Source organism: Fringilla coelebs (genome assembly GCF_963513975.1).
Source record: "Fringilla coelebs genome assembly, chromosome: 1".
NCBI lineage: Eukaryota > Metazoa > Chordata > Aves > Passeriformes > Fringillidae > Fringilla > Fringilla coelebs.
In genome coordinates, this window is record NC_140028.1 from 83,236,259 (window position 1) to 83,296,787 (window position 60,529).

Consider the following 60,529-nt stretch of genomic DNA (forward strand, 5'->3'; position numbering starts at 1 on the left):
CAGTTGCTCACCCTCAGTCAGCATGACTGTGGTCCCAAGTCATTAAAGACCTATGCAAGCTATTCATTTTTCTAAAGAAAACCAGGTTAGAAAACCTCCAGGGCACTTGCACTAGGCAAGATAATTTTATAGTAGCTTTTCCCACTGTACTAGCTTGCCAATGTTTGAGCACTTCCCCTCCGTGTTCTTATTCCATTCAAAGTCCGGAGTTTCACTTTCATTTCTCTTGGGCACTTAAGTTTCAGTTCTCTTTCAGCACTGCCCTCTCCCTTGCTGACACCTCCCTCAGCTACTGAATTACTTGTAAACCCATTTGGAATAGCTTTGTCTTCTTTTTGCTTTCTCATAATATTTCCTTATCCTTTTTTTTTTTCTTTCCTGACTTTGCATCTTCCTCATCTCTTTTCCTCGAGTATCATAGTGTAAACCATTAAGAAGGGAAAATTAAGAAGAGCTGAGTTAATTAGGTTCTTAAGCTTATTTGTGAAAATAAGAATCAGCTTGGGAACTATCATAAATAGGGACGGGCTTCAAGCATTTTCTGGATGAGGAGAGTGTACGTTTAACCACTACCCTCATGAATTTGTGATTTACCTGACCTTTGTGGATTTTTGAATGGAACAGCATACCTTCTCTTTCTGTCCTCAGCTCATTCCCACAAAAATAAATTCCTTTTGCACTCTCCATGGTTTGATCTGTTTGGAACTATGTCACATTTTATTTGAATCACAGAGTGTTAAAGTAGGAAACGCTATTTCTAACATTTGGATCATTGCAATTCTGATCTTGCGAATTCTCTTCAGACTGAATATCTGTTCAAATTACTAAGCAGAAACCTCAAGCCTTATTTCTGTACTTCCACAATTCCAGCTTGGCACATCCCCCAAGACAGTCTCAGTAATTTTTCTTTGGGGGGAAAAAAACAACAATAATATGACAAGAATTGCTGTAATTCTAGAATTACCGCTTCACAATGACGACGTAAGAAAATATTCTACTGTGGCATTATCATAGCTGCTTTGAGGAATGACTGCAGGGATCTGGAGTGATTCACAGTCCAGCCCAGCCATAAGCAGCAAACAGAATCAAATAAAAGAGGATAAAACAAGTTTATGAGACTTCACGACACTTTTCTTCACCTCCCTAGTCCTGGGACCAGCAAAGAACTGTTGGCAGTCTGGGATGGAAGGGTAAGGTCCGACCCACTTCCCAGTCCCCTCCCCACTCCTGAAGATTTGGTTTGGACAAGGCTAGTGCTCCTGTGATGCCAGTGAATGAGGAGAGCTGTGCTGAGTTGGGGTCAAGTCCATTTGTGTCACCAGAAGAGGACTGAGCTGCCACTAGGAACTTATAAACCCAACATGAGCTACCTTCAAATTAGTCATTTAATGTTTAAAAATAGAATACATATGTTTGCTGTACATGCATAAAAATGCAAGAAATTATATAGTCTATAACTCAAATTATATATATAGAAATTATATATATAGAAATTATATAGTCTATAACTCAAGTCTGCTCTGTGACAAATCTCAGTGGTGCATACAAGACTATTATAATCTGCATGACAGTTTCTTAGTTGTTTGATAAAGCTCCTCATCGTAGCACCATTGGCTCCTGGACAAACAGGTAAGGGGCAGTCAGCTCTGGCAGTTTATACTCTGTGGCTGTAAGCAGCTCAAGGATGCTGCTCTGCGTAATTGTAACAAAAATTAATTTTTTATTAATTCAGTGTGCTGTTAAGGAAGCCACAGGCTTGGTTCTCCTTTTCAATACACTTCCTTTTTGTAACTGTGGGGGAATCAAAGTGAGGAGCATTGCAACTTTCTGACTACTCAGAGCACTGCTTAATCTTGTAATTGTAGGCTTTTCATCGTGGAACACAACAGTTGGGAACCCAGTTGGGGGAATGAGAGCGCAGCACGCCTGCTATTTCCTAACAGAGTATCCCTAAGCCATTTGCTATATTTTTTCTGTATTTTTTTCTTTATTTCTCTATTGTTAAAAAAAAAAAAAGACACGATTCTAGAGCAATAGTAGTTTTAAAAAAGGAGACATCTTACAATAGCAGAAGTTTCAAGCGCATTAGAATTTGGAAAATAGGAAATAAATTTAGAAAGGCCTGTAGCAGCCATGTTTCCACACTCAGCATTGTTCCAGCACCGGCACGGCACAGCTCTGGGCCCGCTCCCGCCGGCTCTGGGCAAACCCACGTGGCTCCGCACACCAGAGCCACCAGGCAACGCACGGGCTCATCTCAGGGAAATCCTTCATCCAGGAGATAGGGAGGCTCGCTCGGACCAGTCCCAAGCGAACTACTGACCCGTTCCCATCGGCGCGACGAACGGCATTCACCGGGCAAACCCGGAGGCCCCGACCGTTCCCAAAGCGGGCGCCGCTCCCTGCGATGCGCGCGGGGCGGGGCTGCGGCGGCCGCGCGTGCCCGGGGCGCGCCGCGCGCGCAGCCCCGCGCGCAACGCGCCGCCCCGCCTCGCGCCCCCCGGCCGCCGGCCGCGGGCGGGCGCGCGCGCTGACGCGGGCGGCGCCCATAGGCGGAGGAGAGCGCGCGCGCTCCGCCCGCCACCCCCCCCCTTTCCCCTGCCCCCCGCCCCGCCGCTCCCCCGCCGGGAGCTCGGGCCTCAGCCGGTCCCGCCGCGCCGGCCCAGGGCCGCGAGCGCTCCACCGCCGGCGCCTACCGGCTCTGCGCGGGCGCCAGGCACAGGCGGGGAGGGGGAACCGCCGCGGGAGCGCGCCGGGGGGGGGGAGGCGGAGACGGGGAACGGCCGCCGCCCCCGCGAGCGAGTCGAGCCCCGCCCCGCCCGCCCACTCCCCACTCCCCGCCCGCCGGGACCGTTTCGGCCGCCTTTCCCCCCGCTCCGCGTGCGCGCGCGCCGCTCCCGCGCCGGCCGGGCCGCATGAGCGGCATGAGCGGCTCCGCCTGAGCGCCGCGCGCGCCGCCACCTCCCCGCTGCCGCCGGGTCCCGGCGGGCGTCGCGTCCCCCCCGCGCCGCCGCCGAGGATGCTGAAGATGAAGCTGCCCCTGAAGCAGACGAGCCACAAGGCAGCGGCGGCGGAAGATGCGACGGCGGCGGGGTTGAAGGAGCCCGGTGGTACCCTGGACTGTCACCTCCCGTTGCAGCAGCAGGTGCCCCGGGCCCGCGGGGGCGCCTCCGCGGCGGCGGGGAGGGGGTGTGGGCTGGAGAGGCCGAGCCGGCTGCACGGCCTGGGGCCGGGGCCTGGGCCCGGCCCGCCGCCCCCCCCCGCCTCGCTGGGCGCTCCGGGCGGCGGCGGTCCCGGCTCGGCGGCCGCCCGCACCGACAAGGAGACGGTGTACGAGTGGTTCGGGCTGGTGCTGGGCTCGGCGCAGCGCCTGGAGTTCATGGTGGGGCTGCTGGACCTGTGCAACCCGCTGGAACTGCGATTCCTGGGCTCCTGCCTGGAGGACCTGGCCCGCAAGGACTACCACTGCCTCCGCGACTCGGAGGCCAAGGCCAACGGGCTCAGCGACCCCGGGCAGCTCGGCGACTTCCGCGACCCCGCCGTGCGCTCCAAACTCATCGTCTACCTGGCCCTGCTGGGCTCCGAGAACCGCGAGGCCGCCGGCCGCCTGCACCGCCTCCTGCCCCAGGTGGACTCCATCCTGCAGAGCTGCCCGGCGGCGCGGCGGGCCCCGGCTGAGGAGGAGGAAGAGGAGGAGGAGGAGGGGGACGTGGTGGTCGTGATGGACGGAGCCGCCGAGAACGGGCAGGCCGGGCTCCCCGCCGCCCAGGGCCTGGGCTGCGGCGCGCAGGAGGAGCTGCTCCTGCTCTTCACCATGGCCTCGCTGCACCCGGCCTTCTCCTTCCACCAGCGGGTCACCCTGCGGGAACACCTGGAGCGGCTGCGGAGGGCCCTGTGCGGGGACCAGGAGGAGGAGGAGGAGGGCTTCGGCCGCCACCCAGCCCAGGTAACGGCGCGTCCTGCGCCCTTCCTTCTGCGCCATCTCAGCGGGTGGTTTCGTCCTTCTTCCATCGCTCCCTCCCGTTTTCGTAGGAGCGGCTGCTTGCTTTCCCCGAATCCCCCCATTGGGATGTGGTCCCTTCCGTCCTCCCCCTACCACGGCAGTGTCAGCCCTGGCCGCCCCCACAACCTCCTGCGGAGTGTCTACTACAAATTTCTTGGCGGGGGGAAGGGCTGATTTTCCTAGCCTGCCATGCTTTCTGGAACGCTGTTTTTTTTTCTGGAACTCTGCCGTGCTGGAGTGCAGGGTGCACAGTACTGAACTGGCTGCCTTGTACGCTGTAGGTCACTGTATGAAGCAGCAGTACAGGCAACAGCTTGACTAGACTTGTAAAAATAGAAATAATAATAATGCTAGATAGATACTAGATTGCCTAAGAGAGCATTCTCTAGGGGCTTCAAACCAATAGAACAAGTTGAAATAATTTTTTATATCGAGTCTGCTTCCTTGCCCGCCCCTTCACAGAATGAGACACAAGCTTGAACTTGGCAAGAATCAGGGCAGCAGTCGGGTCACCAGCTCTAAGGCTGGTTCTCTGAAACACCAGGTTCAGTGAGATGGCTGACAACATTAGGGAAGAAGTGGTAATGATTCCACTAAAGAAACAAATTAAAATGTCACAGCTGGAGCTTCTCTGCAGAGAAAAACTGATTTTTTGGGTGGCTCTCAGGAAACAGCAAAGCTCATCCTGAAAGCAGATGTGCCACTTGTTGCTAGGATGTGGCTGTCACCAGGGATGAGGACTTGCAGTGAGTGACAAGGGAAGCATTCTCCTGTGCAGTAGCTCTGTTGAAGCAGAGGTTTTCCTGCAGTGCCATTCATTGCTGCCCTCTTGATGAGCATTGGCTTTAAAAATTGCCCCATATTTATGCAGCCAAGCTGTTCTCAAGGAGCTCTGCAGTTTTTGATCTACAGATGGCCTCTCGTGCAAAGGGGAAGGAAGGGTTGGAAGACGGGTGTTTGTAGTGCTGTTCCACTGAACCCATCAGGTTTTCATGAGTTACTTGACAGAAAAGGGTACAAAGCAGTAAGTGATGGGGTTTTGGGATTTTGTTTCTAAGTTTGCTGGCAGTGCAGTCCATTTCAGCCACTTGTAAAAAACTTCTGCATTGCCTGCTGTATGAAAGGTATGGCTCCTTCTCTTTGCTAAAGATGGGGTATGCTCTTGAGGAGTACTCAGAGGAGACAGGGATCAATTTCTAAGCCTTCTGGTATTATATTTATTAACTGAATGCTTATATCATTTAAAGGCCAAAATGCATTTGGCAGGTCATAAAGTAATGGGCAGATGTTACAGACCTGAAATCACAATGAATTTGGAATATCAGTCCAAAAAGTGTTTATTTTGGCTCATTGGCCTGCATCAAGTCTAGTTCTATCCCAGAATTAATCCTGAAAGTCCATCTTTCCGGGGAAAAGATTGAATTGCAGGAAGTGGTAAGACTGGACACTGTCCCTTCTGGGTTTAAAGTGCTAGTAACCGGAAACATACTTCCTGCCTGGAACTGGCACAGCAATTGTAGCTGCTCAGTGTGTCCCACCAACTGCAGTTGGGAGAGCAGGCTCCCGTGAACTACTGGAATTGAAGTCAGTTTTGTGCAGTGTTCTGGCTTCTGTATAAAAGCAGCTGTCCAAGTTGTGGTGGTTTTGTTTACTCGGGGAACACTGAGAGACCCGAGTCAGCTTGGCTGAACATGCACATCACATACATAGTCGACACAGCGGTGAAACGGCAACGCTTCCCTAGGCTTTCCTTCCCCTCCCCCCTCTCTTAATGGCTAATTGTAAATACAGCACGGCCTTTCTGGGAAATAATGGCTGACAGGGAACACAGGGATCGGTGAATTTCTGCTGAGTATTTTCAGTCAGCGTTCCACGGGGACGGTGGGACCCTCGCAGATAAAACGCTGGAGATGGAGCCAGTAGCAGAGTTAAAGGCTGCCTGGCAAAATGCTGCCGTAGCATTACACTGAACTTGATTTAAAATCCTGTCGGGTGTCCGCAGGCCTTTTCTCCTCCTTTAATCTCTGAAATTTGAGTGCCTTCAGGGCTCTGCGTTTGTGACTGGAACGGTTCGTAAAGACCTCTGAAATTTTATTCGGCTGGGCTCGTGTCAGAAGGGCTGGGCTCCATCTCGGCGAATAACGCGCTCCGTGCCGGGCAGCCCAAGCAGCTCCACTCGGCAGCCCTCGCAGTGGTCGCGGTGCTCCCCCTCCGGCCGCGGCCGCACGGGAAGCGCTCGGGCAGGCGGTGCCTGGGAGGAGGACAGGGACTTTCTCTTCCCTGTAGAGGGACACAGCCGGGCGGCGAGGGCAGAAGAACCGGCAGGAGGGGCTGAGCACGGCGCCCCAGCCCACCGAGCACCGTCATGGCCCGGGGAAAGGGGGTGACCCCTCTCTTTGTTTGCGGGGAGTCACGGATCGCCCGCGCCCCGTGAGGGCACAGCCGCGCTGCCCCTCCGGGCAGCTCCGCAGCCCCCTGCGCGGACAGGGACGCGGTGACTGACGGTGGCCGTCGCTTCCCGCCCCGTCCAACATGGCGGCGCTGGCTCCCGGTCACGTGTCCCTGGGGCGGCGCCCGGCCCGGCCCGGCCCGGCGGGAAGGGGCGGTGCCACCATTGCATAACGAGGGGGGGGGGGGGGGGGGGGGGCTCGGCCCGGGACCGCTCCGCTGCCCAGGGCGGGAAGCGTGCGTGCCGGGACTGCGGCGTGCTCGGTTGTCGGGCAGAGAAAGCGCAGCAGCGGCTCTGTGCACAGAGGCTGCCAGCTCTGCTCTGGTCTTCTCGTGCTTAGCGCTCCCGGGCGTTCTCGGCTCCCGGGCTCCCGGCTTCTGACTCGTCGGAAGGCGGTCACTGAGCTGTTGTTCACCGTGTGGGCCGTGAAATACGAATGTATTCCTCTGGCTGGCAGCAGCCAGGCATAGGAAATCAGTCTGCAAACGTGAGAGAGTTCAGAGCTGGAGTAGAGTCAGGTGGTTTGTCAGTTTTGAATTCTTTAGGGCGAAGGAGTGTGCTATTGCACGTGGCGTATCTAACTAAATGGCTCGGTTTGAGGTTTTAAGGAGCTGTAACACCTAGCTTTAGTCTTTAGTGAACACCAAGGCTTGGGAGGTTCACCTGCAAAGAATTTGTGGGTGATTTACTAGAACATAAAGCAATTTGCTTTTTCCCATTGTTGGGGTTCCGTTTTCTGGTTAGGGTCTGTGTTGTCCGATAAAATTGAGCTCTCAATAAGTTGCTTCATGACAAAGGGTTAATAAGATTGTTGCTATTTTTAGTGCCTTATTTCAATGCTTTTGAAAAATGTAACTTTTTTAGTGATATATTTTAACAAATTCAGCTCAAAACATGAGTTCTAAAGTTGTGGGAGGTAGGACTTGCAGTGGGATGGGCAAATCTAGGATTACCTTACAGTTGATAAATTTGGTTGCGTTACAAAGTGTTCTGAATTAAGTTTAGGGATTTCTTATGCTTAAAGTAGAAACACTTGATACTGTTTTCAAATTCTTAATTTAAGGTGTGATTTATAAGAACATCTTTTGGAAAAAAGTCATTGGTATGTTAAACTGCAGAATATCAACTTCGAATCTGAAGTTGAAGTATAAGAATAAATCAGCAGTATTCGCTGCTGAACAAAAGAAGTGTTAGTGTGCAAAGATCCTGTTGATACCACTGTATATTGGTTTAAGTAGCAGAACACATAGCTTAACTCTTGCGTTGATTATTTTTGTTTAATAAGTGCATCGTTATCAAAGGAGTTTGACTTTATTGTTTATCTTTCTCCATCCCATCGGATGTCTGGGATCAAAATGCTGAAATACTGAAGAAGCTCTGTGTATCTATGAACATATTAAACGTGGCTTGCATTAGGCACTGGAATATTTAATCAGGCATACTTGACAGGAATAGAACCAAGGTTCTGTTTAAATAAGCAATCTCCTGGAGATAATGGTTTGTTGAATAGTAATATAATTAGTTGGCTGCAGGATTCTTCACAGAAAAAAAGTCTCTGCTTACAAACAAAGGGGAAGTTTCTATTTACAGAGTATTTTTCTTAGTGCACTTCTATTTATAGGATATTTTGTATGCAAATTAGAAGAGTGCTTTTATAATTGATCTTCAGTCACTTGCAGCAGAATAAGGTAGGGGAATTTAATTTTAGAATCTAAGATCTCTGTCTGCAGTGCACTGTTTTTAGTGTCATAGAGTTGAGTATAAGGAAAAGTGTATCTTCAGAGTCTGGTTTAAATAGGAGACATAAAGATAAAAAATGTCATTTCAGTCTTGGCAAAGATCTTTTAAATGGTGATGCACTCCAGGGAAATACAAATGTTTTACAAGTTTTGCATACTGAGATAAAAAGTATTCCAGCTGCCTCAGAGAACCTAACAGCCTTGTCTCTAAACAGGAATTTCTCTGTCTCCAAACAGGAGTTAAGAATTTCCAGAAACATTACTGGAAGTCTTCTAGAAAGGAAGTCATAGCTAGATAAAAAAACAATGCCTAAAATGAATGAGTTCTATGTAGATGTGCATGCTGATGTTCCAGGAAATTGCAGAGTAAAAACTTTCACTGCTTTGAGCTGTTTTAGCTGTTTAATTCTAAATATGAGGTGTTAGTACAAGTTTGTAGCCTTTCCCAGTCCCATTATACTGAGTTAATTAGCCTCTTTGTTGTCCCTGACAGTTTGTTCTCCAGCAGAGTAAATGAATACTGAGGGTGTTGAAAATACACCCGTGACTTCCTAATGCTTGAACTTCGATTCTTGCAGTTGAACTGTGGTCCAGTTTTCAGGGTTGCCCAATGCTGACTTATTTATAGGTAGCAGGATCTCCCTGGGCTTGGAGTGCAGAGGACTCTCAGCTTTTTCTAAAGAATTGCAGAAAAGGGTGCAGACAGCAGCAGTAAGGTAGTTGTGTCTGTGAACCCTCTGAAGTGTGTAGGATTCTGCCTGTTTAAATCTGTCACCTTGTTTGTCATTATCAGTCTCTAGCCATAGCTGTTCTAGAAAACACTACAGGTGATTCTTTTAACTGTAATTAAAACAAAATACCTACTTTTCCTTCAAGAGTTGGTGAATTTCTATAGTATCCTCCAAGTCTAAGGGTTTATGCTTCTGGAGGCCAAAACTGGAAGAGATCTGGCTAGGAGCTGCATTCCTTTGTGAGTTTATTGCCTTTCCTCAGCCTCTTAATCTTGTCTTTTTGGGAGAAGAAAGTAAAAATACTTCAAACAGCTAAAGAAAACATAGTGTCTTTGGAAGTGTCTTAGGAGCAGTATAATCACAAGACAGAGATTTTCTGTTATTTGAAAATGCTGTACATAAAAGAATACTTTCAAACTATGCTGGAGTTCAAGGATTGGACAAAATGACATTGCTCTTTGATTAAATGTAGTAATGAAGGCATCCTCCCTTCTCAGTACTGACTGTACTTCAGTGAACTACTCTTTAGGGGCAAATGTTTTTTAAATCTTCCTATCACTCTAGACTGTTATAAGAATAATTTTTTGTATTAGTCTGAACTGCTACATTCAAGTAATTTTATTTTTATTCACTCAGCTGACAGTAGCACAAGTATTGATGTTGCAGGGTTGTTGAATGAGCAACCACCTGGGGACAGAGTAACACTTGAACTGATGCTTGGCTGGCTCTAGCTTCAAGTTCTCTACTGTGTCATGGACTAGCTGGGTTGGACTGAAACTGGTTTAGGTCCTGTTAGAAGCTCAGGTGGAGGTGAGACTTAGACACACTGTGTTTCTAGCAAACACGAGGGGCATTATTCCTCCAGCACTGTAAATCATAGGTGTAGCTGCCCTGTCTGGTACTTCAAATGTAATTGCCACAGGCTGAATTTGTTCATGTGATGTAAGAGGATTGGTATGCCCTTTGTCTCAAAATTGTTATGATTTGGTAGTGCTGTACGTTAGTATGTGATTGCTGAAGCTGTCACGTGGTGTCATTTTCTTCTCAGAATCAGCTGATGTTTTGTCAGGTTTCTGTCTCCATTACAGTGTTTTGTTGCAGCCTCTTACAGGCAAACTCTTAACATAGTTTTGCAAAACAAATATGCTTTTAAGTACTTTCAGGCACCTGTGCATACTCTCTATGCAGTCCAGCTTACTAGGTGTGAGTTAATAGGGCAGTTGCACATAATCCATTTGAACTGTATGTTCAGCCAGTCAGGCTTTTACTGCACATATTATGGGATTTTATGTCTGGTCAAAGAACCATGAAGGGACTGAGATTGGCTGTGACCTCTGGAGGTCATATTGCTTAATCAGGGCTACCTACAGCTTATTCCCTAGGACCATGTCCAGATGACTTCTGAGTGTTTTCAAGGATGTAGACTACACAGCCTGTCTGGGCAACCTGTGCTCAGTCACCCTGACAATGAAAAAGTGTTTCCAGATGTCCAGAGGGAACCTCCTGTGTTTCAGCTTCTGCCTGTTGCTTATGTCACTGGTCATTGCTAAAAAGAGCCTGGCTCCATCCTCATTGCACCCTCCCTTCAGATGTGTATGTACACACACACACATTTTTATATGTATAGATCTTTTTCTGCAAAGCTACTCTATAGACTGTTAGGTCCCCAAATGTGTGGCACCTGTAGTTATTCCTGTCCAGGTGTAGGATTTTGCACTTTCCCATGGTGAACTTTCTGAGGCTTCTGTCAGCCCATTTCTCTGGCTGTGATTCTATGTGGAATAAGCATTATTGTGCTAGAGGTTGATTCTACATGTTAAAAGATAAGTTGACATGGAAACATCTAAGTTGTATGTTGGTTTGGCCAAAAGAGAGATAATTTGGCGGGTCTTTGTGGTCCTAGATCTTGGGGCTGATTCTGCTCTATTGGATGGTGCCCTTGCATAGTTCAAAGTTTGCAGATTGGAGCATGGCTTAGCAGCAGTGTCTGTTGGGCATTTGTCTGCTGTCTTGGTCTTGCATTTGCCTAGCAGCTTGTCTGAGACAGTACTGGATTTTTTTGGTTAGGGGACAATCTGTTGTATCAACAGTGGTAAGCATTAAATAGTTTGCATTTGTGAGTATTGCATATGCTGGATTTTCATTTTAAAATGTTCTATTCCTGTAGCCAAGCCACACCATAAAGTGATGGGATGCAGGTACAGTTGCTCGGAGTGTTGAATTAGGCTTCATCTCTGCTGCTGTAGTCATCAGGAGAGGGTTCAGCAGCACAAAAATACGCAGGCAGTTTCACCTGGTTGTTGCTGCTTGAGAGGAGATGTTAAACCTTTATGGTACCACAGCTATGTAGTAATACATCTGCGTATCACAGCTGTGAAGCAATGAGGGTAAGAGCCTGCAAGTTTTGTTATAAGCAAATCATGGCTTTGGTCTTGTAATTGGCGCCACATCTGTTAATGATTATTCTGACATCGCTCAATTTTGTTGAAGGTGCAGATGCTGTAGTTGATAGCTCACAATCATGAGTTAGACCTTGATTTTTTCCAAAATGCCTTCTTTCATCTGACATTGTTTGTCACTTCCCACTTGTAGATGAATGAACAAGCTGTGCCAGTTTATACATCTGCACAGCCTGCAAGGCTGAGTAGTGCTGTACCTCATAGCACATTTACTGTAGTTCTTGCAGAAAAATAATATTTCATATTTGGGCATGTTGAACTAATCAAGCTGTCCAGCTGCTGCAAGTGTGTTTTCCTTGTTGGTGCTCATCAGAGCTGATAAATGAATAGTTCTTTTATGAAAGTGCAGTGCAAGCATCAGAAGATTTACGTGCATCAATTGCTTGCTCGTGATGATTAGTAGGCTATCCAGTAACAGACTTCACTGCATATTGCCAAAGCAATGACAACATGACATTGTTTGATCAGTCATCTACATTGATAGAAGGCAGAGTTTGGACATCTGTCACGTGTAGGTTAGCTGAGATCTGCTCAGCTCACATGGCATTAGACAGAGCAGCATCCTTCTCAGCAGGATGGCTCACCACTTTATGGATTTGGTGCTTGTGTTACAGACAAGCACCCCTGGACCTTGGGGCATAAATACTTCTGGACTCTTCCTCAGGAGGCTGATTGGTAGAGTAGCATGAAATAAGCCCCAGAGGGAAGAGGGGCCCCAGAAAATTGATTGATATCACAGAATCACTTATTCTAAGCTCATTAGTGATGCATCCCATTGAGGAGGATGTCAGGCAGAAATACTAGGAGGCCTGCGTGGATAAGTAAGTTGCTTCTCAACAAAATCAAACGTGTAACGGAAGGCTACGAAGGGTGGAAGGCAGTGACAGATACCCTGGGAGAAATATAGACAAGCTGTTTGAGCAGCCGAGTTAGGAAAGCTAAAGCCATGATAGAACTAAATCTAGCCAGGGATATCAATGGCAACAACAAAATCTTATGTAGATAGATGGGTGGTAAGAGAAAGACTCTGAGTAAATGGCATATATGGTCACTTGGGATATGGAGAAGGCTGAGGTACTCAATAACTTTTTTTGCCTCAGTCTTCACCTGGTGTTCCAGCTCACACCATTGGAGTCATGGGCGCCAAGGCAGAATCTGAGAGAATGAGGAACCACCAGCTGTAAGAGAACATGTTGAAGACTATCTAAGGAATGTGGAGGTGCTCAAGACTATGGGACCTGATGAGATGAATCCATGGGTCCTGGAGGAATTGACAGTTGAAGTATCTGAGCCTCTATCCATCATACTTCAGAAGTCATGGCAGTCTAGTGAAGTTTCCACTGACTGGAAACGGGGAAACATAAGCCCCATTTTTAAAAAGGGAGATAAGGAAGACCCAGGGAACTAGAAGTTGGTCAGTCTCACCTCTCCCTGGCAAGATCATGGAACAGATCCTCCTGGAACCCATGCTAGTAAGGCACATGGAAAATAAGGAGGCATTTGATGGCAAACATGGCTTTGCTGAGAACAGATCAATGCCTGACAAATTTGGTGGCCATCTACATCAGGGTGGTAGTGTTGATAGGAGGAGCGACTGACTTCATCTCCCTAGACTTGTGCAAAGCATTTGACACTGTCCCACATGCTGGCCTTGTCCCTAAACTGGAGAGACATGGATTGACAGATGGACCACTCGGTGTATAGGGAAATTGGCTGGCTGGTCACACTCAAGGAGTTGTTTTCAAGGGCTCCCTGCTCCAAGCGGAGACCTGTGACAACTGCAGTTCCTTGGGGTTGGTACTGGGATGGGTGCTGTTAGACATCTTTGTCATTGACACGGACAGTGGGATCAAGGGCACCCTCGGCAAGTTTGCCAATGACTGCAAGCAGTGTTTTGCTGTTGTCACGCCAGAGGGAAGGATCCACAGGGACGGTGACAGGCTTGAGAGCGGAATCTCTGTGAACATCATGAAGTTCAGCTAGGCCAAGTACAAGGTTCTGCTGGTGGCTTGGGACAATCCTAAACACAAATACAGGCTTGGCAGAGAATGGATTGAGACCAGCTCTGAGGAGAAGAACTTCAGAGTGTGATTTGATGAGAAGCTCAATGTGACCTGGCAATGTGTGCTTGCAGACTAGAAATTCAACCATATTCTAGATATCAGGAAGAAATTCTTTACTGTGTGGGAGGTAAGGCACTGGAAGAGGTTGCCTGGAGAAACTGTGGATGCCTCTTCCCAAGAGGTGTTCAAGACCATGTTGGATGGGGCTCTGAGCAGCCGTGTCTAGTGGAAAATGTCCCTGCCCATGGGAGAGGGATTGGAACTAGGTGATCTTTAAGGTCACTTCCAACCCAAAGCATTCTATGATCTTATGATACAGTCCTGGGAAGTGTCTCAAATAATGAGGTTTTTTTTCAACATAGTACTTGCTTTCAACCATGTGAGGATAGATCTAGATCTGTTAAATACAAAAGTCTGATCTAGGTTGTAAGAGCAGATAATTTTTAGGGTGCTCTCCTAGCTTGTTTCACTTTCAAGGAGAAATGTAGTTAATCCTTCAGCCCATTATGGAGATCTGTGTGATTATCAAATTAATTATCTAGCAGCTGGTTTGGGGCCACCCACATTTCCTGCTTCACTATATTTTAATCATTAGCAGCAGCAGCCCTGTGATTTGCAGTGAAGTCTCACAGTGAGAAAGGCTTATGTGAGGGTTAGCCTTACGCTGGTGTGTGTTGTGTGAACATGGAATATGTTGTATTCATTGACAGGAAAGGATGAGCACAGCTGGTTCTGTACAGCATGACCTTCCTCAGCAGTGTACCAGGCTTTAAAGGGCTTGTGTTCCTGGTGTGACTGGCACCACGTGGCAATACATGATGCTGCTCTTAATATTCTTTGGCCCTTCAGACTTTGCAGTCACTTGCTCCCTAGAGTTGTCTGCTCTGACAGTGGCACCTGTGTTTCAGTTACTTGTGAGTTTGATGTAGAACTGTCACAGCAGGTAGCACCAAAAGTGAAGAGTTGTAATGCAGCTTAAGACAGGATCTGGAGCGTTGCAGGCTGTAAGATAAAGCTGTGACTGCTCTTGATTTCCCACTGTCTACGTCCTGTGTTGCACTAGCTATTGTGAAAGCTAGCAGTCACAAAATACACACAGTGCATATTACTGGTTAACTTTGGACATGAAGAATTCTGCAAATGAATAAATTTTGAGTTTATTATAGTTATTTTATAATAATCGATATAATTATTTAAATAAGGTTTGAAACATGTAATATTTTGCAGTTCAGAGGGGGTCTTCAACTGCAGTTGTAGTTTGCCTGTTACAGACTGCTGCCATGGATGGAAAAATAACCATTCTAGAATAATTCACTGCAAAAGTATTTGAATGCTGTTACAGAGATGATATATGTGCTTCGTAAGAAGCAATTTTCTAGTATTAGAAGGGGTAGCAGCAGTATTTAATGCTTCTTTGACATGAACTGAACAGAATACTTTTTTTGAAGTAAATCCTATTTCTATACATCTCCCAAAAACTGCTCACAGTTTATTTGACTTTTAAACTAGCAATTATTTTTTAGAATAGTCTGTAATTTGTTTTCCATTAATCAAAACAAATATCCTGACGTTGAATGCAAGAGAAGGTCTGACCTCAAATTTGATTGTTTTTAGATCAGGAGTTAACACTTAACCAAACCAAAGTACTTCCACTTTTTCTGCCCACACTTGTTATGAAATGTCTGCTGAAACAGTATCAGTGGGTTTTTTGAAGAGCTCTGGAAGTAATTCTCTCCAGAGCATGCTTGGGTGGTGGCTTGTTTGGGGGGTTCTTTTAGTAAACTAAGCTTGAAAATGTGCTAAAGCTGTTAAAAATTGCAGTCTCATTGACATACAGCTGTTTTCCTTTCTTACCTCATATCTGACATTGTGCTCATAATTTATTAGATGTTTGCTGAGATTGTTTACTGGGTGACTGGGGACTGGTGTGAGTTTTATCTTGAAGAAACAAAGCAGGCTTTATATTTTAAATCTGATGGCTTTGAAACCTGAAATTTCCAACACTCAGCTCCGAGCACAAGTCATACACTGGTTTGATGAAACAGCTGAAATGTCCTGCAGTGCAGTCTAAAGGCACTTGCTAACTGTGCTTCTATTGGTGTCACTGACCAAAGTTAGGTTACTGGCATGCCTAGGGCAGCCTTGATGCCTGGACACTTCCTGGATCTGCATGTGTTGGATATACTGTTAGGAGTTGCCACAGTTTGTACCCATGCTGTAGATGAAGTAAAACTGGTTTAGTAAGATGAAGCCAGCTTTAGCTGATATCTCTGTCACATCTGAAGAAGTTTGTTGAAGAATTGGCAGGGGATTCAGGTGTCTTTTGTCGCCTCTGTGCTTTCTCATTCTGGTCTTAATGTTGTGACAGTCTAGGGGTCCTCTTCAACAACTACAGCAACTAATCTTGATTGATGATTCGTCTCATCACATTGCACAAGTCCTTAAAATAACCCAACAAACCACATATATTCTGGCACTTATTATTATTTAAATGCATTTAAAAATAAAGAGTGCTCTCTCTGGAGATTTATATTTTTTCTCTACTCATCTTTTATGAAGGCCTTTCAGTGTTCTTCATCCTGAATGAATAAATCTTGTTTTCATGCAGACCAGTTCTGAAATATTTGTGGTGCATTCAGTTCTTTCTATTTCATTGACTCATATGTTATACTACTTGTTACAGATAAACAAAGGTGCTTTACTTAAAAAAGATTAGTCCAAACACTTGCTAGTAACTTCCTGTATTTCCTAGTTCTTTGTGCAAGTACCTTTCTAAGGAATGTGTTGTTTTCCTTGAACATGGAATTAAATAGCTGCATTTATGTCATTGGATGTTTTGAAATATTTCTGAGTTTTAGCTTGGTTGGTCAGTTTGTTTGTTTGCTTCCTTTTGTTTTAGCAAGACCTGGTCATTGAATGTGTAAGTTGATACATTAATGTTTCATCTTAATTTGGAAAAAATTATATAGGCTCTTGTTACCCTAGGGAAACCACTTGTAGTCCATGCTTTTCTAATGCTTATTTCTTATTTATCATTGTTAGCCTAGATTATTCTTTATCCTCTTACTTACCTGTCCATGTTATCTATCTCCTATGATTTCTTGTTGTGTCCCTTCTTGTGCACTGTATTAATATGTCTTGGTATATAATTTTGAAGTCTGCGTGTAAATGTGGGGGGAGATGAGCTTTCAGTCTGTCCTTTTCTCTATGAAAGTGAGGGTGTTGGTGGCAACTGCTTGTGTTCTCAATGTTTAGTTGGTAAGAGATGCATGGATTTAGTTGATTAGAGATGCATGGACTACATGTCCTCATAGACTGTCCAAGCAGTTACTCATGATTCCCTATACAGAAGAGGTGCCAGGCTGAAGGTACAGGGCATGAATATAATTGAGGAGAATATATTTAGAATGTAGTGAGTAGATTACTTGGCATATCAGTAGTTGAAAGAGTTCATTGTAATTGTAAATTATCACTGAAGTTCTGAGGTAATGGTCTTGAATTGTCCAGCTTGAGATACCCTGTTCCTTACCCTATTCTGTTTTTAAAATAAGGTCAGTGAAACATTGGAGGTTATAGGTGACATTTGAAAAGCACATAAATAAAGTAAGAACTGAAATGGTTAATGAGCACCTTTTTGCCACTGTCAAGAGCTTCAGGTTTTTGTCGTGTGGAATAAGAGATAAAGGGTTTGTGGGTTTTTCTGCAATACCTGCTGTTTAGAGTAAGCTTTGGTAACAGACCTTCTACTAACACCTTTCTTTTTCTCTCTTTCTTGATTTAGAACGACTTTTCCCATGGTGACTGCATGTCAAGTAATGAGACCAGTTTGCTAGAACGAACCACAGCACCTCATGATGGACTCCCAATGGCTTCCCACAGACCTCAGCGAGAAGGTATGTTGTCTGAGGCAGACTCTTAAGGGTTTACTTGAACATTAAACTCTGCTTGGAGTTGTGGACGTCTTGTAGCTCTCTTGCTGTTAATCTGAACAAGAAGCTGCAGTGATTGGTAAGTAAAATAGCTTCTCTGCCAATTACTTGGTCTTTTCTTTGTTATAACAAGTTGTCATTTGTGTTAGCTGCTAACTGCCAGTGAATGCCTGCATGAAAATTAGCTGCAAATGGGTTTCCCACTGAAAAAAGGGGCAGAATTTGGGGGAAAACAAGAACATATAATGCAATTGTATTAACAGTATTTAGATTTTTTTAAGCAAAGCTAAACACAAAAATATTGGGAGGCAGTCCATAGATTTTGCTGCTTGATTCAGTTGTATTTGGTGAAATTAGAAAAAAGATAGCAAAGAAAATCCACATATTAGCAGGTGTTATAGACATGGCAGTTTGGAGAAGTGAAAGGCTTCATAGAAGTCACTGTTTTGGCTCTGTTTGGGAGAATAAGAACAAGGCTTCTGAGTATAAACGAAACTCTGATATGCAATTGCCAGCACAATTTTTTCTCTTTGAAGAAATGAGCATTATTGAAAACGGATTTATTCTCACCCTTTATTCTTCAAGAGGATTAGCAAGTTACTTGTCTACTCAAAATTAGTCAACAGATAGTCTGCAGATAGGAAGGAGCCAACAATATGGAAAAACGATTGCTATTCATTTTGTCCTCCTAAATGTCCTTTTGTCTCTAGTGTGGAGATTTAACTGCACTTTGAAGGCAGGCAATTTGAGAGATTTGATTCCTTGGAAAAAAAAAACAAGAGAAAGATAATGGCAGATTACAGACAACAAACCTGTTTCAAATCCTTTTATGGAGTTCAAAGTGTTTGTATTCATGAGTTAGAAACCTAAAAGGGGGAATCTCTTTAGTAACACTCAGACTGAGTAACAGAAGCACAAAAAATTTGAATAACTTAATCTAGCAAAGAGCTTAAATATTTTTCTGCGTTTGTATTATCACAGTGAGAAACCGCAGTGAAGGATCAGAGTACCTTTGTGATACTTGCTACACAGTTATGTGGTAGAGATTCCCTGGTGCAGAAATCTCCTTACTGGTCAGAAATACCACTGATAGTAAAACTCAGGTTTTATTCTCAGCTGTGATGAATATGAATTTTTAAAATCTTGACTTAGAATGGAAACAGTGTCATGTATACATGCTTTACTTAATCATCCTGGATGCATGTGCTGTGTCCAGAATAGAGGTAGAGATGTGACACGCCTCATTGGCTTGTGTATTCAAACTTTTCTTCCGGCCATTTAGAATATCTAAAATATCATTGTGGAGACAGAATTATAAAGGAGTCTGTTGAAACTGTAGAACTAAAGCTGTGCAGCAACAACAGTGTAATTACCTGTTGTATCATGTATTACAATAAAACATGCAGCAGAAAGAAGTAAAGGAAGTTGAAGGTACTGCATTGTGTAATCAATTTTTTTTATACATGAGGACAAATTTTTAGCATTTAGAACACTCCATAATTTAAAATAAGCACAGTCTCATTAGGGAGAAAATGCTTGTCTGTGAATGTTAATAGTCTTAGTTTCCTAATTGTGTATGCTAAATATATGCATGTAGTGGAATGCAATTTAAACCACTATTCTCAGTTCCAGTCATGGGAATCAACTTCTTAATTAACTTATGAATATGAATTCCAGTATCAATTTGAATGTTAGCCGTTAAGAAATTTTAGTGCAACAAAACTTCTGTTGTCCCACGGTCCTTCTTCTAACAGCACTTTAATCTATACCAGATAAGTAAAAATCAGGGTCACTAAATATTAATCTTTTCATAAAATATTGATATTGTCTGGCATCCTTAGCTCATCTCAGATTTCTTTCCTTTGTAATTATAAATCTTCATTAACTGGTAAAAATGAAGTGCTTGTCTGTCTTCCTAACTCCTAGCTAGAGGATCACAACCATTGTATACCAGCACATTCAGTATTTGTCTCTCTACTAAGAAAATTGGAAGCTCTACCACTATCACTAGGCTTATTTGCTGGCTTATTTTTCCTTTATGGAAATTGCTGATGCTTAATTCTCTTAAAAATGGCATGTTTGATGGAGATGAGACTTGATTTGCAACTGCAACGAAGTTAATTTTAAAATGTTTACATTATATTAGATGATAATTAGCTAATATCCATTAATAAGTTTTGCAACATACAACTGTAGGAGGTTTAATTTTTTTTTTTTTTTTTTTTTTTTTTTTTTTTTAAGGAAAAACCACTGTTATGAGTAGTTCCTAATATATCCCATGTAAACATGCAGTTAAAAATTGAAAGGAAAACATTAACTGTTAACACCACCCACCTCCCTCCAAAAAAAGAGAAGCTTCTAAAGCATTGAAGGGAATCATTGATGATGTAGGGCAGGTCGAGCTGCTTTTAAATAATTTTTTTCTTCACATGTAAAGATGTGTTCAGGCTTGCACTAGAATAAAATTCTCTTGAATTATTAGGCCAGAATAGCAGCAAAAGTGGAAAGCCCCTCTCGGCAACATAAGGGTTTTTATATGGAGTATTACCTGAACAATGCCGTGTGCCCTCAAGAAAGTCTCCAGACTGTGAAAGCCGAATGGTGCTGCAGTTTGCCAGGTCACAGCCAGAACTTGCCTATTGCTGTATACAGTAGGCTGTGGGGAAGGAATGTGAAAGTAGCAAGTACTTATAGTACCTTTTTTCTCCTCTCAGTTCAGTTCAATGACACTCTTTATACTACAACTGTCAAAGCTTTCTGCTTCTTCTTTGTTTTCTGTTTGCTGACACTCATTTCTGCCTCCTTCAGGCCTTCCCTAACTAATTCTTTTCACCTAAGTACCCTCAGAAATGTGGGTATTTGGCCTTCGATTGCCCTCATTTACTACTTGGTATTTCTGATACCTAGGTGTAGAAGGTACTGTCTGGTTTTTATCAGCACTTGTTACTTCTTGGAGTAAAGATACATTTGACTTCCTTTTATTGTCTTTTCAGTTATAGTGGTTGTATTGTTGTAGTTATATGACATTTGGTCTAAATAAGCTCTTGGGTAATGCATAGATTCTCATGTGTGCCAAAGAGATTGTCATTCGGCCAGAGACGTACTTGGAAGAGAGCAAGGTTCTGCCTGCTCCCGGGCTGTGCGCATCGGGATTTAGCCTACAGGCATGCTCAGAGAGCCTGGGAAAGTAAGGAATGGCTTGCAATCTGTCAGTTTTGGAGTGCACAATAAGGTGTTTTTCTTTCAGCTGTACACATTGAGAAGATAACCCTGAAAGAAGTATCAAGAAAAAGGGCTGACAAACATTTGGAGTACACATTCAAAGTAAGCAAATAACCTCCAGGATGTTAAAATTATTGTCTATGTACTGCAGATACATACAGCTTGTTTCAAAAACCTTCACAGGAGGCAGTTTTGAGATTCTTTGGATTATCGTGTGATTCTTTTGAATTCTGTGTGCAAATCAGGTGTTTTACGTAATTGTGGGCATGAAGTGTGAGGGCATAAGGTGGGAAAGTTGGAAACATCAGCCATAGCTGGGTGTGTGACATCAGTTCAGGAAACTTGGCTTTTTCTAATTCATAAGAATTCTAAAACTAGTCAGTCATTTGCTCAAGTGGCACAGGAGCACAGTTGTGTCTGCAGCTGTAGATTGCTTGAAGTCATATGGTCATCATCCTGGGTCTTGTTTCTCAGTGTTTACTATACATAAACAAGAAGGGGTGGAGCCACTCTAAGCCTCATAGGAGAGTTGATCCTGTGCTTTTTGAGGAAACTGGAGATTGGTGCCTTTGCTTTGGACTTTGTTTCTTAAGGTAAAACCAAACAAGCTGCAAAACAGCCAAAAACTGGACAGCCTACCTAGTGTGGTCTTCGTCTATGGTAGTAGCTAAGGGCAGCAGGGCAGCATGTATTAAATGATAGTTACTAAGGCTGTTGGTGGTGATGTTTTCGCTGAATCGAAGTAGTAATTTTCTTAGCAAGGGCTGACTAACACTATGAGTCATTGTGCCAATAGATGTGAATCTGGTATTATACCAGATTTGAAGTTAAATGTTCCCCTTTTTCACCCCAAAAAAAAATGGTTCACATCAAACATTCTAACTGGTCATTTGACATGGGGGAGGTCTTTGAAGAAGCAAACTTTAAAAAAGCCATTTTGAGCTGAAAGTTGATGTGTTGATGACAGAGTTTGGTATTGTATTCTGTGATGTTGTGTTCTCTAAATGGATGCGCTCTTTTGTTGAGGACAGTAATATGTGGAAGGTAGCCTTCAAAGTCTTTAAGGTTAACCTGGCCAAATATTTCAGCCACATAATAGATTTTTTTTGCCACATAGTCTGTGAAGTGAATACGAAGTAAAATACAGTAGGAGATGGGGAAAGTTTGTACTGAATGCCTGCATCAGTTATCAATATTTAAAGTCCAAAAACTATTTTAAAGATACAGCATGTAGACAGATTTGACAGTGGTTTTGAATTTCTTTGTTGAAGGGGGAATGTGGATATATTCTGGTAAGTATTTCAGTAATCTTGAAACTCCAGTTCCTTTAGGATGGAGTTTCCTTTTCTCATCTGTGCAGGTATATTCTGTGCTCTTCACTGTAGATAATTTTGTAGTCACCCAGACACTGCTTTTTTAAGGTTGTAACAGCAATTGCAGTCATGGCTTCCCAGCTGAGGACACTGAGGGTAGTTGGCATTTCTGGGGACTAAGTTGAAGGCATTTGGTGGATGACATTACTCTGTCAACTCCTGAGAGTAAATGAATTTTTATAATTCTTGTGTCCACTCCTGTTATCCTGAATCTTGCCATGTAACTAATTGGAATCTTTGGCCCAGAAGTGGGCTTAAAGCCAGGCAGTACTCATCTAACCAAGCTTACTTATTTTTTACTCAAAACATGCATGTGAAGGTGCTGTTTTACTACTTGCATGTCATGTCAGAACAATGAGCTACTGAAATTTTATACAGGCATATGCCAAAATGTTGTCTGATTCTCGAGTGTCTTCTTTTGTAACTTGCAGTACTTTTTATGACTTGTAGCCTAAAACAACTTCTCTATGACTGTGTAAGATTTGAGTCTGAGGCAGATAAAATTATTTTATAGGTAATATAAGCAGAGATTTTTTTCTTTCATTTTGGCTCTTGGTAATGGCAGTGAGAGCTCAATCCAGTATATCTGACCTACAGTCCTTTTCTCTGGTACCTATTTTTTGTGGTTAATTATTTCAGTTTGATACAAGTCCCATAATTACAGAGCCTTCTGCCTGGCTTCTTTCTGAGTCAGTAATCTTCAGGGACTTCGTTGTATTTCCTTGAATTTGCCCATGCTCCCTTTAGCTACAAGTAACATGAAGGTGATCCTAAAATACACACTTAGAATTAGTATGTCTTTGAAAAAGTACAGCCTTATCCCTATTTTGCCTGGTGTGTGCCTAATTGTGAGTGTTAACTCTGAGACTGCCAAATTTATGGAATTGTTCAGACAAGCTAATTGCTATGAAATTTGGAAAAAGGAACTTTCCTCATTCTTTTTTCTTTCATTCTAGGTAACCTGGTCCGATTTTTCTGTAACATGTGTAACAAAAACACATCAGGAGCTTCAGGAATTCCTGCTAAAAGTATGTATTCAAATATGAAAGTAGTGTTTATACATCAGGTTTATAACTCCAGAAGTAGTCTAGGAGAGCTGTGATTTTTGGGGTGTAATTATAGAAAAAAAAGCATGCCAGCAGATTTTTGCACTTCACAATTGTATTAACCATTTAATTATATATATTGGAATGAAGGACCTTGACAGAAGAAGCAGCCCTGGAGAATGTTTGGGGAATTCCCCAGGAAGTGATTGTTTGTCTCATGCAAAACGGCACTCAGAGTTTTAATTCAACTACCATAAAACTGCCAGATGAGGTTTTAATATTCCCCATAGAGCTCATGTATAGGTACAACCACTGGTTGTTTGCTTAAGTTCCTGCTAGAAGGACCTTAAAGAGTATAATTTGTTATGTTTAATTAGTAAGACATAGCCATAAGCATAATAGTTTTTAATTTAGCTGTTGTATTCTTCAGTAGAACAAAGGCTGGCCTATTCATCATCACAAGGAGTTCAACTTGAGGAAAATCTAGCAACTCTATGTGCGTGTGTATCCGTGTTTAAAAAAACTAAAAGTTTTCTCAGTTGTTTTCCCCTCTGCTCTGATCAGAGAATACATTTCCATGCATAGGCCACATGCAGACCTCATCAGTGTGATGACCTCGAACTGTGTGTTCATTGCCAGTGTCTAATATTTTGGATTCCACCTATTCTGGGAGATTATTCTATATTTAAACTCTCCCCTACTCAGGGCAGTAATGAGAGATCTGTTTTGGACATGTTTTGATGGTATCTGGTGTTTTTAACTCCAGTGTTAATTGCGAGTGGAAAGCCAGTCACAGTACAAAGGTCATTGTCTTGTTCACTGTTTAAATAATGAACATTGTTTTTCAATATTCTAAAAATTAAGCAGTGAATATTAATCTAGTTGAATATCTGGTTCTAAGAGTTACCAGAGCTTGGTTTGTGAGGATTTAAATTATGGATGGCATGTCTAGTTGCAGGTGGGTTATCCCACAGCTTAAGATACATGCATCTGCACCTGAAGAGAACCCTAAAACTAGCGTTTCATACGGGGTCCTGTGCAGCTCTGGGATGAGCATTCACATGTATGCCTCCTGTTCTCCCACTTGTGTAAGGCAAACATCAGTGTCTGAAATGGACCTCTCTAGAGCCTGCTTGCTTCCTGGAGGAGCCAGGAAAACAGACATGATCCAGAGCGTTGAAGAGTTGTGCTGTTTGGCTGATGTAGCGTGTTCCATGTGCTGACTTGACTGCTCCAGCAGGGTCTAGGACATGGCAGAACAAGAGGAAGACAACCACAAGCTGCTATGAGCTTCCTGAGGTCTTCTGTGGAAAGTGTTCACAGCTGAAAAATATATTTGGTTTGTGCTGGTTTGATAGCCATAGGTATAGAAGTAAGAGAAAATTGTTAAGTAAAGCAGGACAGAACTTACTTGCTTTAAAAAACATAAAGTACAAACATCCACTTCATACATCCATGCTTTTTGTTGTTCTTGTTCCAATGTAAATGACATTGTTAAATAGTGTGGTCAGATTCCTTGGGACAGAAAAGAATGGTCAAAATACTTGATGGAAAATTCTAATGCTGCATGTGATAGAAATAAGATAATGGTAAAAATTGTTTCAGAATAGAAGCATTGGTGGGAAAACTAAGGTAGTAAATGGCATAACTTGGATGCTTTATATTAAAGGCTGGCTTGTCTTAGGTCATAAGCATGAAAAATTCTTTGCAAGTAGGAAATTACCCACATATGTGGAAGGACTAATAAGCTTTTAAGTAACAAGGCTGTCCCATTACCTTAAGCACCTAATCTTGGGTTTGTATAACTGAATCTTTAACTACAGAAGGAATTGCATTCCTTTTAATGGAAGTTTTAAAGACAAGAAGGTAACTGTTTCCAGAGACAAATCTACATTAAAAATACTAGGCTAGGAGATTTGCTCATTCCTGCAGTTCTGCAGTAACTTCCTGGTACCTCTTGGCTAACACTGACTAATTCTTCAGTCAGAATTTGTCAGTAATGCATATCAAAGCCAAAGCTAAAAACAGCTGCTTTCAGCCCTTTGTGGTTTTAGATCTAAGACATTTCAGGTGTTGTAGTACTGTACTAACATAAAACTAACAGCACCTGTCAGTCTGGATTTGAGGAATTCCTCTTATGTATGTTACCAAGCAATTATCTGCATCAGACACAGCATCCCTCTGTTAGTGCCACTTCATTCAGTGAAGGATTTACTGAGTCCTGGGCTGTGGTTCCAGTAGCTGGATGCAGTATCCAGCTGCACTCTGGGTCAGGTGTATTCCAGATATGCAAGAGGAAGATGCTGCTCTAGTGTGAATTACTTAGTGCTGTTGATCCTAACTGGTGGCAGATGTTAACCACATTTGCAACAGCTTTGAGCTTCAGTTTTAAAAAGCATTTTTCAGTGGCAGTTTACTCTTAATTGTGCCATATTAATTTTTTTTTAAAATGTAGATGAACAAATCTGATCAGCTTTGATATACTGAAGTACAATATTTGGAAGTTCTAAGGGTGAAAAAACTTTGTTCTGGGGAATATTCTGATTTAAAACAGACATGCTCTTAAGTACCAAGAATTTTGCCTTCTCAACTAGAACATCAGAAGACCTCACTTTGTAGTATTGGCATTGGAAAGTTACAGTGAATTTTGAGAAGATTCAGTGTTAATAGCAACTGGGGAGGGACTCGCTATTGATTAATCTCAGTGTTGCCCACTGAAGTCGAGTGTATTAAATAACTGAAATGGTTTCCTTTCTACTCTCATTTATTTAAAATAGTTTAGTCTATCCAAGTGATGATAGTGAGTACAGTGCATTCAGTCATGCCTGGTTTTTTTTTTTGTGTCATTTTCAGAACTAATTTCTATATGTGAAAGATTTAAAGAAATAAATTTTAAAAGAGGCTATAAACTATCCTGGAAAAGACCATAGTATTTGGTAGATTTACAAATGTAATTCTTTTAAATAGAGCTTTAAACAGTTTTATTTCTGGATTTGCTGTGAGGATTTACAGCGAAGTGTTTCTCTTGCAAAACTAGATGAGGTTGATTTGTTGTACCTTTGGTCTGTAAAATACATCACTCAAACTGAAACAATTGAGTTTCTTGTTGATACCAAAAGGTATAAAGACTAATAGTGAACAAATATAGTCCTTAAAATGTCAACTACTCATTTTTCACATTAACCTTTTTCTCAGCTCCCAAAGGAACTGTCTTCTGAAGCATTTGACAAGGCTATTTTAAGAGCACTAAATCAGGGTTTTCAGAAGAGGGAAGAACGAAGGCATGCTGATCTTGAGCCCATAATCAGGTAAATGTTTTAGCAAGTAGCCTGAAATGCATCACCAGAAAAGTGATTGAAGTCAAGTTAGAAGACTTCTATGGACAGTGGAAATTCTGCTAGCTAAACCCAATTTGCAAAGAAAGTGGGAAGGCAGTGATGAAATAGATACTCTTGACTCTTAGATTTTCTTTAAATTAAGACTTTTACTAAACTTCATAGAATTACTTCTTGGGAAGCAATTGCACAATTATGAAAATATTTGTTCTAAGCAGCATTACATAGTAATGATTGGCATTTGTGGAAGGATACTACCTCCCTTACACAAGGGTATATTTAGAAATACTAGAAACAGTAACTCAGAGCACATATGTTCTACTTTTTATGACAGGGTAGAGTGAGAGAGCGGAAATTAAAAGGAATAAACAGTAATAGTGAAGTATGTATATAAAATTAAAAGTAGCTCATGTATTTGTAAGAAAATGGGCCATATCTGATGACCTGCTATTTAGTGATGAGAGAGCTTGGTGGTCAAACTCTGTAACTCAGGACAGTAATATGAATTTGGGTATGCCTACTTGTTTTTGGGTTTTTTTTTTTTTCCTGGTTTTATACAGATACCTTGTTATGTTTGTCCTTTTCAGTCAGGATTGTTCAACCTTGTTGAAAACAAATTATTTATCATATTAGGCAGTGTCTCTTGAGTTGGGGTAGTTGAGGAATCGGGCCCTGGTTTTCAGACTCCTACTCATAATGTTCTGTTGGTTCTAGCATTTTGTTGTAATATTTTAGTTAAAAAATATTTGGAGCCACTCTGAGCCTCTACTACTCCCTTGCCAATTTTTTAATAAATCTTGGTCTGTAATATTTGTCTGTCTTTATTGGCTTGATTGTCAAGCCAAAAATTAAACTGAACAGTTTTGGCTAATAAGCATAGTGGTTTTAAATCAATAAACCTGTTAAGCAGAGGTCAACTGAAGGGAATGTATTGTAATACAGAAAGGTTGTGAAGCCTCACTGCACAGTAATTACAAACGCAAGAGACTCACTTCGAAGATAACCTTTGAACATACACAACTGTGTTAGAGTAAGCAACTGTAATTACAATTTGCAGGTTGTGTTGTGACTATACAGGAATGCTACATGAATAATCTCAAGAGAATACCATTACTGTATTCAAATTCATTTTTCTTTCAGTGTCAGTTTTAGCATAAATATATACTTATTTGGGGGTCTCAATATGTGCCCATTTGCCAAAAATTGCTCTCCCCTGCCCCTCCTCCAAAGAAATAGAGCTGGGTAGTGCCTCTTGGCAAGTAATATCTGAAACCTTCATGTGTGGGAAATGAAAACCATTAATTGTTGTCCTGTTTTCTTATTTGAAGCTAATAAAATTTGTCACTGACATCTTGGTAACTGACTCAGACCAGTGCAGAGCAATGTTGAACATCCCACCCTCTGCTCTTGGAGATAATTGCAAAATTCACATACTGACCTTATAGGTGAATTCCACTTTGTATTTACCCTTCAAATGTATTTAAGAAAGAGATGCATTGTTTTAGGAAAATAAAGGTGTTCTCAGTTTAAAAAAAAAAAAAAACAGTCAAAATATAGAGTCCGGTGCTTTTGGACTCAATCCAAACTCCTCTTTAATAAAATGTTATGAGTGGCTAAAATGTTTAAATTAGAATGACTCAAAAGCACCCACCTTTTTAAATTCAAAAAAATCATCGTACTAATTGCTTATCTCGACTGTACTCCAAGCTTACACTTAACAGCAAAGCTCAAAAGTAGCTTTTAGCATTGTTAAATGTGCGATTTGAAGGGTTTGGACCTCTTTAAGAACTGCGTATTTTGCTTTTAAATGGTACTGTAGTAAATTTTTGTGTTCTTCCTATCATTCTTTTACTTAGTTTAACAAACTCTCACTTAAATTTCAGGCAGCTATTTTCAAATACATCGCAAGCTTTTCTGCAGAATCAGAGAGTATACAACTTCTTCCAATCAATTTCATCAGAATCTTTGCACACTCACAGTAAGAAATATCCTAATACTGTTTTATATAATGAAAAGTCTCTAAAAAGCTAATCTTGCTGCTGTGCCTAAGTACAGTTTTACAATTTTTTGTTCATGTGTTCTGTTCCACTGGTTGTATTTGAACTCCTGGTCAATGAATAGTTTCTTGAGCAGATACTCATACTTTTGACAGTGGGAGCATGCTATGTAGCATCAGCTTGTGTTCTTTTTGTTCTTTCTTTCATTCTTTCTTTCATTCTACTCTGTACCATCATGCTCTTCAAATAGGCTGTTATGAATTGAGTATGTTCAACAGTTTGGCATTTCTTCCTTTCACAAAATTTAAATTTTGGAACAAAAAGTGTGAACTGACCCAAAAAAAATCACTTCTGCTTTTTGTTTGTTTTCTTTTGTTGATAGGCATCTCTCTTGATATTTAGACTGAGAATTGTTTTGAGTACATAAATGATAGCATGTCCCTGATTTCAGAACATACAGAATTGGGTTCCATCATTTGCACTGCAAAGATTTCTTTGGTAGCCCTCTTAACCTACTTGCATATTACAGTTTGTGTGACCAAAGCTTGGCTTCTCTGTATGGATGCCTTAGGATGATGTGATCTTTGTTTCCATTGAATCTTTCATTATTTCAGTGCATGTTACACACCATGACAGTTGAGCACTGACTGGGAGGCAACTGCCTCAGAAGCTGCCAAAGATCTTAGTAGGGAATTTAATAGATTGTAGGTTCCAAGCAGACAACTCATATTCATTTAGGAAAAAATAGAGATTTGAATGTCAGCTGACTTCAGTTTGAAATGATGTGTGTGATCTGTGATGGATGTATTCTTTCCATGATGAGATAGAAGCACTGTGCTTAGGGTAGAAGCTGTAGGTCACTTTATAACATTTTTTAATAACAGTTAGTACATTCTTACATGGCAGTTTTGTGAAAATGTAAGCTAATAACAATCAGGATAATTGTGGAACTGGCTGGAATTTACTGCTGTAAAAATTGACATCTCTGTTGTAGTGAAAGGCTGCTTGGGGAGGAAAGAGTTTCCAAAATCCAGAAAGATTCATGTTAATGATGGGCACACTGGACAGGGTGTGCATATTTTAGACTGTAGATTGCATCTGGTTGGGAAGGACTTGCAAATGCACTGTTATACAGGGTAGTTGTTTAAAATGGTTTCAAAAAAGAACCAGTGCCAAGTTCCATCAAGACAGAGTTGACTGGGCAGAAATTATCTGCATGGTGGGTGGATCAGAAAGAGAATAGACAAATGTCAATTCTGTCAGAAGTCTTATAGATTACAAAGGGATCTTAAATGTGAGATAATTTTTATACTAATAAATAATTGAGCACATGAAAGTTCATGAGGATTTGTCAGATGTAGAATGTATGACAGACAGGATGAGAAACTTAATTGTTTAGCAGAGTGGAGGAAAGACTCAAATGGAAAATTATTTAAGTCATCAAATACCAGAGTCCTAATGTAAAGAGGATGATCTGTTCTCTCTGATGGATCAGACAGAAAGCACTAGGCTTAACTTCTTACGAGGAAGATTAGGACCAGGGGCAGACAAGAACCTTGTGATTGCCAGACAAGTCCAGAGTAGTGAGGCAGGTCTGAGGTCAAGGCAGAAAAACAAGTCAGTAGGTCAGGGTTAAGAACAGGATCAGCAAGATTCATGTCCAGGCACAGGTGTGCCGGCAGCGCACCCTAGGCAAGGGCCTGAGCTCAAATGCAGCTCCAGAGCCAAAGGATGGAAGCCCTGGGTGAGGCATCTTCCAGTTCTTTTCCCAGCAGTCACACCCCGAATTGCAAAACTGCAGTGTACCAGATTGGATCTTCACTGTGGGCAGGTGAAACCCTTGGGAGAGCAGGGAAGAGTTGGAAAGCCTATTGGCATGATACAGGCCCTGATATTGAGTTAGATATTAAGCAAACATTTGATGAGGAGAATTACTGTGTTAGCAGTAATTAGCATAGGTGTTTTTCTTTTGGGAAGGGGGACTGGATGACTTGTCCATGGTAGCTCACAGTCATATTTCTTGTGGTGCAGGCTAATAGAAGCTATACTAAGGCAAAAGTACTCACCCCATCTGTTGCCAAAATTGCCCCAGTTAAGTGGCCCTTGAGGGGTTTTTTTAAATTGTTGGCTTCTGTGTTTTTCTAGGTTTCCTGTTTGGGATTCCTGTAATCCTGCTCCTTGTTACTGCAAGTTAGTTGTAGTTGCACATTTTGCATGTGCTGACAGTGTTGGGAAAGGAAGCATATATTTAAGAACAAAATCCATCTAGTTCTCAAATAGAACATGCAGAATGACAGACCATTTGTGGCTTGAATTGGTCTTCAGTTGCTATACAGAGTCAGTGATAAAAATATCTTTTCACAGAAATACAAAGTTATTTAGCAAAACCTATGTGGAAGTAAATTCTATGTTTGTGAAAGGTCTTCATACCTTAAATAATAGTGGGGTTTTCACACTGAATATTCAGTAAGCTTGATTATGCTGCTGTGTTCCATTAAGGAAGAAATCAATTAGCTCCCTCCTGATTCATAAATTCAGTTGTTTAGACAATTTTTCAGATTGGAGGAGACTTATGATTCCAACATGATCTCTGGGGGTGTAGTATCTTCAATGCAGATGATATTCAGAAAGATCTTATCAATGTTTCAAGCTCCTAAGCAGCAGCTTTCAGATGCTTTTACCTGCACTAACTTGGAACTTTTTGAGAGGGGAAGAGTAGACTCTTGGAGTTAGATTATTAAAGAAATTAAGTCCTTTCTCAGAGCATGGAAGTGGGGGTTTTGCAACAAAACTGTTACTATTATTCTTACATATTTTTCATCCTGTCTGGCATAAAAAGGCAAAAATGGTGTGTGAAGACTGTGCTAAGGGCACTAGAAGACTTTAGCCCAAATTAGGTTGCTTTTGGCAGATGAATGATTTGACAGCGGAGGAGTGTAATTTGTTGCAGAAGAATGCTAGTAACTATCATTGCTCTCCCATTTCCTGTTGTAACACAAAATTATTAGAGAGAAAAATCTGAAGTGCAGCACAGTAGGGATATCTCTAATAATTATCACTATCACAGCCTTTTGAAATTGTACTATAGCATTAAAATTATTTTCAACACTATTTTCTTCAAAATAAAAGTATCTCTTAAGAGCCTTTACTCTTGGAGATGGCCTGCTTTGAAGAAGGCAATGTTCAAATTGCTGCCACATGCCAGCCAGTAAGTTCAGTCTTCCATTTCCCTAGCTTCCAGTTTAGTGCAAACATTCAGGAACTGTCCAGTTGTTCAAGATCTATAAAGTTACTACGTGAACTTTATTCTCTGCAGGTAACTTACAACCCTCTTTGAAGACGGTTAAGACAGCAGAACACTTCAAGGAGGACAGTTCAGAAGCTTCAAGTCAGGAGGAAGGTAGTTGTGTACTCAAAGGTGGTTCTTGGAAATATTTAACCACACTCAGTTCTGGAAATCATACGCTTGACTGATTTCTCCATTGGTATAAAGTGGTACAAAAATGGAATTAAATCTGCTATGCAAATGAAGAATTTTTGTGTACTTTCAGCAGTTTCCTTAAGAGGTTGTTCTGTAACTCAAGAAGTGGCAGCATTCATAGATTGCTCAAAGGCAGAAGTTCACAGCTGTGAATATATATACACCTCACAATTTACATGAGCCAAGATTATTTATAGACTTTCTTGTCTTTACCTATTTATTCTTCAATTATGAGGGCTCAGAGTTAAGTGCAGTATTTCAAGGGTATTTCAAGAGTATTTCAAGACTGTTTTACATTAAATATGCCAAATTTGTCTAGCTTCTAATTTTACACAGAAAGAAAGTTCAAGTTTTCCTCTTCTTATTCTTAACCTATGCTGCTTTGATACTCTGGACTGTTACTAAGGTTGGGACTGTAGTGAGTATTGATTACAGTCTGAAAGCTTGTGTTTTTCAAATGCCTCAAAAACAGTTCACTCATGGAAGCAGCAGCCTGGTGACTGGTCAGTAGTTTCATTCTGAAAGGAACAGCGAGCCAGTTTTGCATTGTTTTTAGAAGGAAACAAGTACAAGCTCCTGGTAGGCAGAAAGAATGGGAGGAGGGACTGATGGGTGAACACAGACCACTGAACACTGATGCTGGCTTTCAAGTAATGACAGCACTCTTATCCTCTTTCACATTAATAATTCATAAGAAATTTGCTGTTGAATTTCTGTGGATTCAGTAATCTACATATGCAGTTTGAACAGCTTTTTCTTGTGATAATAATCATTGCCATATTCTTAAGAGTTCAGAGCACACCAAATAAATTTACAATATATTACCCAAATAGTCTTTTAGATACTACTCTTAAAAATGCATAAATCTCTTCATCTGGTGAAACTACAAATGCATTTCAGAACACCTTTTGTGCCATTTTAGTGAAGCGTTTACCAGAAGTTTAAAAATATTTTTTTTTCAAATTTTTAAGCTTGAATTTGAACTTAGGTGTAGCATTGACAGGAGTTCAGGCAAAATCCTAAGTACCAAGAATACTAAGGTCATCAATAGTTGGAATTAAAGGAAGTTGCTTTTGTTGAAATGTAACAGTTGCCTTTAAAAAAAAAGAGTAGACTATATCTCTGACATTCTCAGTTTTTCTTCATAGACTCTTAAAATGGTTTGGGTTGGAAATCTTCAAGGTCCAAACCATCTGCCACAGGCAGGGAATCTTCCACCATACTGGGTTACTTGGAGCCCCACCCAGCTGGGCCTTGAGGCTGTATCTCTTTTTGCCAGGTGTAATTCGCAAAGCTTTACTTGCCTAGTGAATTTTGAGGTTCAGAATGCAGTACTTTAGTGTAGGACTTGTCTTCATTTGCTAGTCAGAATGTCTAGTTTTGAGATTAATTTCAATATTCAGAAGAAATAACAAATTGTATTTTTTTCTGACTCATTCCTTTCTTCTCTCTCTGTTCTTTCATACTGGGTGATACTCAGTCATGCATTCAGTGCTTAGAATTAAATATAGAGGTGAGCAAACATCGGCATTGTCATAGTTCTTCTCTTTGTGTCATTATTCTGTGAAATGGAAGGTAAAGAGTCTTGTTTATATAATTTATACAAACTGATTTGTCTTCTATGCGACGCCTGCTAATTTCAACACTGTAAATTAAACCTGACCTGTTTAATGGAGATGTCTTCTGCTATGTGCCTAGTAGCGATGGAAAGATGAATTTTCTGGATTGATTTAAAATATTAAATGGAATTTCTGTTGAAATTATGCTTTGGGGTTTTTTTCAGATGTAATGCAGCACACAGCAGTTCACAAGAAGCATAATGGAAAAAGTCCTGTTGCCAAGTAAGTACTAGGGTGTAATGTGACCATGTTGCATGTCTGAACTTCCATTTGTTGGTGCTTTGAGAGTATGTGTCCTTCTAGATTAAAGCTTCTTTGTGGAGCTTTTGTTTGTTTGTGGTGGACTGTTCTGGTCCTATTTTTATAATTTAGGAGGTTGTTATTAACTTCTGGACTATTAGAAAAATAGTTCAGAAGACCCTATTTCTAAATCTGTAGGTCTGGGTCATTTGGATAGCTCTTCTTTCCCAAATTTTGTGACTCTTCACTATTTGAATTGATGTTTTGATTTGTGTTTATAAGATATTACATGCCATAATCTGTATGGCGTGTATCTTTCCTGTGTGCACATACCCCCGTGCTTGTACTGAAAATTTCCAGTGCTATTGATTTGAAGTCTAGGTAACCTCAAAGAGGAGCTTATAGAAGAAGGCAGTCCATTCTGGCCCTTGCTTACTGGCAAATGCATGCACACCACACTGGTTTGTGTCCATTGTAAATGGAAGCAGTTCCCAACTGTATTAAAGTAGTTTATATATGCCTTCAGATCCCTGAAGTACCTAATGTGAATTCACTCCTTAATGTATTTTGATTAAAAACTTCAGGTATGTTTGCACATAGTTGTGCATAATTCAACTAAATTAATGGAAAGGAATGGATACAGAATTTATTGTGATTTACAATTTTGTTCAGTGTTGATTTGTCTGTAAAAGGTATTTATCTTGTGGTGAAAATTTACCTGGAATTCCAATAATTAGAATATAAAAATAGCACAGGACAGTGTTGATTAAGGTCCAGAGATCTTTACCAGACAAAATTCTTGTGAACTCACCACAAGACAACTTAGTGCTTTGTGTCTGTTTTGGTTTTAAATTGTCCTACTTTCAGCTTATATTTCCTCAAGAAGAAAGTGTAAACTTGACAAAATCTGTGATTACAAGGGTGGTTATACAGTCTACTACAAAGCTATCAGATCAGGATCCAGATATACTAGCTTATGGTTATTAATAAAGAAATTGTATTTTTTTTTTAGTCATTGTATAATGAATTACACTAAGGCTGACCATAGTTTAGGATGTGTCTTTCCGGTTGGAAAGAAAGAGACAGACATTTCCACAAAGTTCTGAGAAAGAAACTTCTTTAGCTATTATTTTCTGTTTATCTAAGAGGGGGAAATGTATTTACTCCTTGATTGCTAGAGGTCTGTTAATCCTCTCCTGTTTGGTTTATGTGTCTGTCTCCTTAAAATCTATGCCTTTTGTTTATGGGTTTGTAAAGAAATGGCACTGAATATAACTTCTCTGTTTTAAATACGCATAAAGCTGCTTAGAGTCACGAGCAGCTCATCTCAAATAGCATTGGTACATTGTGCATTTGTATACCTCTTGTTTTCATTCAGTATTGCAGCCTTACTCTTGAAAAGTTGAAAAATTTACTGGTAGGAATGAGATCACACATACAAAACAAAAACTTTAGTAATCTTAGAGTTTTCATGAAATGAAACTGTACATTTGGCAGTGAAATCATTTACTTCCACTTGGGAGAAGTTTCTAAAGTGACCTTGCTTCTGTCTTTGCAATCAGGGGTTTATGTCTGTCTTTTGGGACCTTGGGTTCTTGCCATTTTCTTAAATTGTATTTTTTAAAATATTCTGTTGTGTATTTTTTAAGTAGTTTGAGCCCTTACTCATAGAGGTATTTGGTAGGTAGCTACTGGAACTTCAGCATATCTTGTGCTTTCCAGTGAGCTGGATTTCTGCCATCATGGAACTGAGTAGCATTTCATATTGCAGTAACTTTTGTGAAGCAGCTTGCCAGCAGCCCTGAATTAAAAGGCACTTTCAATTAACAGCATAAGTATTTAGATAAGAATTTAAAAGTGTTAACTCCGATTTTCTTTTTTTCTTTTGCATCCAACCTGTAGTAAGGCATAATATTGTATGAGATATGAAAAGGTTATAGGTCCTTGTGCCTTACTGACTCTGTCAGAACCCTATTTTCCAGCAGCTTTAGTTGACCAGTGTTTTCTCAGACCTAGTTCAATATTTCTTCTGACAGGCTGCTGTAGAACAGAGCTTCAGTGGAAATCACTATAAAGGCCAAAGTAAATGCCAAGTGTAACTCCCCTCTCCCCGCACTACTCAAAACTAGCATTCCTGAAGGTAAAAATGCAAAGCAAGATGATCATTTTGAAATGGAAACAAAAACAGCTGCAGTATGATCTGTAGTAACTGTGTGCTCCATTCTTTCAATTTCTCATGAATTCTGAAACAGGGATTACAAAGTAATTCCAGCTTTGTCATTAATGATAAGGAAGAAGGAAGATGAATTCAGACTACATTTCTGTCTGGAAAATTGCCACATGTCTGGTATGAAAATAGCAAAGTTGTTGTGTATAGAAAGAAATATCCAAGGAAACTCTGCCCTCAATTACTGTTTTCTACAGATTCTGTTGTTCTGAATTTTACGTTAAATTATAGTAGACAAATGAAAAAGGAATTCCAGTTATGGTCAGATCATAACTTTAGAGCACAAGAACTGCTGTAATTTGCATCTTTTATAGCTCTTGAAAATTCCTAGGGTTTTCTGAAAGCAAAATTTCCCAACATGATGCAAAATATGTATGTTGGTAAGAGAAGCCTGCAAGTTTGTTCACATCAGCATAACTTTTGGGGCTTTTTTTTTCTTTTCAGCAGCACTAGCAGTGCAAAGTGTTCTTCACTGGATAGCCTTAACATTCAGCACTCAGAACAGAATGGGGTAATGGACTGGAGAAGGAAAAGCTGTATTGTCCAGCAGCATCCAGAGCACTGTACTAACCTACTTGACCAGGTGTGTTGCTCTTTATTCTTTAAAACCTGAGAAACCTGAATTCTGAGAAACTTGAGAAGGCTGTCCACTACACATGATGAGATTTAGCTTTTAAAGATGACAAATGCTCCTAAAATTGTGCAAAATAAATGTTGAAGTTGCTACTGACTTACGTTGATTAGAAATCCCTTCATAATTCCTTACTACGCTCTCAGAAAGCTGAATATTTTGTTTATGAATTGGTAAATAAAATACACCAGGAGAATGTAAGTAATCAGAAAAATCCAATGTTAATTTCTGATCAGGCACTTTCCTGTTACTGTAGCATTGTCATCAGAGAGGATTCCAGAATGCTTGGGCAATTTCTGTTATTGCAAACAAACTAGAAACCGTATTAGTAGCTAAACTGTATTAATGCTACAGTAGGTACAATAGGTTAAACATATTCTTTCTATCTTACCTGTATTATTTAAGTAATAATCTTTGAAAAACATTAATAGATAGATGCATATACACTTTTTCTGGGATTTGTGTCTCTTCAATGCTCAATCTCATTGTGAATATAGGTAAACAGAACAATTATTTATAAATAAAATTATCTACTACCGAAGTTGGGGGAAGCAGTTGCTCACTGCTTATATATGAAGAACACAGAATGTTAGAATTGTTTGATATTACTCTCATTTATGTTTGGAATTTGGCTATTGATTGTTATGTGTGGAATAGCAAGCCAAACAAAAATAGTTTCCTTTTTTCATAAAGCAGGGTAGTGAATTGAGGTTGGCTTCTAAACATGAAATGGTAGGCTGCATCAAAGCTTGAAATACTGCAAACTTGAAGCAAGAAAAAGGTTCATTTACTAAAGCAAAGGAAAAGCTATTTAAAGGAAGTCCAAATGCAGTGATTTGGACAGAGATTATTTCAGAATTTTCATAAATTTTACTTCCCTGCCAAATATTAGTTGTTAATAACAGTTATTGATAGCATACTTTAAAAATTGTGTAGGTTCAATGTTTTTTCTTACGTGCTTCTATGCTGTATTCTAGAGTTCAGTTAGCAGCTTAAACCTCCAGTTTAAGGCTAGGTACCTGCTTGTCACTATGTAGAAATAATTTGTCACATGTATTTCCCACCCCCAGCTATCAAATAATTCCATTTATATAAACAAATTTTATAGCTCCTTAAGCTTGGTGATTGGCCTTTTTATCAGGTATGTGATGAAACACATTTGTTTTTATCCTCTGGAGGAAGAACAGCATGCAAACAATAATTTGATTGATATCTCTGGCATACTTGCAAGTAGTAATTTGCTGAATGTTTTGCTGATTGTCGTGTAAACACAAGACATGATACATTATTTTATAGGCTCAGATGCACTGAACAAGTGGTTCTTTGGGTGGTTATAGCACCTGTGAGCCCACTACTCTTGGACTTGTGGACCTGTCAGCCTAGAAGTGGTGTTGTCTTGGTTTTCATAATTGTTTGACTGGTGTCTTTCTATTTACTGTCTAGCACACAGTGGAAAAACGAAGTCTGTCTACAGTAAGCAAGAAGAAAGGAAAGCCACAGCTGGAAAAGTAGGTTTCTAATGTAACTGGTAATCCAGAAATGAAGTGTAATGCATTCACTCTGATAAACAGAATCTGCAGTCAATTAGGTGCTTTCATTTCCTGTGCTGGCACAAGAGCTGGCATGGTGTGAGGCAAGGCTACGTAAAAATACTTATTTTATATTCTGTAAAGAAGTAACTTGAAAAATAGAATTTTAAGTGAATGCATTAATTTCTCAAAATAGTGCTTGGCATTTAATAAAAAGATGAAGGCGTGTGGAAGTATATTCTTAACCATATTGCCGTTTCCTCTTTATATTTATTTGAAACTTAAAAGATGTAAAGCTGTCCAGAATATACTGAAAATCAAATCAGGGTTGATAACAACCTTTAACATTATGAAGTGGGTAGTAACTGGCTGAAATGTCTTATTGAAGATAATTTGCACATCAGAGGGCTTCAGAACTTCCTGCAGGCTACACAACTCTGCACTGCGAGAAGTGAAAGCACTTCCACCCTTACCTGACCTGATACTCTGCCTACTTCCAAGTCTTCAGATGCTATTACACTAGACTGGTGTAGGGCTACGTTACACACATCAGGTTTCAAACATGACTTTACTGTTTGCTGCACCTATTCCTTTTTGGTATCTTTTTTTATATAGATCTTTATTCATAGTGTTTAGTAATGCTGCTTGTAGCTTAGTTCCTGGTATATTGCACCAGCAGCCTCTATTTAATTGTTTATTATTTGGTGTTATATCTATTAAATACACATTTCTGGTGGAGTCGCTGCCTTTGTTTCCAGTGTCATTCCATATTCATCCATGGTTGGTTATTTGTACTCATGCATTTGCAAAAAAGCCATGAAATTATTTACACAGGGAGAAAGCAAAGAAAACTGACTGCAGGTTGACTAACAGGAGCAACGGAGTTAGAGTTGCAACATCGCAGCACATCCGTACTGGGACAGCAAAAGGTAAGGTGCTTTTTCCAAAGCTGTTAGTAAGAAACAGAACTTGCAGCTGATTTATTCGAGGCCTTCTGTAAAGGGGAAAGCACAAATCTGAAACATGTTCTGGTGCAAGTTGGTATACTGGCAGTCTAATATGTGCTTTGACTTGCTGTACAGAACGCACTAGACTCAGTCTTCTGTATCCAGTTGCTTGGAGTGTGTCTCTTTGGGCATAGGTGCTTGCACAAAATGCTTGTGAAGTCTGCGTAAGTCAGCTTATGGGTGGAGTAATTGCAGAAACAGCTACTGTTGGGCTACTTCCGTATGAAATTCAGCAGTCTGAGTGTATGGACATGGAGCATCTTGCCATTAAGTGTGCTCTTTGTAGCCTACTAGTTTCTTCATCTGTTGTGCAATGACCCACAAGAAACCTGTCCAAAACCTATGGTGTGAACCGTTGATGAGCTGTAGTGTTTATATCAGGTGACCACTGAACTACAACACAGAACTGTGTATGCTGCCCTAGCAGGGTTGTCAGTTTAGGGTAATCCTAAATGGAGTGTCTAGGCCAAGACTTGTGTACATCAGTCAGTTGTAAGAAAAAAATTATATTTGTGTTCCTTTAGTAAACTGAGTCTTCAAGCTTTATTACAAATTTCTGTAGTCTGTGTTACCCATTGACTTTGACATCTTGATGTTTTCTAGATTCCCACTATCAGTTGTGAACTTGCCTGTCCTACATGTAGCTCTTGTGACGGAAGTTTGACAGTTTGCCTTTTTTTACACCACCCAATTGCCTAAGTGTTGAAAGGACTCTGTTGCTTCCATTTGTGATACAGTCTTGATTAAGCTTTCGTACTTCTCACTGCTTCTCACCTTGGAGGGTTCCAGCTGGATTGGAATTTTTGACGTGTTTTATGAGCAGGTGTTTTTACCTTCTACAAACAGCATTTGAGTAAAACTTTTAAGAACTCACTGTTCACAAACTTAGCAAAACTAGAACAGTTTAGGAAAGCTGTAGTTAAGGGCTGTTAAGCAGAAAACATACTCTACAGCAGAGCTCTGCTGCATGCATTTCTGCTTGATTACTGTTTTTGTTGTCAGGCAAAAGGCACTGAGTTTTATGAACTGACAATGACTTTAGGAGGTGATGCAGTGGTGTGTAAGGGGAGACCTTATCACTCTCTACAGCCACCTCAAAGGAGGGCGTAGCCAGGTGGGGATTGGTCTCTTCTCCCAGGCAAACAGCAACAGGACAAGAGTACGCAGACTTAAGCTGTGCCAGGGGTAGTTTAGGCTAGACATTGGAAAGAAATTAATCACAGAAAGAATGACAGGGCATTGGAATGGGCTGCCCAGGGAAATGGTGGAGTCACCAGCCCTGGAGGTGTTTTGAAAAAGACTGGATATGTGGCACTTGGTACCATGGTTTAGGTGGTGTTAGGCATAGGTTGCACTTGATGATCTCAGAAGTCTTTTCCAACCTAGTTGATTGTCTGATTCTGCAAAGTTAATAGGGAATGCTTTTCCATAGGAGTTCTGTTAGCTTACTACCCACCCCTCTACAGATGTCAAACGGCCACCTGTGAGTGAAACTGTTGGCTGGTTCAAAAAGAAGCTGTAACCCACAGAGGCTGGAAGCCATTAAATCCTGCTCAGAGACAAGCTTTCAACCCACATATAAACATCAAAATGTCTTTTGAGAAACTTTGGAGAAATAGTCTATGGGGAAAAATAACAGTCTGAATCTCTGCCTAGGTTTATATATCCGGGTTTGGTTTGAAATGCCCTATTTTGAGTCTGTGGTTCTTAACTGCATCATGTTTTCTTTCATTTTTTTCTCCCTATTTTGCGCTCATATGAAGCATTAGTTAGTTACAATGGTGACTTTAAAGACTGGACACTTTCTGATTAGCACTTTACACTCTGGCTCTTAGTGATCCCAGGTTCACACTGAGGCTCCAATTTATATTAGATGTTCAAAGTACGTGTTAAAGTAATTTAAGCAATTATGGGTTTAATCCAGGAAATTATTTCAAGAATTGAAGCATTAAGGCAACTTTTTGGTGAGCCATCTCTGTTAAACTTCTGGTAGCAATAAAAAATGGGGAGAAATTATTTTATTTATAAATTATTATAATAATTAGTGTTCTAATTTTTGTCCTGAGGTTTTGCTAGCCAAGGTTTTGCAAGCTGGGGTTTCCAGCTTGTGTCTGTCATAGATTCTGAGACAGGGTGCGTTTGTCATTCTTCTTCCCCTCTGAGGCTGTTCTTTAAAGCCAAACCATAGTAGCTACCCACCGTGAAAGTTGGTTTCCAGCAAGAGTGTCCCATGATCCATTCAGAATTTAGAAAACAGTTTACCACTTTTTCAGTTCACCTCTTTTTCTTTAAACAGGGTTTGTTGATAGAGTTTGGTCAAAACCTGTTCTAGAAGAGTGAGTTGTGAAGTGGTGCATTGTTTTGCTATGTCCTGCTGAGTTAGCTTCCCGTTTGTGCTGGTGTTACCGAGGAGCACTGCAGCTCTGCCAGCAGAAATGCTGGGCGCTACTGCTCAGAAGAAATTGGTGTTGTACTACAGTCCAGTATAAACATCACAGGAATCATTCAGGATCATCATTCTTTTCACTGCTTTGCATAAATACCAATCTTCAGTATCACCTTCTTCAACACCAAGGATTCACTCATCACAAATTTAGAGACAAGACCAGTCCTGAGTGCTGGGAATGGAAGTGATAGGAATACAGGGGACAGATGCAATTAAGTAGAAACAGGCAGAAATCTCAACTAGTGGGAAATGTGAAAAAACCAAAATAACCTCACTTCCATACACTGAGATCAGAAATAAAACTGACAACTTCTATTTGTAGATCTGAATTTGGATGCTGGATCTGGTCATGATACGTGTGGAGAAACATCATCTGAAAGTTACAGCTCTCCTTCTAGTCCGCGACATGATGGGCGGGAAAGCTTTGATAGTGAAGAAGAAAAAGACAGAGGTTGTATTTATGGAGAGTGTGCATGAATGCCTTTATTCCTAGACTAATCTCTTTATTGCAATTATTTTCGCTCATTTTTCAGTTTGATTAGGTACTTTGTTTTCTGAACTAGCCACAGAATACATTTTTCTTCGTGGATTCATGACTGGGTACTTTGAGGGCTTCTAGCACTGTTTAAATACCACTGAGCTTTAGGTTACTAAACACATGTCATAATTTTTTTGCCTCGGTGATATAGCTCTCTTGAGAAATTTCCACAGTAATATGGAAAACTTTGGCCTGAAAGGGCCTGGGTTTATATGAAATTATGGGCGGCATGTCCAGGAGCTCCGTCTTTTTGTACTGACAGTTTGCCACTCCTTCCAAATTTAAATAATCTCTGTTAATATCTTTCTAGACAGATGCAAGTTCCAAATTCACTCTGTGTCCTGCTCTTTGCATTTGCGAATATGCACGAGTCGAAGACACACTAGCTAGTTGGGCAGGGAGATATAAGCAAGTCATGAAGATGGACCTAGCTTAATTTGGATGAATGAAAAGAATCTTGAAGTTGTCACAATTTGGGAAGACATAACTATCGTTCATGTCATCAAACTCAATAGATTTTATATGGGTAAATGTGTCCAGGGCATGATTCTCTGTTGCTTGAGCTTCATTCTTATGACTGACAAATGCTTTTGTCCTCACAGATACAGACAGCAATTCTGAGGACTCTGGGAATCAAAATACAACCAGGTTTACAGGCTACAGTGCTGTCAGTTCATCAAATATGAACAAATCATCTGCTCAGATATCTTCAGTGAATAATGAAAATGGGAGCCTTTCAGAAGATCCTTTGAATGCAAAGTTTCAGCATATTTCCTTCATGCCTGCCTTACACTGTGTGATGCACAGCGCTGCCCAAAAGCCTGAAGCAGTTGTCCCACCCCCCATATCTGCAGATGGCAAAACCATGGGAATGCTGGTTACCACACCTGTCGCTGTCTCGCCGGTGAGAGAGGCTGCGAATTCCCCTCCTGCGGGAATGGGCCCAGTGACCTCTGGTGAACCTGAGAAACGCCTTGAGCTCATGGCTTCCCCTTTGCCAGTCCCATCCTCTTTCCTTCCACATTCTGTCCAGCCTGGTAGCCCTGCTTTGCATTTGGCAATACATAGGTTGAAAATCCCCTCTCCGCAGGGATCATCAGAAAGTTGCACAGTTAACGGACCACAGCAGCCGACAGGAAACTTAAGTATTGGATCACCAAATACTGCCTTTATCCCAGTCCACAATCCAGGTAGTTTCCCAGGATCCCCAGTTCCTACTACAGATCCCATCACAAAACCTGCATCCCAGGTGGTAGGACTGAATCAAATGGTGCCTCACATTGAGGGAAACCCAGGAGCAATCCCTCAGCCTACCAATCTCAAGGTAGTTCTTCCAGCAGCTGGTCTCTCCACAGCAGCACCGCCACCTCCACCAGCTTCGTACGCTTTGCCAGGCAGCCCTCACGCTACCAGCGTGTTGCCCAACCAGAATACAAACGTGCTGAGCACTGGAGCAACTTCCTCACCACCTCAGTCTGCTGGCCTCGGTGTTGGTCAGGTCCAGTCCACTGTTCCTCCTGCAATCCCGACGCACACGCCAGGCCCTGCCCCCAGCCCAAGCCCCGCTCTAACACACAGCACTGCACAGAGTGACAGCACATCCTACATAAATGCTGTTGGGAATAATAACACTAACGGGACAATGTTACCTCCGCAGCAGTTGGGATCTGGCCCTTGTGGTTCTTGTGGACGTAGGTGTAGCTGTGGGACCAATGGCAGCCTTCAGATTAATAGCTATTTTTATCATAACCCACTTCATGGACAAGTCTACAGAGTTCCATCTTTCTTCACTCTGCCATCACTTTGCAATGGCAGCTACCTCAATCAAGCACATCAAAGCAATGGAACACAACTTCCGTTCTTCCTGCCTCAGTCTCCGTATGCAAACGGGCTTATGCATGACCCAGTGATGGGAAGCCAAGCCAACTATGGTATGCAGCAGATGGCAGGATTTGGGAGGTTCTATCCTGTATATCCAGCACCTAACGTAGTTGCCAACACGAATGGGTCGGGACCCAAGAAGAATGGGAACGTTTCATGTTACAATTGTGGTGTAAGTGGACACTATGCGCAGGACTGTAAGCAGTCATCCATGGAGGCCAGTCAACAAGGTAATCATGATAACTCCCAGAGGACTTGCTTTTGAGTTTGGTAGTTTCTCTTTACCTTTCTGAATGTGCTGTTTTTGGTCTTGCAGAAAGGCGTGCGTGCGTGTGTATGTTTCGTGTAAATGGTTGTGCACTAGTGACCTGCTCTAAAACTGCAAAGTATCCTATCTCTGCCTGAAAATCTTGTAGAACAGTGTGAGGGAATGGGGCTCACAGCGTGAAATTGAAAATGGGTTCAGAGCTGAAAAGTAAAATTACACCAGTCCTAAATTGTCATCCTTTTTTCACTGGTTTGGTTTTGGCATTATGTTGAAACTTGCATGTTGTTTCAATTTTCCCATTCCCATTCAGTGGGGTGCTTTTTGAGAGAATTCATTGGCAAAAAGAAATCAGTTATTGTTTATGATATGACCTTGGATTCCTTAAACTTCTGAGAATTGAAAGAAAAACAGACTGGCCATTTCATGTTTAATATTTTCTAGGGCTTGCCTTTGCACAATCAGCCATCCTTCTGTGCCCTGTCATGCAATACATTTAACTTTTCAGACAAGTTGCAACAAAAAGGCAGAAACTGATTGGAGCTAAATATGAAAGGAATAGCTCCCATTTCTCTCTCTGTCCAGAAGAATGGGGAAAATGCAGGGTTTGCATCGAGCACAATCTATTTTTGATTCCTGCCCTTGTTCCCATTCTGACTTTAGTAGTTTGATTGGACCGGAACAGGAAAGATGAACCTTGTTGGGACCATCTTTTCATTTTTCTAGTAGAGCTCATGTACTATATCTACATTCTATATCTTTTTTTTTAGACTTACAGTTCTAGCAAGAGGATGAAAGAAAATAGGATAAAGTCTGAGGACCTACTTTAAAAGGACTGGAGGATGATAGTGCCTTTTGAAGAGCATGTCCATTTTGATACCTTGTAGTGGTTTTGTAATCCATTTTAATTGTGAGCAGTGACTTAGTAGTTCTCTTTCCTGTTTTAGGCACTTACAGACTGAGATACGCACCTCCCCCTCCCCCTTCCAATGATACCTTGGATTCTGCAGACTGAAACAAGTAAACATTGCCTACTTAAAGTGACGCTTGGGAAATTGGGGGAAGGTGTGTGTGGGAGGGGGAGGTTGGTTTTGTGTTTTGGGACATTCCCGGTTTTATATTCTTTTGGAATTTTTCATTGCTTTTGCGCCTCTGTTCCGTACAAAAGAAGAAGGCTGAGTCCCTGGTCTCCTCCTGGTTCTACAAGAGGCTTGAGTAATGCATGTAATTCACACACACAGCCAAACAATCAGACAGAGCATTCGAACCATGCTTTTGCACTGAAGACTTGAGACATGTGCAATGTTTACTGCAGTTTAAAAAAAAATTCCTCTGACCTCTGACATCACTGGTGGAGCAGTCACATGGTGAAAGAAGAAACTTGGTCATGTTCCCCACCACAATCTTCTTCCCTCCCTCCCTGTTCTCCTTATGCTGCTGTTTTCTTTACTTCCCCTGGTTGTCCACGTGGATTCGTTGGACCTGCATGAGTGTTTAGCAGTTCATACAGACCCTGCCCGTCCTCTAAATTTAATGCTCATGAATTGAGGGGAGATGTTCAAACATCCTATTAGCAGAGTCCAAAGGCAAACACGACAGTGTATGTGTACTATACCTGATAATAAAACAGATACGCAGCTCTCGAGGGGTCCAAACAAAGGAAAATACATAGAGCAGGAAGGGGCTGAAACTGTGTGGACTGGAACAGATCTAGAACAATGAACGAGCTTAAATTGACAGATTTTTCTTCCCTTGTAGCTTTTTAGCCTGTATGTTCAGCAACAAAGGTGAAAAAAATGGTATGAATGTTGTACTCAGTGTGTTTGCATTTGTAATGAAAGTTGACAGCATTTTTTCCTTTTTTAAAGCTATTCTACATCGTGTCAACACAGAATGAACATTACTTGATTGAATATTTTTTTCCTAAACTATTACAGTGTTGCATTGTACTTAGAATGTAAATGTTTTATTTCAAACTGAACAAAAGCTATGGTTTTCTACAAAATAGTCAGGTATTAGTATTAGAACCTGTCTACCAAATAGGAAAGTCACTATTTTATAACAATTTACCACTATGCGTAATTACGGTATAATGTGAAAGACTGAAATGAGTGTTAAGATGGTATTAAACATGTCAGTATCATGAGTAAGTAAGTTTAATGCTGCTGTATTTTTTATTTTATTTTTAAAAGCCAATATATGTACTAAATTGCTTCCAGGTAATATTTGATTTCCTAAAGTGCACTGAGGTTATCTGGAAGACGAGTGTGTTTTTTGACTGCTGCATTCAACACCGATGAACAACTACCACTGTATATCCATAAGGTTTGGCATTCCTCACAGTTCATGGCAGAAATGTTTCTTTCTTAAAATCAGACCCAGTGTCCGGTAGAGGGATGAAATAAAAATCAATCTTTGGTTCAGCTGTCTAATAAATTGCTAAACAAACAAAAAACTTGAAGAAAAAAGAAAGCTTGATTACTACATTTCTTCATAGATAGCATTTATATTTATAGCACCAGTGTACATTTTGAAACTTTTTTCTTGGGGGGGGGGAGGAAGGGGAGGGAGGTAGATGAAAGCTTTAATTTAAAAAAAAAAAAAAAGTTTAAGTAGTAAATGAAAATTATTTTGATTAAAATTTTTATTTGATCTGGGTATTTTTGGACCACTTGAAATGACTGAACTGCGTTTGAGTTGAAGTGAGGGTGTTAAACCACCAATGGACTTGTATTGTGAATTACCTGCCAGTTGTACTTTATGGAACTTATTTTATGATTTAAAATACTGTACTGTAAATAGGAGGTATGTTACCTTCTCTTTATTTGTATGTTTACCATATACTTTGATATTTGAAATGTACTGGAAAGGTCACTTATATTTCTAGAAGAGATTGGATTTTATGCAACCTTTTTCCTTGAATTAACAGCAATAAAAAAAAAAGAAAAAAAGTACCTGTGTGCATGTACTGTCCTTTATCATTGAGAACAATGAATCACTGCTGCTGGGTATAGGGGTGGGATGATGGAGGGTTTTGGCAAGCTACCATTTTGGGTGGAATTCGTCACTTTTGAGACAAAGCCAAGAGTATTTGACTTAAACTGAGGTCAGTCTTGTTTCTGAAGTCAAGGTACTATATCTTGATTTAAACTTCTTTAAGATATAGGAGATCTCCTCGTAGAAACAGTTTGCCCTTGTGTGACAGGCCCAGGATTTGGACCTCAGCCCTTTGAGAACAGGTAAGCTTATCCTAACCTGATGGCTCCTGGATTTGGCTAAAATCCAGGTTGAATGTGGTTTTTTTTTTGTTTTACTGCCATGCAAATAATGTGTGTCCTAGTCCTGTAGTGACCAGAAAGTGAAATCTTCTATTTCTAAAGTAAAAGGAAGGGCAACAGGAGTTGATGGGAGTAGGAAAGAAGCTTAGAAAAATTTGCCTGATTGCAGGGCAGTTGAAAGGTCTGCTAGGAATGCAGTGTCTGGATGTGCTCGGGTTGTTCTTAGGAAGAGTACTGAGGACTCTGATCTCACTATGCTGTAAGGAGAACTTGTAATTCCTACTACTTGGCTGCAGTTTATCTATGGAGCCAAGGGCCATAGACTACCTTGGATTTTTATCCCAGATTTTTTTATCCCAGAACAACCTACTTCTGGAGAAACCAGTTCAGGTGATAAGCTGAAAGTTGCCCATTTTTGGCAACTTGCCCTTTCTGGCAATTCCCGTGATCATGGTGGGCTATTGAACCCAGGAGTCACACAGACACCATCACAGAGTTTCCATTACTGCAAGTGGCCCATGTCCTTCCCTGGACTCCAGGGAGTGCAAATACCTGTCCAAGGAGTTTGTAAATGGAGATACTACTCTGAAAATGCTGTCTGCTACTTACAGTTCCATCTTGAATATACTCATTTGCCTCTGTGCTGCAAACAGCCCTGCCTTTGACAGATCCTGGCTGGACTCAATTCGGAAGTGTGAAAATACATACCCTGTGGCACAGCAAACAGCAGAAACACCTCATACTTCTGGTGCTTGATGTGCTGGAGAGCAGGCAGCACTTGTACCTGGCTGTCCTCTCTTCTCTGGCTGCACCACTGCTGTCTATGCAATCTGGTTTCACTCCAGCTGCAGCTCCAGAGATTCTCCCTCCTGTGGAGTGGCTTGGAAGCTGCTGAATGCCTCAAAGATAAACAAGAAAATCCCACTAGTTGGTTGGCCTGAGCAGCTATCCAGGCTGTCCAGGAGTGACTCCTGAGTACTGTGGTGCTCCTGGTTTGCAGTGCTGCTCTGGATTGGAACTATTTGGTTCCTAAAGCTGGAAGAAAAAATTAATAATGAGGCTGGCCTGGGGAGGATGGGAAGGAGGGAGCACAAGGGAGTGTGATGATGCATGCCGCTTGCTGTGGCTGAACAGATGGCCTCGTTTTCCCAGCTAAGAGACCTTAGGATGGCAGGGATGGCCTACTGCCTGGGTCTTGGCTTAGCTGATGCTACTGGAGAGGTGAAGGAACAGAGCATCTCTGTGCTCTGCCAAGGCAGAGGGGGAAGTAGAAAGGTGGGGAAAGGTACATTGAGAACTGCAGAACTTGACCAGTGCCAAGCTACTTCAGTTTTAGAGAGATGAAAGTACTACCGTAGTTTGTTTCAGCTTTGCTCATGGTGTGAGCCTCTGGAGGTGTGCTGGCCTGGGCCTCCTGAGGCTGCTCTCCTGAAATCAGTTTGCCTAAATTCTGCACACAGGAAAAACAGAGCTTCCTGCTCAGGGTGGGTAACTGCAGCTGCTGGAGTTGGGCACAATATATTATAACGGCCACATGGGCTGCCCTTGTGCTTGAGGGAAAGAAGAGGGGTCCTAAAGGCACACTCATATGTTTAAACTGCAGCTCAAGTGCTGTCTCAGTTTCGTGGAACTAGCCTATAGTCCTGTGCTCCTCGCATGAGGGAGGAAGGAAAAGCACATCTCTGAGCATTATGCTGGAGGAGCACTTTGCCTCTCTGCCCATGGCCACACTCCCCAGCCACTGACCGGAGTAGAGAAGCAGGGTTCTCATTTTGGACCAGCTTTTGAGTTGACAGCAGCAGAGAGAGCCAAATTAAACTGTACATGTGGTAGATTAGAGACCAGAATGTATGAACACTGTATTTGGTCCAGCTGAAAGGCCACCTACGTCTGCAGCCTTTCACCAGCACTGATCAGTTGCAGGTATTGCAGAAGAAAGTACTTGTAATACAAAGAAGAGAAAGACAAGTGGTAATTATTGCAAGCGTTGCCTAGCAAAATAACGTGTGTCAGGTTCATCCTCGCAATAGGTGGCAGCATAACTCCACCAGTGGAATGTATGGGAACTTCTGAGTACCACAAGATCACAGAAATCACAGAATTTTCTGCCTTGGAAGGGCCCCACAAGTCCAGCTCTTAAACAATCAAACCCATGATCTTAGTGTTATTGGCACCATGTTTTAACAACTGAGGTAATCTCAGATGCTTCAGTTTAACTTGGTTTCAGCATCTTCATGCCATCTAAGTAAGCTTTGACTTGTGATTCTGTAATGCTTGTTTTGGCTGAGTTTTCTCATGTTTATGTATTTTCTTACATGATGAGTTACCCATGATGAGGTAACTACTTGTTACCTCTCAAAAAAATAAGAATGGTAAATGTGTGGCCAGCAGATTGAGGGAGGTAATTCTACCCCTCTGCTGCTCTATGGTGAGATCCCATAGCTGGAGTAGTGTCCAGCTCTGGGACAGCTCCCAAACTTAAAAAGGATGTGGACCTTGAATCCAGAGAAGGTTCATGAAAGATGATTAGAGGGCTGGAGCACCTCTCCTTTGAGGAAAGGCTGGAAAAACTGGGGGTGTTCAACCTGGAAAAAAGAAGGCTCTGGGAGACCTTATTGTGGCCTCTGATACTTCAAGGGTGCCTACCAGGAAGGTGGTTTTAAACTAACAGGGGGATGGTTGAGATTAGATACTAGGAAGAAATTCTTTACTCTGTGGGTGGTAGGACACTGGCATGAGATGCCCAGAGAGAACGTAGGTGCCCCATCCCAGGAAACATTCAGAGTCAGGTTGGGTAGGGCTCTGAGCAGCCTGATCTAGTGGAAGGTGTCCCTACTCATTGCAGGGAAGTTAGAATAGATGACCTTGAAATAGATGACCCTGCCAACCCAAACCAGAGTAAGAATAGTCTAGGTATCATAATAAATATTGAAGATGCAGAGAATTGCAGCCAGATGTGGAAGCTGTATCTTAAGAACTGTTGAGGATTAAAATGGTTCTAGAAGCTTGCATTCATACAATGAGAATTGCTTTCTGAGCATTCTGAAGCTTTTTTTTTTTTTCTGGGAGTAATTTCTGAGGCAGTCTGGTTATCTTTGAGGGTAATGTCTTACTTTACCTCTCTCTACTTAGCCTGAAGGTCCACAGATCAGACATTTATCTGAACTATCTCATGCTTGGGAACATTTTGTCCTAGAGACAGAACATAATAAAACTATTATTTTTAATATTGATATGTGTTCCCTGACTGGTGTACAGGGTCACTGTTACATGAATGAGTCAATAGCACAAGGTACAAAAGCAGAGGCTGAAAAAAGTGCTGAACTTGGAAAAGGAAAGCTTTATCTTAGAACTTTCCTCTGATCTAAAATGTCCATTTTTTACTGACTTTCAAAGTATGCTTTTTTCCTGAGGCAGAGGATGTTGAAGATGGATGCAAAGATAAGAATTAACTCCTACCAATGCTCATTGGTGTGCCTATGGAAAGATGGGGATTGTTGCATTAAAAACTTACTTGCCACTTAGCTTTGGTGTTAAAATACTGCTTAGGAACTTCTTAAAAAAATTATGGGATACATAATAAAATATAATTTATATAATCAAACATTACATTAAAATAGTCTTTTACATCATTTGTAGTTTGAAGACATTTCAACATCTTCAGATTTCTTTCTTGTTTTTACCAAAACTAAGATTTGAATGGCATGTCTAGGCTGAGTAAATATAATGTTATAAAAGTAATTGTGTTGCTATCAAAATGCTCCTTTCCTTTCTTTAAAATGTTTTTTACAGGATATGCACATGCCTCAGCAAAAGAGCAGACAGCTTAGCAGTCTCAAGATTTCTGGATGAAAGCATCATGGGACTTATTTTAATTGCTCCTTTAAGACCAGATTGGCTCTGAGGTACATCTTGCCAAGGCCTCCTGGGTATTTCAAACCAGCCATGTAAATCCTGGCCTCTGTCAGCGTACAAAATAAAGATCACAGATGAAAAGAGCAGTAACATGAGGAGAGGAGAACAGGGGAAAGCAACAGCAGCACCAAAAAAATAGGAACAGGCATTGGGGAGAGACAATTTCCACACATCACTTGATTTCTTACCACAGCTCAGATCAATTTCATAGCACAGAACTTCAAAGAGCAACTGCATCAATTTGGTACAAAACCAGCTGAATTTTGCATGTCACCACAGTGCAGTTGGCCAGATCAGACGCATGACAGAGGAGATGAGCCCTTCCAGCCATCTGCACAGGGCTGAGTTATGTGGACATGGGACTGACTAGAACAATACATTCAAAACCTTATAATGTGTTCATAATTGTTATGGCTACACAGAGCTAGCTAAGGCACTCTTCTGAGTGTTGTCTCCCTTTGATTTTTTTCCCCTCATTCTCATTTATGTTTGCTGGGGCTTTTTTTCATCTCACTTTTGCCCTGGTTAGCCTTTCTAAGTCTCTTACCCATTTGTGCTAAAGCCATGCACATGATGAAGGTGACAGAGACTGTAATGTTATGGTTCATGGCCTAAACATTGTTATGAAGGACGTGGAGGGCCATTTGAAATGCTTTAATCTGTGATAAGGAAACTCCCAAATGATAGTACAACTTGCTAATTCAAAATAAAAATAACCAGTGAAAGAGGGTAGCTCTCAGAATCTGAGCCTGTGCCAGTGCCTACCATTGCAAAGGCAGCTAAATGGGAGCTGGGACTTTGCACTGCACACTGAAAACACATTTTTCTTCCTTTCTGAGGAAGGATATCTCATTTCTAGCATGTTCTTAGTTGGAGGAGGCAAAGAACAGGATGTTAATTCAGAGTTAGACAGGAAAGCAAATGTGCTTGGATACTCTACAACTAAAGCTTGATTCCCAAAGTCTGTCATGCCTCCAGCACCACTGGGAAGAGCAGCTGCCCTGAGGTGACAAAGCTGTCACTTTGTCCAAGCCAGAGATGTCTAGCCAACCTGCTGGAGACTAACAACAGCATTTCCTAAGTTTTGTTCTTGATGGTGGAAGGGAATACGATAATGCTTTTATTGCCAGCAGGTTCCTAATGCTGGTGCCTACGTGGGACAGCTGGTGCGAAGGTGCTGTGCTTCGTTGCCCAGTGCGGACCTGGCAGGAGCAGGGCACTCATGCCCTGACCAGCACTCTGCCCTCGGGCTCAGAGACTGCTGCCCAAAACCTGGCACGGCAGCTTGAAGAAAGAGAATGCTGATGTTCCATTTCTGAAGCTTTTTCAGGCACCTGTGTGAGCCGTGTTTTCATTTGCACCAACAGCCCCATCAGCAAAGACAACTGGAGCAGGAGGTGCTTAGTTCACTTCAGAAGAGACCCTCCTGTGGCTGGCAGGATACATCTCAACCTGCATTTAGCCGGCCATCTGCCCTCACTTTCCTGCTCTTTCCAGAGCACCTGGGACGCCCTCGGGCAGGGGGATGCCACCTCCTGGCCAGTGGCAGGTGACATGCACAGCACTTCAGAGCGGGTTTTGACTTGCACAGGGATGGGGGTGAGCATCCTGCTGGCAGAGGAGTGGATCATGCTGTGATCAGGAGCCACAGGGGGACCATGACTGCTTGCTGGTGGTCCCTGCTACAAAAGCTTCATTTACAAGCTTCAACTGTTTCTGGTTTTGGATCTATGTTAAAAGCACCTAGCCAGTGGTCTTTTTGCAAGCAAGTAGAGCCTGGGTTGGGATGCACTAGGTCAAGCCAGCCTGACACTTCCAAGGGTGAGTGTAGGCAGAGTGTGGGCTCCTAGAAAGTTTAACCATTTATTTGGGCCCTTACTTTCTTAATTGCCAAAAAATGCCTTCTTGATTAATGCCCTAAACTTCCATCTTTCAGTGCACATCTTTAACCAGTTTTAAACAACTTCCATATTCAAAAGACTTTAGTGCTTCAGGCTTTCTCAGTCAGAGGGAAGGCGATGGGAGCCCTCTCCCCTCCCCATGGGGTATTGTCGCTCACCCTGTATTTTTCAGCCTTTTTTTTTTTGTTTGGAAATGTATCTAGTTTCCTTCTGAACTCTGTAAAGCTCCTTAATTCAATGACAGACATGTGTAACACATTCCATATGCTCTCTTCCCTTTGGTCCATGAGCTCTTCCCGTCTGTCTCTGATGGAGGGACATGCCAGGCTCCTCCTGTTGCACTTAAAAGCTGGGAAGCTCCCTCGGTTCTTTAATAAAATTAAACAAAATTAATTTTGCTTCAAATGCTCGCTCTCTCTCGAGCCGCACAGAGCCTCGCTTTGCTCTGCTTAGGTGTTTGCATATTGTGCCGTATTGTTCCATCCATGCCAGGATATTATTTTTACAGCTGGCCGTGCCTTTGATAGAGGGAAACGTGAGAGTTTAAAGGCGGCAGAGGGAGGGAGGGAGGGATGGATGGCGGGGAGCCACGGCAGCTGCCTGCGCCGTCCCCGAGCGGGAGCAGCGCTGCCCCGACTGCTGCGCCGAGCAGAGCAGAGCAGACAGAGCACCAGCGGGGTGGCTGCTCGGCAAAGCACGGGGGAAAACACGCCAGAGCGATGCGAGATGAACAGCTGGGCCCTGGGGGCACTGACGGGCCCAGCCGCCCCCGTTTAGCTCAGCCCGGGGCGCCGGTGCTGCTGGGCTGGCGCTGTCCGTGCGCCTCAGCCCGGCTGAGGGCCGGCCAGGCCTTCCCAGGCGGCTCTCGGGGCCATGGTTTGGGTGCTTCCCTCTCCTGCCGCTCCTGCCCAGGCTCCTGGGTGCTCCTTGGGCTGCCCCGTCGCTGCTCTTGGCCTGGGGCTGTTCGTGGACCTGTGTCCCTCTCCCGGGGTCCCTCTCCCTCACGGGGCGGCCTCACTGTCCTGCATCCCCCTGGCAAGCAGCTCTTCATCTCGGGTGAGGGCCCTTCTGCAAGGTGCTGTCTTAAAAGCCCTCCCAGGTAAGTCATGGTTTCCTTCTTGCCGGTTCTGTATCGGCTGTGGACTGAAAAAGAGTGGGTGGCAAATAAAGATGGAGGGCACCCAGATTGCGGGGGCAGAACACAGATCGGAAGAGGGGAGAAAAGATGGAAAGACTCGGCCTAAAATGTAGCTAATAGAGTCAGTCAGTATTGTTTATTTAAGGCTGGTTCAGGTTCAAATTCAGTCCCAGGTACTCTGGAACTGATTTTGGCCACACAACAAATGGAGAGCCAAAGGAACCTGGTGCTGGTTGAGCTGGCTGGGGCCCTTCAGCCAAGCACACAGAGCTTTGCAGCCACACTCCCACACGGGTGTTCTTGCAGCACTGAGGAAGCCATTGAACAGTGTGGTTATGGATTTCACTGCTCACTTGAGACCTATTAAAATAAGGTATTACATCGTGTGCCTGAGGCAGCAGGGACAGGTGAAAGAGGGCAGATTTGGCATCAGACTGTAGTTGTCTTATCAAAGAAAGCAAAGTAGATTTCTCTAATTTACAGATGCTGTAGTCTCAGCTAAAAACTCGCTTGCCTGTGCTTGTTAGCACTCAGTGTCTAAAATGTCACTTTTCCCTCCTTGAGAAAAGGAGCAGCAATAATCCTATGGTGCTGCCTCACAAATGTTAATGCAAATGCATTGAGTGGTGGTTTGTTTATTTCCAGAGACATTCTAATCCAACAGGCTCCTTGTTGCCAGTCTAGGGCTTTGCCTGCTCTTTGTTTTATCTGTGGAGAGCAGAGTGGTTCTGGCTGGGCTCTCACCAGTGGGGTGTGCAATAGCACCTGTGAGGAACAATCTGGGCTCAGCTGGGCACACCTGTGAGAAAAAACCTGGGCTCAGCTGGGCACACTTATCCAAATGAAAAAGGCCATTTCCCCCTTCATCTCCCCTTCCATTGTGCTGCCTCTGTTGGGTCTCATCTAAGTTTTGGCCACAAGCCATACTGTGCTACCACTTCCCATGTTCTTGCTTCACCTCTCTCACAGTGAGGCAATGGGATCAGCCACAAAATCCCTGCTTCCAGGCCTGCTGCTGGGTGAGTTGGACAATACTTTCTCTTCCCTGGTTATGCCATTTTCCTGCGGTTTCCCTTCATTACAACTCCTTGTAAGTCTCATATGCTGCTGCTGTTTGTCTGCCTCAGTGTGTCCGCAATGACCTTGCTCCATCCTTCTGTTTTGGGTTTCACTGGCTCAAAGTTATTCCACTTTTAATTAGTTTATGTATTTTGTTTTGTATTGTTTATTGTAGCATTGTGTTCTGTTTGGATAATGTTATGTTTCGGCTCAAAGGGCTTTAAAAGCTCAGAAAATGTAGTTGGAAACAAACTCTCTCCAGATTCAGTTTCTTCTGAGCATCAAGCAGATTGTCCTTGTCTTCACACCCGTGGGGAGCATCAGCTGGAGTGGGGAGCCAAGGCCTGCCTGTGTCCAGGACATGGGCACTGGACAGGAGAGTTGCTGTGGTTTCTGTCCCTTGTGGAACTGAAGTGGAAACTGGGGCATAGGCAAGGTGGTCACTTCAGTGGTCACTGGAGCTCAGAGGGTGGCAGGAGGGTGGCTGAGCTCTAGACTAGAGTGGCACGTGGTAGAAGTGCATGTGTGTGTTCTGGGTTCTGGTTTTGGCCCTGCTGCCCAAGGGCCAAAGCAAGGCTAAACTTGGCTGTGCTGCAGCCCAGGAGAAGCACGAGGCTTGGACATGAGCACTAGTGGAAATCTCACCCAGCACAACAGGTGAACCTCAGTGGCTCAGCAGTGCTCTTGTCCTGCTTCCTCTGCATGGAAGCTGCCCTCTTGTCCTCCCTGAGGTGCTTGGGGCATCTGCTTGGGCCAAAGGGCCTCTGAAGCCACCACCAGCATTAGGGGTTGATGCTGTCCTTCCCTGCCAGGCTTATTTCTTTTTTCCACTTTAAACAAACCCACAACTTGTGGTTTGAAGGTAGGCTGAGAGTGCTTTTCCTTTCCTCTAAAATTTTACATCTTCATGCTGAAGTGACAGCTGAAAAGGGAGCAGCAGCATGAAGCTTCCAGATTAATGTACACAGACAAATCACAAGCCAAGCAACTTTCACTCCTTCCCTGTCTCTGCCTTCAAGGCTTTTGTTTGTGTTTCTCCATGGTTCTTGTTCCCTTCCGACTCAGAATATTCTGTGATTCTGCATCTCCAGCAGCTCCCAGTGAATGTTAGTGGTGGGAATATTTCTTCATCTCCTGCCCCAACCCAGCCAGTGCCACCAGATCTTAGAGGTCCCACAGACTGTGTTCCAGATGGTGGCCTGTCCTTCCCACTGCTGATACAAATATCCTCAGGCAAAGCAAGAACTATGGGCCATGCCCCTTTGATATTTATCATTGCAATTTTTGATAAGCTGCTCCTGTCTCCTCCTGTCCTACTAAATGCTCTTTTTTGGTGTAGACAGGGGGCTGGATTAAAGTAGTTCAGGTATAGACATCTAGCATAATTTGAGGAACCTTGGTACATCCCAGCAGGCCTTCAGCTGCCCCTCTGGGCATGTGGATGTCTCCTGTATGTCTTGAGCCTTATTTTTCTCTGCATTGCTGCCACAAGTAGCTGTGGGTGGCTCTGGTGGCAGTGAGAGACCATGGGGCTGAAGGAGGCCCTACTGCACACCCTTTACCAATGGGGAAAATGATCAACTCTCCACTGATTGCCAATTTTATCTATTTTTATCAAATTTTCCCTCAGTTCTACTGCCTACAAATGGCATTACATCCAAATGGAGGCACACCTGCTGGAGTGTGATAGCCAAGCTTGACATCACTGCTTCTGATGGGGCTCCTCTCTACCTCTAGTGCTGTGCACTCCCCTTCTCTTTCTAGTGCTTTTTCCTTTGCTCTAAACATGTTCCTGGAGAAGGAATGATGCACATGGCTGCATTCACTCTCTGACCTGAGCAGAGGGAAAGCTGTCCTATTCTCCCAGTATCCAGCTCTTTGTGGCATGGGGGCTTTTTTCTTTCTCTTTCTGAGTTTACAGACCATGACTCAAGGAGGTAGCTACACTATGTAGACAGGTCTTGAGAGTCAGGTTATCTGAGCGCTGAAGAGTTCTCTCTGTAACTACTTCCATGGCTCCATGGGACACAGAGATGCTTTTGTCCCCCATGGCACTGATTGTAAACAGCAGTGTGAAGCTGGAAGCGCAAATCCTCTCATCTCCAACAGGCATTTGCTCTGGGAGAAATGTGTCCAGCTGGTGTCAGGAGCCCAAGGTTACATCCCTGCTCCTGAATCCGGCCCGTTTGATGGCTGTGGGATGGGGCTCACAACAGAGCTTGGCTGCACGCAGCTGATCCCTCTGCCCAAAGGTGGATGAGAGAGACTCATGGGGGATCATGATGTGGTTGACATTGTTTCTCAGTGCAATGAGAGAAAAGGAGAACAGAGTTGCCACCCTGGACTTTAGAAGAGCTGACTTTAAACTATCTGGGAGCTATTTAGCAGGGAACTCTGGGAATTTGCTTCTGAGGGCCTCGGAGTTCACAAGAGCAGGTCAATTTTTAAGAATCACTTTTCAGACGCACAGGATCAGGGAATTCCACTGTACATCACCCCTGCAGAGTGGAGGGAGTAAGTGGGGATGGAGGGCCACCTGTGCTGAAACTTTCAGGTATTTTGCCACTGTGAGCTGTTCTTGCTCACTTGGTGAGGTTTCTGCTCAGAAATCTGTGTAACAGATCAGGTGCCCTTGCCCCTTAAGCTTAGTCTTCTCTTGCCCTCTCTGAAGCCTGGATAAATAAAAGCTCCTTTAAGAGTCAAAATTAAAAAAAGAGAAAATAGCTGTTTTGTAAGCAAAACTGAGGGCTCTCTCACCATAAATTGGTGGTGGCTTCTGCAAAGGCTTCCAAAGTCTTTTCCTAAGAGGTGCTGGGTTGTGCCTATAGGACTTAGGGACAGCTTTGCCTTGTGCCTTGTCTGAGGTGCAGCCTTGGCTGTGCAGGCTCAGCTGGCCAGAAACAGCAGAGTTAGCCCTGACTTCCTGGATGGGGAAATTAGTACAACAGCAATTGGCTTTATTCCCTACTGCCTCCAGCTTGCCTCACAGAGTGGTTTTAATGCTTTTACTCATGGCAATTCCTCCTGCAAACTCTGGATTGGTGATTTTGTGAGTGGGAGCCTCAGCATTCATTTGCTTCCCACTCAGGGTCCCTTTGCCAGTGTAACCCCCCCCACTGCCAGTGCTGCTTCCTTGGCTGTGTGTGGTCCTTTTGCCGAGTCCCAACATTTTTTATTTTTGGTTAACATCAGAATGGAGCTGCAGAATAATTGCTCTTTCACTCTGCTCTTAAATAGGCCATGCTGCTCATCTGCATAAATGTTCTCTCCATGCATGGTGCCGTTCTGCCTTGCAGGCTTCTTGGAAGGGAAAAAAAGCCCCAAACCACTTTGTTTTTCAAAAAGATGCCTTTTCTTCCTCATGAATTGCCCCTGCTCTGTATGATAGCCAGCAACTGGCCCCAAAGGATGAATAATAAGGTGTTTTGCCAAGGTGCAATTCAGCCATAAGGCATCCCACCTATCCTAGGCTATCCTGTGAGACCTTTCAAGCAGGGGGCAAGGCTACCTCGGCAGATCCACCCCACTCAAGCACCATTCGCACCATTCTTAAAGCCAAAGCCAGGTTTTAGCTACTGGTGTGCAAATCCCAGGAAGACGGGCGGATGAGCCGCAGATGCAAATCAGTCTTCTCCAGGATAAAAGCTTTTGCTGTCAAGCTGTCCAAAGGGAAACATCCTGAGGCTGAAAACTGCTGGTGAGCACTGGTTCCTGCTCCAGAGGCTGGCCACATGCCTCGGCTTGCCTCAGACCTGCAGGGATGGAGGGATGGATGGAGGGACTGATGGAGGGAGGCAGAGAGTCCCAGGAGGAGGGTACAGAGGAGCAAGCCAGGCTTTGCAAAGCTGGCTGCAGAGCCCCTGCCCTGCTTGGCCCTGCCTCCCTGCCCAGAGGCAAATGTGCTTGCCTCAAATGCGACAGGACTTGGCCAAGGAATGCACAAAGCTCTGGCTCTGCCATCAAGCACAGCACGGAAGGGTTTGCCCTCCTTGCTGAAGAACTTGCCGACAGAGATCATGCAACTGATCATGTCTGATGGTGTTTATGCAACCTGCTTACTTATCAGAATAAAAGCCAGCTCAGCCTTCAGTCCCGGTCAGCTTTCCCAGCGATGTTTTCCAAGCACACGGAGGCCACCCTGAAGGGAACGAGCAGGGGAAAAGCACCACGCACCCTGCCGGGCTGAAGCCTGTGTCCCTCTCGCAGAGCCAAGGTGGAGTTTGCTACAAAAGGAAGAGAAAAAAAGGTGTAAGTCTGACCATGGGGGGGAAATGAACCATGGGGAAGAGAGGATGCATGTGGGAGCAGCGCCCGTACCTGGAGGGGTGAGCAAAGCGGGATGCGAGGAGCTGCCGGGCTCGCCTGGCGTGACTCCGCGGATTCGCAGGAAAAGAAGAGTGACGCCAAAGCGGAGCGGGCCGAGATCGCTGCCGCAGGCTGTGTGCTGCTTTGTGGGCACGGAGGTAAGGGCAAGCACAGGTTTTGCCTTTTAAAACGTTGAAGAGGAAGGTAGGGGCTTAAGAGATATCATGAGACTCCTGTGCAAGGCTTGCAACCTCTTCCATCGCCCACAGCTCACTGCAGGCTTCTGTTTCAGACTGCCCTAGCTCTGCTAGGGCAGTAATTAGGCTGAATTTTGTCCTACTTCTCTCAATAAAAGGTTGTTCTGGAGCCTCCCTGCTCTGGCAATTTAGAAACCAGCCAAGAAGAAGGGACCAGCCACATGGGGTCAGCTGGAGGATCTTTCTGAGTGTCATTTGCCCAGCAATAGTCAGTAGGGTATTTTAGCTGGAAAAGCAAGACCACTTACATTTAGAGAACCTAGATTATAACCAAACCAAACAAGTCTTCCCCCTCTCTGGAGGAAAACACAAAGCATTTGGGAGGCCACATCTAAGTGTGCTGTGTCCAGTTGCAGAGTCCTTGGTACCAGAGCAGGTCCAACAGAAGGATGTGGCATACAAGGAGAGGACAAGAGGGCTGGGTTTGTCCAGCCTGAAGAAGAGAAGGCTGAAAGGAGACCTCAGT

At 42.6% G+C, this 60,529-nt stretch overlaps 1 protein-coding gene across 4 annotated transcripts; it reads left to right on the forward strand.

Annotated features, from left to right (window-relative positions):
• The first annotated feature begins 2,866 nt into the window (after positions 1 to 2,866).
• On the forward strand, positions 2,867 to 47,132 carry ZCCHC2 (zinc finger CCHC-type containing 2). 4 transcript variants are annotated; one of them, XM_084207541.1, is made up of 14 exons: positions 2,867 to 3,946; positions 17,226 to 17,337; positions 20,621 to 20,697; positions 22,925 to 22,996; positions 26,210 to 26,322; positions 28,233 to 28,327; positions 31,663 to 31,746; positions 33,611 to 33,668; positions 36,358 to 36,496; positions 37,988 to 38,052; positions 38,908 to 39,002; positions 41,849 to 41,977; positions 42,667 to 44,175; positions 45,158 to 47,132. In XM_084207541.1, the coding sequence occupies exons 1-14, from the start codon at positions 3,020 to 3,022 to the stop codon at positions 45,223 to 45,225; spliced, it is 3,543 nt and encodes a 1,180-aa protein (XP_084063667.1). In that variant the 5' UTR covers positions 2,867 to 3,019; the 3' UTR covers positions 45,226 to 47,132. The 4 variants fall into 4 exon arrangements, with proteins under 4 accessions (XP_084063667.1, XP_084063668.1, XP_084063669.1 ...); XM_084207542.1 differs by having other exon boundaries at positions 36,361 to 36,496; XM_084207543.1 differs by lacking the exon at positions 31,663 to 31,746.
• The last annotated feature ends 13,397 nt before the right edge of the window (positions 47,133 to 60,529 follow it).

What these genes read in the sequence shown, in the direction of transcription:
- ZCCHC2 (XM_084207541.1), top strand. Translation starts at nt 3,020, where the DNA reads ATGCTGAAGATGAAGCTGCCCCTGAAGCAGACGAGCCACAAGGCAGCG. An exon ending in AGCTTCAAGTCAGGAGGAAG is followed by an intron (nt 31,747 to 33,610) that starts GTAGTTGTGTAC and finishes GGTTTTTTTCAG; the next exon opens with ATGTAATGCAGCACACAGCA. An exon ending in GGAAAGCCACAGCTGGAAAA is followed by an intron (nt 38,053 to 38,907) that starts GTAGGTTTCTAA and finishes TTATTTACACAG; the next exon opens with GGAGAAAGCAAAGAAAACTG.